Raw genomic sequence first — 60,948 nt, forward strand, 5'->3', positions numbered from 1 at the left:
TAGATACCGCAGGCGTAGTCGCAGTGTGCGACAAATATACTACGCCCAAGCGCCCAAGGGGGAATACTCGAGCCAGTCTCGAACAATGTGTGACGTTGACGCCAAATCTGTTAAACTTTGCTAATAATTGAAACTAAAATGCCGGGTTGCGTAGTAAAACTTTGTAAAAATAATACTAGAAGAAATTAGAAAGACACTGGGATCACATATCATCAGTAAGTATTATTTTAAATTGTAAAATAACACGATGCGTATGTCACAAAAATTTTAAGATGCCATTGAGTGTCAAGATGCCACGCACACAAGCATCTAACAGTTGCAGTTATAAAAAAATCTATTTATAAAATGTATCTGGTTGGAGCGTAGTGGAGACCAATCCTTAATCTAAGTTTAATTACTTATTAGATTTTATTTCTCCTGTATATATATGAGTTAAAACAAATCAATTATAAGTTGACTTTTTAATAATAGTCATGTGGTAATTAAAATCAATCTTAAGATATTCAGTTTTCAATAATTAAATGAATCATTGAGAAAAACCTTAGAAAGTAGAAAAAGCTTAATTAATTTTAAAAAGTTCATGCTTGACACAATATTCAGGGCGCCATAATATGCGACAAAAAAAGAAAAATCTTAAAATCAAGTTTGTTATTTCTCTCACAATTTTAATTACGAGGTAAACATCCGGATTCTTCGTGCACGTTACCATGTCAGTACAGTCATAAAGCGTACGCAAGTGACATACAAAATGACAAAGGCACATACATACTTTTGTCATTTTGTATATCAATACTATATGTACGATTTACAAAAAGAAGCCGCTGAGTTTGTTGCGCCGGTTTTTCTCAGGTCTGAGGCGTTCCTTTTGGAATGGGTGGTAGTTTTTGACTTTCAATAAGTAATTTTATATCATATTTTAAATAAAAATATTTGAGATTGAAAATAAATAGTTGGATAATTCAAATTCGTATATTTTTATTCTAAATAGAATTTTAAATCACCTAAACTATCTGTTGCCCGCGACTCCAACCATTATACATTTGAATCGCACTCCCTAGGGATGTTTTAAAAATTTAAATTATACCCTGTCTCCTTTTCCGAAGAGCTGTTTAACCTGATTCCTGCCACCGAATTCCACCTTGGCACGACACGCCACAAGTTAGGATATCATCCCCACCATCTGGACGTGTGGCGGTCCTCCACAGTGCGGTTTTCAAGGAACTTTCTTTCTCGTACTACAAAGCCGTGGAATAAGCTTCCTTGTGCGGTGTTTCCGGGACGATACGACATGGGTACCTTCAAAAAAAGCGCGTACACCTTCCTTAAAGGCGGGTAACGCTATTGTGATTCCTCTGGTGATGCAAGAGAATGTGGGCGGAGGTGATCACTTAGCACCAGGTGACCCGTACGCTCGTTTGTCCTCCTATTCCATAAAAAAAGGTATTGATTTAGACCATGTTCTGTGATACGCGAAAGAAAAAAAAAATCTTGCTTTAATAACCTCATTAGCAGCATTAAAGATTATGGATCAAATGGGAAGATCCTTAAAATATATATTGAATTTGAAGTCACTATCTTAATATCTAAATGTTAGTTTCAAATTCATGTGGCGGACTCGCAAAGGTTGTGTTCTATACCATCATAGTAAAGGATATAACACAATGATCCTTATCACTACATAGTATAAAACAAAGTCGCTTTCTCTGTCCCTATATCCCTATGTATGCTTAAATCTTTAAAACTACGCAACGGATTTTGATGCGGTCTTTCTTAAATAGATAGAGTGATTGAAGAGGAAGTTTTATATGTATAATAACATCGGAGAAATACTGTTATTTTTGAGGTTTCTAATGTGATGTCCTAAATAATTACATTATTTCCGCTTACATTGCAAACGCAGCCTGAACCCTACGAGATTTATCAAAATAATGTACTAAGTATTGTACACATTGAAAAGGTCTACAGAAAACTCCACTATAGTGAATGTCTATCTCTTATGGATATCCCTCAATAACATTTTTTTGTCATTTACTTTTTACGACAAATAACGGCTAATTTTCAAAGTGCTATTAACCAATATAGCATTAATCCTTATCTAATTAAATACGTTAAATACATTTTTGATTTAATATAGATACAACATATGATTTAAATGAATATTTTCGAAGATATTACAGATTTAAAAATTGCGGGTCGTAGCGTTTGCGGCGGTTCCGGCCGGCCGATCTTCATTGTTCAGGGAAAGAAGAATTGTTTTACTCTTAATTTGACGCGTGCGGGCCATGGGCAGTAGTGAATAAATCAAAACTACTGGATTGGTTTTAATCATTTTTTCAGTGAATAGGCTAGATATTTTATACCTATGCGAAGCCGGAGCGGGACGCTAGTACTTTTATAAAAGAAACAATTAGTGAGTGTTAAAATATCAGTTTTCTAAGTATTGCAGATTATAGGCTAAATGCCACTCACCCTTAGACAGATAGAAGGAAGGTAGGGTAACCATATGTGAAAGAGTTCCCATTTTTCCCGTCGTCATTCATAAGTCTCGTGCCAGATTTTGGCGAGTCAACATGTCCTGAGGATGGCGAGATGAGAGAGGTGAAACACGTGTCGAATTGTTTATAGACAAATATTGGCGGAATTGACACTTAAGAAAACTTAAAACATTTGGATAATAATTATGGATTTCCGCAAAGTAACGCCTACTTCAATAAATCTTTTTTTTTATCATTCATAAGGTAAACAACTACAACCTCTTCAACCTCTCGCAATGTCTACCTTTTGGCTACACATAAATCCCTACTAACATTAAAAATGTGAATGTAAGTTTGTTTGTTACGCTTTAACGCCGGAGCTACTGAACTGATTTTTATGAAATTCGGTAAAGCGATAGACTAGAGCTTGGGAAAAATAAAGGTATTTGTGAAAAACTGAAATTTAAGTCGATGAGCTATAACTATGCCAATAGTAGGTTTAGTTTGCCATAGCAATCATCCTCGAAATAAGATTCATATAATATGTTGGGAACGGGAGCGAAAACGGGAACCGGAACTGGAATAGGACATGACATCTTCAATTCCAAACTTGCTTATTATTATTTTTTTTTCAAACCCTTTATTGACGCGGCCGAAATAGCGGGCATCAGCTAGTACCTATAAAATATAATGGTGTGAAACCGTAAAACTTACTAAAACAAATATTTTATAAATCAGACAGTCACATGAGCTTAAAAATAAAGATAGAATTATTTCAAAAACAATATCTTTTTATCAAGTACTATTTAAAAAAAATTGTATCTTTTATTGATGTTTCTATTAAAAGGCAATGTTTTTTTTTTCAAACAATGAAAACTGAATATCTTAAGATTGATTTTAATTACCACATGATTATTATTAAAAAGTCAACTTATAATTGATTTGTTTTAACTCATATATATACAGGAGAAATAAAATCTAATAAGTAATTAAACTTAGATTAAGGATTTGTCTCCGCTGCTAAAATTAGATACCGCAGGCGTAGTCGCAGTGTGCGACAAATATACTACGCCCAAGCGCCCAAGGGGGAATACTCGAGCCAGTCTCGAACAATGTGTGACGTTGACGCCAAATCTGTTAAACTTTGCTAATAATTGAAACTAAAATGCCGGGTTGCGTAGTAAAACTTTGTAAAAATAATACTAGAAGAAATTAGAAAGACACTGGGATCACATATCATCAGTAAGTATTATTTTAAATTGTAAAATAACACGATGCGTATGTCACAAAAATTTTAAGATGCCATTGAGTGTCAAGATGCCACGCACACAAGCATCTAACAGTTGCAGTTATAAAAAAATCTATTTATAAAATGTATCTGGTTGGAGCGTAGTGGAGACCAATCCTTAATCTAAGTTTAATTACTTATTAGATTTTATTTCTCCTGTATATATATGAGTTAAAACAAATCAATTATAAGTTGACTTTTTAATAATAGTCATGTGGTAATTAAAATCAATCTTAAGATATTCAGTTTTCAATAATTAAATGAATCATTGAGAAAAACCTTAGAAAGTAGAAAAAGCTTAATTAATTTTAAAAAGTTCATGCTTGACACAATATTCAGGGCGCCATAATATGCGACAAAAAAAGAAAAATCTTAAAATCAAGTTTGTTATTTCTCTCACAATTTTAATTACGAGGTAAACATCCGGATTCTTCGTGCACGTTACCATGTCAGTACAGTCATAAAGCGTACGCAAGTGACATACAAAATGACAAAGGCACATACATACTTTTGTCATTTTGTATATCAATACTATATGTACGATTTACAAAAAGAAGCCGCTGAGTTTGTTGCGCCGGTTTTTCTCAGGTCTGAGGCGTTCCTTTTGGAATGGGTGGTAGTTTTTGACTTTCAATAAGTAATTTTATATCATATTTTAAATAAAAATATTTGAGATTGAAAATAAATAGTTGGATAATTCAAATTCGTATATTTTTATTCTAAATAGAATTTTAAATCACCTAAACTATCTGTTGCCCGCGACTCCAACCATTATACATTTGAATCGCACTCCCTAGGGATGTTTTAAAAATTTAAATTATACCCTGTCTCCTTTTCTGTATCTTATAGAATCTCTTTATAGAAGTTACGTGAAAATGTCATCTATTTAAAATATATACTATATAATCTCATTTTCACGGTTATAGTTGGGTCATGGGACTAGGTTTATCAATATTCAAACAGTGGTATTTAGAACTTCAATATTAAGAAATAAAAAATCGTTAATAGCAGTCATGACTGAGTCAAATTAATCAAACCTAGATGAAAGCTAAACAACTTTCAACTCACCAAATTATTTTATTAGTTGAAAATGGCCCAAATCGATTAATTGCTTTGAACTAACGAATTCTGGTGACCTAGAAATTAATGACATATGAAATAAAAAATATACGGTATGTTGGTATACCAAAAACTAAACATAAAACAGGAAAAAATAAACGGGAATTAAGGTTTAAAATGCTGATTTTCTGTTTAAAATACCAAAATAATCGAAAATAAATATACACAGTATGCCTATGCAAAAATTTGAGGAATTCCCACAATTTCACTTTGAATCCATTATAACAAGTAGATTCAATTAAAAACTAAAATTCTCTATTTCAGATATTTAAATAAATTTTAAAAGCTTAAAACGTGACTAAACTTTGTCTTTCAGTGTGTGTCAATGTTTTCAGGGGGAAGGGTTTTAGAGAAACGAGGGCTCAAATAAATAATATTGTAATCTTTTTACCAAACTACCAATGTAGAAACTATAATACTCTTTCGAGTAAAAAGTTTTTCTCAAATCTGTACATAAATTCAGACTTCTAAGAAAGCAATATAAAAAAATTAAGCGAAATTTGCCATATCTACTTTAGTAGAGTCAGACACTAGACTTTTGTTATTATATATGTCGTTAAATAATTATTTCTCTTGTTACGAACCAATGAGTATTTTGTTCATAAGTATATTAAGTATATCATTACAGTCAATGACGCATTTTGACGTGAAATCCTCAGCCCATTCATGTGTCGATCTGAAGTAAATAGACGGCAAGAATTAGCTCAGTTCATTAACAAACGGAGCAAAGCGCACGTTTTGTATAAATCCAAGCAACACGCGAATCTGTCGTCTTTATATATAAAGAGTTCTTACGAAACAGTTAGCACATTCGGACTATACTCTGCCCAGGAACTCAGCCGTTGTCGCGACATCAAACACAAAATGAAATTCTCGATAATGGTAATTTTTGTGCTATCTGTACAGTGATAAGGATACAGTGTTAACATCTCTGTTGTTTAAAATAACTGTGACGACATAAGTGTTTTAAAGATTACTGTTAGACCTTCTAATATTACAAAATACCTCAAGACGGTTCTATGTCGTAAATGTTACTTGCATCTGGTGAAGTGTTTAATCATGCAATGTGTGAGAATGTCATTAGTTTCGAGCAATAGTGACCTTTAGTACGAATCACAGTTGGTACACAGCAAATCATATTTGTTTGATGACAAACAGCAACATAATATGATTAAATTAAAATAATAAAAACGCCACGAATTTGCGAGCGAATATTTCGAATGACTGGTTTTTCTATAAAATACAAAAAATGAGACGCCGCGCCCATAATAACGTATACTTTTTATTTTGTTCTCATAATACAACCTTTATGCATAAACAGGATGTAGTTCTAATATTTTAATTTTATTTTTCCAGATTTGTCTCAGCTTATACGCGATGGCTGAATGCAGTCCATCCATAGATAGTGGAGCGAGCTCTCAAATCCTACACATGGATACAGATAATATGCCTAACTCATACAATTTCCAGTAAGTAAAACTAAAATATACACTTACATACAGTTCAAGAGAAATACAACTATTTATAGAATCTAATGTCAGATAGCATTCACTTTGCAATTAAAATAAAGCAAAAATTTTGCATAATTTTATGAAAATTCGTAATAATAATTATATACAGATTTGCAAGTCCGAGTTTTATTGTGAGATAGAGCTACATTCCATTTGTTTTTTTTTTTCGAATAACTTTATGTTTATTCTTTATTCATAATTATCATTATAATATAGGAAGATAATTTGTAGAATAGAGCTATTTCTAGATGTTTTAATCATTAGATGTTCACTATTGTTTGTTCTAAAACACCAGAAGCATATGCTTCGTGTATTTATCTAGACTGGAGGAAATAAATTAACGCAAGCAATACGTCAATCTTGTTTATGTAAATCAAATAATAAAAAAACGGGTTGCACTCCGGGAGTGCCAGCAGAAGTAAAAACTTGAACATTAACGTTGTGCATTTTGGAATGGTAAGGGAATAATTTTGCACGGATTGCTTTATTTTTCAGTATAAAGTACTAGCATTTAAATGGTTAAATACAATATTAATTTATTGCACTATCGAATTTACATTACAATAAAAATTTTAACACTTCAAAACTATTACAATTATCTTACATTAAAAAGTTTATCTCTTAGAAAAATCAATTTTCATCCATAATTTCAACGACTGTCTTACGAATTTTCGATCAGGATACGTGTCCTGACGCGAGTTTAACATTTTATACCCATCCCAAGAAAAGTGCTCAGAAGAAGTTTTCACTTGAATCGCAAAAAAGGTTTATATGTATACATTACTATATTATATTACATATGCATCTTATACTTTCTCCACTTTTTAATCAGGAATCGGTATAACTTATATTTTTTCTTTCACCTCAAAACTTTAACTTAAATGTCCTTAGATACAGCCTTGTGTAATATAAATATAACAATGATAACATTAGTAACTACGAGTGATTAATGTATAGTAATGAAATACAACCATGAACTTAACCATGACCCGTATAAATAAAATGCTCGTAAGAATTTTTTAATTAATTACAATTTTCAACTAAATTAATATTTAGTTTAACAATAACATGTGTTATCCAAATGTACTGAGCTTTCTTGAGGGATAATATTGCTAAGAATCATCTTTGACCAATTCGACACGTGTTTAGCTTTACACGAGGCATCGTCAGGAGATGTTGACTCATCGAAATGTAAAATTTATAGTCAATAGTCAAATAAACTTTATTCAATTAGGCTTCAACATAACGCTGAAATATCGCTAAAAATATTTCTTTTAAATGACTGAATTTACCATATTATGTTCGTAAAAAGTTGAGCTCGTGAAAAGAACATACAAAAACTCAACGGTCACTCTTTTCAATTAAATAGAGTATTTTACAATGGCTGTAATATACATTACAAATAAGCATGCATATGCATCTAATTTATGAGTCGTGTTTAAATAATATTAATTATTTCATAAAAAGTAATAAATAATTAACTGTTTTAATATAAATTATCGTATATTGGATGCATCAACCTTTAGAGCTTGAACTCATTGTAAGGATGCTTCGTAAATATGATGGTCGTGATTACTGTCACAAACAGTAATTATATCCAACAAATACAATGATTTATTACATATAACGATATAAGAGAATAATTAGTTTATTTTATTGATACTTGCTGAAATTATTAAGAATTGCTTTTCCTTGGATATTATTTTCTAGAATAACGCAGTCTTTGTAAATCAAAATCAATCATAAATATCTTGATGAAACCAATTATTACTGCCCGAACATCGAAAATTTGTTACGTTTAAAAACAATCATATCCATAATACCTAGCCTTGCTCGGATTTTTAAGAATGTGCAAAACTTGAACAAAAAAAACTAATAGGCCATCTGGATTCGCACCGGGGTCTTCTGCTTTCCGGATCACCCAATGTCCCATCTGAGCTATTATAGTCCTGTATATAGTGGCGAAATTTATCTTTGAATTCTAATGTTATTGTAGCTGTTTCTCATTAAAATAAAACCTAGGTAGATCGATTTATCGCCCCCGAAATCCCCAGTAGACTAAATTTTATGAAAATCGTTGGAGCTGTTTCCGAGATTCAGATTGCATTAACTCGGTTTACAATTTAACCCGGTTCGATTCCCAGACGAGGCAAGTATTTTTTAGAAAATCTTTGAATGCAGAATTACTCGCTTTTAAAAATAACATAAAATCTTCTTTCAGTAAAATACCCTATCTACGATATTTAAGGTACTTTCCCTTCACGTCCCATAACTTTGGGACGCCCTGTATACATATATACAAGAATTGCTCGTTTAAAGATTATTATAATGTGCTAAGTCATCGGATATTCAACTAAAATGTTAACATCTCTCCGAATGTTTTGATATTAACATATTATTGTGTATTGTATCATACCTCTTATGTGACCTTGTTATGTCATTCAACTTTTGGATATAAACAAATTTTGTATTCTAATCACTTAACTAGTTCTAGCCATTACGAGATGTATCTATATCACATTGCTGTTAATATTTGTATGGCGTTTTTTATCATTTCTTAAAAGCTACATATGTTTAAAAAGTAATTTTAGATTATGCAAATACACAGGATGAAAATAAAGTAGAAATCTCGCTGATTATAATTATATAGATCTAGCCTTTACCCCCAACTTCGTCCGCGTTGAAAAGTTACTTTGGGCATTTTATTTTTTTATTTTTAGGATACTTTTCAAATATTACTCTTACTCTTTCCCTGTGAACTTTAAAATCCTATTTCATCCCCGTGTAGGTCAAAATTTCAAAATGTTGAAATGCCCGAAAAAATGTTGAAAAATTATTATTTATCAAGTGCCTAAATACAAAGTTTCATGCTTTTATCTTCGATAATGACGAATTTCCACACAAACTGCCATCCCCTATTTCAATCCCATCATTTATTTTTTTTCACTAAAAACCTATGTCCTTTTTCAAGCTCTAGTCTATCTCTGTTCTAAATTTTATCGAAATCGGTTCTCTGGTTTAGGCGTGAACGCGTAACAAACAAACTTACATTCACATTTATAATATTAGTAGGGATTATCACAATTCTGAAAATTTTATTATATTTACTGGATGCCTTTCAACAGTGCAAACATGTGTAGGTATAACAGTAGTAAATTTTGTTCTAGAATAAGAATGTAGGTATTATAAAGAACATTGTTATTTGCTCTTCAGAATATTCAGTGCTTTATCTTGCGAATCGCATTTTGACTGAAATGTTCGCTATGATATCACGGACCTAGTCATATAGAAAGTAATCTTATTTTATCTATTTTTTATATTGACACAAATTATTTTACCCCAAACTAGACATAGCCTGTACTATGGATGCAAGACAACGATCAGAATAAAGCGAACACCCTCAGGCTCTTTAATTATAAATGTTTATTGTACGATATCACATTGTTATCCATATTTTACATTAAAAAAAAAGCCCGCTGAGTTTCTTGCGCCCATTCTTCTCAGGTCTGAGGCAGTCTCTTTTGTATGGGTGGTAGTTTTTGACGTTCAGTTCGATTTTAAATCCTATTTTGAATAAAAATGTTTGAATTTCATATATTTAGTACAATATACTTATTTAAACATTCATAAATACATATAAAACATCCATGACTCGGATATAAAAATCCATATTTATCATATAAATGCTTGCACCTACCGGGATCCGAACGTGGGATCTATACTTCGCAGTAGGCAGGGTCACTAACCACTTTGCTAAGGGTTGTAAAATGTATATTTATACAAATTTTAATTCTGCACTTACAATATTATTAACCTTAATGCAATCATTAAATTTAATTGTCAGGTTTTTATTGCAATGAAATTGCATTTTAATTATTAATGATTATTAATCAATTTAAATATTAATGATTATTATTTATTATTTTTATTCATATCTTATAAAGTATGGATCTACTAAATCCCACTAGCCATAGGATATAATCAGCTTAGACAGTAGTATATAGTGAGTTAAGATTTTGGCTCAATTTCAACTCAGATTCCCTTTTTTTTATGAAAATACGAGACGAGACGAGCACTGCCTATTACAATCCAGTGCCGCTCAGGATACTTGAAAAGCCCAAACAATCTGTGCTTCACTACAATTGCGCTCGTCACCTTGAGACATAAGATGCTAAGTCGCATTTGCCCAGTAATTTCACTAGCTATGGTGCCCTTCTAACCAAAACAAAATAATGCTTACACATTCAAAGCAAAAATAGGCGCCGTTGTGGTACCCATAATCTAGCCGGCATCATCTGCAAAGGAGCCTCCCACTGGTTTTTTTAACATTCGTAACTGAAAACCATTAAAATAAAAAAAGAACCGTTAGGTTTAAATTAGCATTTAAAAATATTAGCAAAGTTTTATCGATATAGAAGAACAAGAGGATGTTAAGAATATATTATAAAATTATATTGTTTTATAATGAGATTCTTGCGTTTGGAATCATGAATTATTAATAAATATTATACTTTATTAAAATAACAAAAACATTTACAACATACTATTTATAAACAAATCAACTTAATACAAAGAGAACTCGTCTCTATTTATTCATAAAATATAATAAGTTTCAATTTTATATTTATTCTCCAAATAAAATTAACACTTTAAATTTAATGAAGGGATTGATTTAAAATTGAATAATTAAGATAATAAATGTCGATCGTTATTATATAAAAATACATATTCAAATTCCAATTCAACTATTTTTATTCAAAATAGGATATAAGATCACTTATTGAAAGTCAAAAACTACCACACATTCCAAAAGGTATGCCTCAGACCTGAGAAGAACGGGCGCAACTCAGCGGGCTCAATTTTTGTATAAATATGCTAACAATGTAAAATCGTACAATAAAATTTATTTTTTAATAGCCTGAGGCGGTCCATTCCTAATCTGTAATATCATTAAGAAAGTCATAATAGCCTTTATCACACAAACGTTTTTTTAACAATTCTTTTGAATTTCGTAATACATTCGTTTAGAACATTTACTGGGATCGTGTTGTAAAAGCTTATACACCGCCCACAAAGGCTTACTAATTCGATTTATCCGAGTAGTAGGCATTGTAAGCTTATGTCTGTTTCTAGGTGTTTATAGGTGTTAACATTATGGTTATGACAGTTTCTAGCAAATTCACTTATGTGTCTCTGTACATACAATACATTATCAAGAATATATTGAGAGGCAAGAGTCAATGTTTATTTCTATATAATTTGCTCTCAATGATTCTATAGGACCTAGGATATAAATAGCGCGAATAGCCCTCTTCTGCAACACTAAATATGGTATATATAGCGTCATCATTGCCCCATAACAATATAATATAGGACACTATACTTTGAAGAACATAAAAGTTTAATTTAAATAAAAAAATTAAGTTTTTTTTTTATGAAAAAAAGGTTCAAGACGATCAGGACGTTCAGCTGATGTTAATTGTTACGCATTGCCTGTTACAATGCACTGCCGCTCAGAATTCTTGAAAAACCCCAAAAATTCTGAGCGGCATTACAACTGCGCTCATCTCCTTGAGACATAAGATGTTAAGTCTCATTTGCCCAGTAATTTCACTAGTTACGGTGCCCTTCAGACTGAAACACAGTAATGCTTACAGAATACTGCTTCACGGCAGAAATAGGCGCCATATCTGCCACGTACTTGATAATCAGACTCTTGTTTGGCATTGTTTGAAAAATGTTATGAATTTTCATAGCCGATATCCTGTAGTGACTTTTTCCCAAAGACTAGTGCGTGCTCATTCGTTTACTACTACATTATCATCGTTTTAAGGCGATAAAAGCAAAAATAAATAATAGTCAGAAAAAAAATATTATTTTAATACTTAATCACACCTTTCGTAGTTTATTCTTATTAAAAACTAGCTGAACATGCAAACGTTGTTTTGCTATATAAATTATTTTTAGAGTTACACCGTTTCTTGGTCATTACAACATTACTTTATTTTTCTAAACCAAAAGTTTTTTTCTAAAACAAACGTAGCGTAAGTTACTACTTGTTACATCAGCTACCTGCCAATCAAAGTCCCGTCAAAATAGGTCCAGCCATTTCAGAGATTGGCCGGATTAAAAAGACAGTCAAAAATTAAAAAAAAATATATTTTGGTGTATGTACCGTATATATATTCATATATATATATATATATATATATATATAGTAAAAAATGGTTATTTCAATATTACTAACAGACACTCCAATTTTTATAGATTAATTTCTACTTTTAAGTTTGGCTTAGTTTAAAAGCGTGTTTCAACTCAGATTATTATAGAACTTCTATTATTTTATCTTTCAATTAATGTGACCAGGCGAAGTTGTGATGGATTAGTTTATTTATAAGAACTTAATTGATCACTTGAATATGTGCTCTGTGACATCCGGTTCGAATTATGATCATCTAATTGCAAAATAAATGCTTGACGCTATAGAATGCTTTTGTCACCGTTGCCTTGAACCTGTTCACATCCTAATAATACACTTATAAATTATAATCCTATTACTTTTTATGCTATTCTATTCCTATTTAATAATTCTAAGAAGTTCGCACGAATTTAAACAACGCTAGCGAACTATTTTGTGTATTTATATTAAAATGTTAAATTGGAGCGATGTATTACTGTACTTTTATAACTATAGCAAAATTTGTTATCCAATTTAAATTCGTTAGTTTTAGTATTCTTTAATTTAATTGTTCAAATTAATATTGCAATTTGGAAAATACCAATTTTAACTAATGTTTGTTCTTTAAAACGGTTACATTCGTTAAAAACTACACATTAAATAAATGTCGAAGAAATAAATTATTTTAATTGTAAGGTTGTCGTACCAAATTAATGAATGGACTTGTATAACGTTAACGTGATTAAAAAGGAAAGTTTCGTCCCCAATATGGTACGTAATTACCGTCGATAAAGCTTGAAGATATTATCTACCTCTTTGGGTCTATAGCTATTCTAAATTGTGGCTATTTATGTGGATTAATATTATATAAAGAGATAAAATTTATACACTGGAATATGGATTATTCTTGTGTATACATTTTAACTCCCTTCACCCTATCCCCAACAAAGTGGTCCTTCGAGCCGGATAAGTAAATATAGAATTATTGGAATTAAATTATATGTTTTGCTTTAGAATATAATGTTTCCTCTATCCACCTTATTTGGAAAAGCATACAAACTTAGAAAATCCTTAATACTACTCGTATAAAAATTTTTTCAAGCAGTCCTTTAAAGAGTCTAGGTATATTCTATCTGCAAATCTTAAAACAAATCGTTGGCGGTCTATGGGCCACCTATTGTTGACAATTGCTTACTCATTATATTATATTGAATTTGTTTTAAATATTAATGCAATGAATATCTTATTACGTGATTAATACTTAGTACGCATAAATACTTAGTCAGATATGATGTCATAGTGCATATTTATGGCAGAAATCTGGTTTTGTTGGACCACGAAACTTTAACGATAGGTTTAGTATTTTAATAGACAGTCGTAAATCACATACTAAACTACTAAAATACTAAAGCATCGCAGCTATTAACTATTTCCTTACAAAGATGTATTTAAAACGTATTTCTAAAATATACGTGAAGAACAAGATAAAGCTTTGGATTACTTGGCTCATTGCGATACGGAGGCGTGTGATATTTGGCAAAGTGAAATTTTATTTTATTATGACTTACATATTAATAATTTATTTAAACTTATTGCTGTTAGGCAACGAATAAAAACAGGCCAGGTTTATTACTTTAGTGTGCAAGACAAGCTACATCTTAAACTCGCGATATGTATATCATATTCTTTTTGTGTGCGTGCGTGCCACTATTTATTTCGACGTGTTAACAGCTGTCACAGTTTCCTTTCAATATTTACTTACGAAAAATATGAAATCAACACAGTGTTTGATAAACCTTTGAATTAAGTACAGGTTGCTTTTTTCCCTATCCGATTTGACTTAGGAACCTTCAAAAATAGAGCATACGCCCATCTTAAAGGATGGCAACGCATCTCTTGAATCGAGGTGTTACGAATGCCCATGGGAGGTTGCCTCACTAGTTCCCCATAACGTAAATATCTTTCGGGTTTGCCCCCTCTCTAATATCAATAAAATAGAGTGGAAAAAATATGGAAAAAAATTATATTCAGAAATCTCTTTCTATAATAAGTTGCAGATATTATAATAAAATAATAATCAGTGTCAAATCACATTTAAAGCTGAAGAAAAGGCGTGACGGGTTAAGACAGACCGAACAGATTTCTTGCAAAAAAATTGGTAAATTCTTTAAATCTCATAATTGTATTTAATTGATATAAGCGAAACTTAAATAACCTTATTGCACACAGCAATCGTCATTGAGTGAAGTAATCCTGTTTAAAACGGTGATACTTAAAATGTTTGCCCATAAAACTTTAGTGAATCCTTGACTTATAACAATGGTTGTATAAAAAGTAGAACAGACACCATTCCACGTAAGAAACAAAAACTTGATATTTCTATATTGGACGTTTTCGCAATTGACGATAATTGTAAAGACAGGCAGGCGGTTTTAAAAATCAGGTTGGACGACGATATCGGACACTCATATCGGTATGTGTTGCGTCAACTAAAGCTTACATTGCTTTTGTCTAATATTTTACTAACTTCCCGCTTGAAAATTTTCATGGTTTTACCCCGTTGTAACGCAGTTGTCGACGTTGCATGGTCCTAGGAATCTTCCCTGACTATTTTCGCGATGGTGTCCGTACGTCTGTGTGTATGTATGTGTGTGTGTGTGTCTGTGTGTGTTTGTGTGTGTGTGTGTGTGTTTGTGTGTGTGTAAACCTCTTATAACTTCTGAACGGCTCGATTTCATTGCGGTTGGCACCATTCAAAACGGCTTGACCAAACTTAGATTTTGAATACAATTCGGACCTGAATCTGATCCAAATACCAGTAGATTTTGAGAAACATCAAAACAACTACGAAACAAAATTTACTAAATGTTTTTTTTTAATAGTTTTTAAACGGCTTTACCGATCGACTGAAAACTGCATGAAAATCGGTTTATTCATTTTAAAGTACTTGCGGTTATAAATTTATAAAAAAAACTAAGTTTAATAAAACCGACTTCAAAAACTGAAAAATAACGAAAAATTAAATTAATAAGCGGTGTATTAAATTAAATTTTTAGTTATTTGATACTTTTCAGTTTTTGAAGTCGGTTTTTTTAAGCGTAGTTTTTTTATTGTTTGCATAAAAAATGTTCATAATATGAAAACTACTGCACCAAATTATGTTAAATTTTTTATGGGACCAAATGGCATAGCAATGGCAAGAATTACGAAAATCTCAGAGTAATCGGTGTATATATATATACATACATAAAAAAATACCGATCGAATTGAGAACCTCCTCCTTCTTGAAGTCGGCTTAAAATAGACTTTTATCAGACTTTTGAGTTCGAACAGCTCAAAATAACACATAATATAATATCGTCATAAAATTTGAAGCGTTTAGGTATGGAATTAGCGGGAAGAGAAGGGAAGGCAGGGATGGCCTTTAGGGTCAACCGTTTCCCTAATTTTTATTATATTTCAAAATTTTGCGAAAAATCCCCGGTTTGTATCATCTACCGATATTGGCTTAACAGCTATGTCGTTGACGATTTTCGTGATGATTCATGCAATGTGAAATCATTCGTAGGAAGTTTTTAAACCTTTATTATCGTGGTAGTTTAACATACTATTTATGTACCTATATTATTATGACGGGTACGATATATATTATATTAGTTTGTAGCCGATATTTCAACCAATTTCATGAATCGTCACGGCGAAACTCTTGACACATTGACACTTGACACTAATAGTACATCAGTCGAAACGAAACAAGTCCTAATAACTACTATGTTGAACTTCCGCGATGATAAAAGTTTAAAAACTTCATATGAATGGTCGTCGTCGAATAGTCATCATAATTACTATGAAATTATCAGTCCCCGATGTCGTATCGTTACCGTTATCGTCCAATGTAAAATGCCCATTGAGTTACATCTTGTTGAAAATCTTTTTGCATCTTCAACACCCTTTTACAGCGCCGTTATATTGCATATGTCCCAATTTTATTGAAGACTAATGTAGTCCAGTGAATTTGTGGATTTTTAGGTTTCCGTAGCCAAATGGTAAAACACGGACCCTTATAGATTCGTCGTGTCTGTTTGTCTGTCCGTGTATGTTACTCTGGAATCGAACCCGCGATCGCTCACGTTCTATGCGAGCGCTCTTCCACTGCGCCAACTGTTCGAGTGAATTATCATTGATAAGTCTTATATATCTTGTTCAACTTCAGTACAGTTGGTCACCTGCCCGTGCTCTAGCAGGTGACCAACGAAAAAAACCTTAGTAAATACTAGATTGCTCCAGGAAGTCAGCGAACACCCCAGGAGTGTTCTGAACTTCTGCAAGGAGCTGAGGTGGTTGGATTGACTGGACTGCACTTAAAATGGACCCAACTTAGCGATATAATTGAGAATTTAGTGACTGAAACAGCTGCCCCTTTACCAATACCAACAGCAAACATGGGCACGAGAGGCACTAGGGACGAATGGGTCGGCATTACTATCACCATAATTATTAGGATACTAAGATCTTAAGTTCAATTGCGCATAAAATATAAGCGAAGATATTTTAAAATATAATAAATAAATAAAACGTGAAATAAATACTGCCTCAGAATTAGACCTGAATTCAAATCACGATGAAAATCACGCGCAGCATTTATATGATTTGCTTATAATACGGAAGGTATAAGCCAAGTAGGTTATATTATCAATAGCCTTTGTATTCACGCCACACGAAGAATAACTTTGTTTCCAAACAGTAATTGAAATTCGAAACCGACCTGTCCGTGGTAACTTTTTCTTCTGACTCATACTTTCCTTTCAAGGACGCTGGTCCGAAGTCGAATAACTTAACGATAATTTTTAAAAATAAAGTACACTTTCTAAAAAAAGGACTTTCGTAAATTACCTTTTCTTTATGTCGAACCTTACGACTTTCAATTATTAATGAGCTGATTGCGTTATCGGTGACATTTACACGGTGCCTCGTTGGAATTATTTTTTCAATTTATCTTGCTATTATAATATTTTATGTTACGTAAGCTAAGGAAAACGTAATTATACGGTTGCGAAACTGAAGTGGCAGTGGATAGGGCACATAGCTGCAGCACGGGAGAATGGCTGTTGGGGCAGTAAAGTCCTGGTATGGTGACCACGTACCGGAAGACGTAGTGTTGGTAGCCCCCCACAAGATGGACCGACGATCTGGTCAAGATCGCCGAAATAGGTTGGATAAGGGCAGCGCACGAGTGATCGTCATGGCGATCTTTGGGGGAGGTCTTTGCTTAGCTGTGAACATCTTTATTCTATTGTACTCTATTTGCTGATGACATTTCTGTTTTGATCCCTTGCTCTAATATAAAACAATTAGAAGAAAACTTTAATAACAGAATAACTTCAAACAAATAATATATAATATTAATAAAAAAATTAATCCCTCTGTAAGCCATACCCAAAAAAAATGATTTTCAAAAAGGCTGAGTCTATTGATACGGGTACTGGACAAATAATTTATTATTATTCGTACAGAAGTCGGACGAATAATTTTATTTTAGGCTGTTGCTATTCGTCCGGCAACTGGAAGGACGAATTTAATTAGTCGTCCGATTATCGGATTAGAGAGAAAAAATACATCATTGAATTATATTTGGGTTAAAACTTAGTATCCCGTAGCACGAATTATGAGGTAATAAATATTTAAATCGATAGAGTTTTAGTCCACGATTATAATGCTACCACTCTAATTTCAAGGTAATGCACCGTTTCAGAGAAAAAAGCATTATAACCTAACCACAAATTATGACATTTTTAAGGGTTGGACATTTTTATGGTGAGGAAAGAAAGGGAAACGCCTAGAATTCGTTTCTGGCACTCGCCGGCCGCTACCGCGGCCCGCTACGCTCGGCTCGTGCGTTGTTTTAACTGTTCTAACATAACTTAACCTAGCCAATTTTTATAAATCATCGTGATAGAGATTTGCTCCACGTTTATAGTGCTACTAATCTTATTACAATACACAATTTTCAAGAAAATAACGAAAAAAAATTACAACCTCTGAAAAGGTAAACACGTAAATAAAACACAGATCATACATTTGAATAGGTAATTAAAAAATCAGATGTCTAAAAAAACTTATCATGTTATGATAAGTTTTTTAATACATATAAAAGTAATCATAAAATTAAAAAAAAAAAACACTTTCCGACTGAGCTAGGTCATGAAATAAGTAAATAAAAATTCACAGAAATGTTGAAAAAGTTTTACGTTTTAATTTAAAAAAAATGAATAAATGTACGAATAAATATAATTTATTCGTCCAGTTCCCGTACAAATAGTCACTTCGTTTCAAAAACAATATAATTCCAAAAATTCATAAATTGAAACAGCTAACTAAGCTACACTCTGACTTGCAATAAAGTTTTATTGTTTAATTTAATTTAAATAATTTTCGAAACAAAAATAACACTTCCTCAGTTCGAGCGCCAGAAGCGTTTTATCTGGATGTGTCAGAAGTGGGGGGAAGCAATAAAATTTGCCTAAAGTTATTCTTGTTATAAATTTTGATTAACAAGCCAACAACATGAACATCTCTGAGTCTGGTATATTCCAATACTTGAATGTTTATGATGAAAATACACATGAGTAAACACTGGACCGTAAATCAACATTATGTAAATAGCTAATGCATTAAAATATTCATAATTATGCTGCATAAGAAAACGCCAATAGAGCTATGTTAAGGTATTTATATTTGTTTTACAATCGGAGAAGATAACGCGAGGTCATAGCGTCGAATCAAATCAAAAATATTTGATTTCACAATTAAATCACATTACACTTGAAATATGTCATTTAACATACAGCTCTTTAGGAAAGCAGATTTCCTTAGAACGAGCGAGAAAATCTAAGGCTGTTCTTTTCAAAACAGATTAGATATTACAATTTAGTATTTGCAATACAATTTACAAATCATATTAATTACAACAGACTATGCAAAGTGATGCAACAAATATACTCAAACGTCAAATACTAAATGCCTTACACGAGTAAGTAAAAAAAAGTCATCTATCTCCAGTTGTGACTTACTTGAGATAAAAATCGTAACTATCGTTGACTTTTCTGTCGCAATAAACTTATCGACGGTAACTCACCTTATCCGTACATGCTGTCTGTCAATGGTAGGACGTATAGCTGACCAGGGAGGGAAGTTTGTATGGAAATTGCAATTCACGCGTCCCAATATAAGGCGATTAGAATGACTTATCGGGTATATTGGGACAGCTTCAGATTATTGACAGTAGAAGGTAGTAATTTATATCTATCTGTAGATAGTGTATTGGGCACTGCCGGAAGATCGCTAACCCGGTATTTAACTCGTCTATGTCAGGAAAAAATAAAGAGTACCTTTAAGTAGAAAAAATGTGAAGCCTTGCTCTTTTTAACTGCAAAGTTTGGCAAAAATTTTTTAGCCGAGGTTAATTTTTGTCAAGCAAAAACAACCTATGTTACTCAGTGATAATATTCAACTGTAAAATAGAATTTTTTAAATCAGCCAAATATTTATTTAATCATAACATAAATACCAGGTATACAAATCTTTCTTCATTATATATAAAGGTATTTATATCCCATCCTGACTTCTTCTGGCTTGAATTGGATGTATTTTTTATGAATAGGACCAAACGTGGGCATTGTCGGCCATTTTATAACTAACGAATAGTTAGCGCTATACAGGGTGTCCCAAAGTTATGCGACATGAAGGGAAAGTACCTTAAATATCGAAGACAGGCTATTTTACTGAAAGAAGACTTTATGTTATTTTTAAAAGTTAGTACTTCTGCATTCAAAGATTTTCTTAAAATTACTTGCCTCGTCTAGGAATCGAACCGACTGAAATGTAAAAAAAAACACCCCTACTTTTATAATGCCAATCGAAAGAATGGCCAAAAACTAATAACTCTTCCTAAGTAACATAGTATTTTAAAAGAAAGGAACAACGTGAAATGAATGTTTTTATACTTGGATTGGTACGAATGGACCGATTAGATGGCCGGCCAGATCCCCGGACCTTACACCATTAAATTTCTTCTTTTGGGGATACGTGAAAGATATGCTATACAAAAAACGATACGAGAACGTGGGCGAGTTACAATCAGAATTATGCCATATCATATCGAAATTAAAAGATTTAATTAAAAGATTGGCGATTTGCGTAAGACGAGAGGGATCACATTTTGAGCATTTAATTAATTAATTTACAAAAAATACCCACTTAATTGACTACTTTCTTTTAAAATACTATGTTACTTAAGAAGAGTTATTAGTTTTTGCCATTCTTTCGATTGGCATCATAAGAGTAGTGGTAGAATTACTAACTTTTAAAAATAACATAAAGTCTTCTTTCAGTAAAATAGCCTATCTTCGATATTTAAGGTATTTTCCCTTCATGTCCCATAACTTTAGGACACCCTGTATACTTCTGCAATACCAAAAGAACTATGATCATAGGACCGCTAGATAAACTGACTGAAGCATAGACTAAGAATTTGTATTTGACAATGTGTATATTACCTAGTTTAATATTGAAAATACTAAGGAGGTTATTCCAAGCATGGCAAACTGTTTACGACTTGTGAATCAAAATCTGTTACAGTAATAATAGAATCGCTTTCCATCTTGCTGTCTCCGTTAGAGATCTTTTCCCTCTTGCACGCTTTGTTTTGCTATACGAAGTTTATAGTAAGTCTATGGACTGAATATGTTTATGTAATACTGAGTTGAAAACACTGCAAAAACATTTTAGTCGTCCCAGGCAGAAGGAACCCGCATAGAAGTTTTCGATTAAAAACTCTTTAGGGACTTAAATGATACTTCTTATCGGTTTTAAACCTTTGCAATCTTTTTAACCGACTTCAAAAAAGGATGTTCCCAATTCGTCGGTATGTTATTTTTTTATTATTGCAAAGGTTATATTTCAAAACAAATTTGGTGAGAGTTTGGTTAGATTCTGATTATGGGATCCATGGCAAAGTAACGGAACTTTTCAGTTTTTGGAGTTGGTTGTTTTTTTTTGTTAATTTTTTGTACCTATTGTTAAAGTGAAAGGAATTACTTAATCACTGTCCTTGGTATCATTGGTATCACCATCATCAACATTATCAACGCTTAACCTTCTAAACACAAACATTTGGCCCTTAACAATTTTTTGTATCATTAATTTATTTCATTTTTTTATGAAAATAAGGGACAAGACGAACGTTCAGCTGATGGTAATTGATACGACCTGACCATTACAATGCAGTGCCGCTCTGGATTCTTGAAACACCCAAAATTTCTGATCGCCACCTCAATTGCGCTTGTCACCTTGAGACATAGGATGTTAAGTATCCTTTGCCCAGTAATTTTACAAGCAACGGCACCCTTTAGACTGAAACACAATAATATTTACACATTACTGCTTCATGGCAGAAATACCGTTGTGGTACCCATAATCTAGCCGGCATCCTGTGCAAAGGATGAAGAAGACTTTTTTATGCAAGAATTATTTCGTTAATTTTAAAATATCGTCATTCACAGTCATATTAATACTAATTTACAATCATAAGATTTTGAAACCTGGTAAAACCTATGCCCATTTAAAGAAATCCGGGTACATAACAAAGTGTTAATTCAATTAAGGAGTCTGGGTTATGTACAGATTTTCAGTAGCATTGATGTTAGTTTCATAAAAATACATGACAGTTTTATTATAATATTAACAGTTAAAGCCATAGAGTCGCCATATCACCATTTGAATAAAATTTAATCACTTGATTTTCTGAACCTAGTTTAGGTTTCGTGTAAGATATTCATCAAAACGACATTAATAATACGAAATACAACTCTTATCTCTATACCTTTTTAAATACATATATATATATACCCATGAAGTCATTAATTATATATTATAAAGTTATGTTTATGTATTAACTATTCTAGTCGCTCTGCATATTCGCGATTTATCTCGAACCGACATTACCCGAACCAACGTTATGTAGCAATCAAATACTTGAGAAAAACGATGGAGTTGCTTTTCAAGCATTTTAATTTTCCATCATGACATTTAATTAGAAATAATTCTTTGCTTAAAAAAATCCTCAATAATTAATAAAGAGTTACATTATAGTAGCCACAATTTTAAATTCTTTTTTTGCATGAACCCTATTGAATTGATTCATATCATAATATAAAATAAGCAAAATAAAAGTTACTAAATATGGTACAAAGTGGGGAATGGTATTGTTCAACCTTTTGCAGTTAAAAGATTAAAAGTTTTCTTAACAATTAATGAGTGAACAAATTTTTTATTAAAGATCATACTATGAAAAATTATTCGTTACTTCTAGTTAAACCTTTGTAATATCACTTATATTTTATCAACGTGATTAAAAAATAGAATGACATTTACAAAACATGTACATAAAAAAACCTTTCAATATAAGTAATGTCTTAAATGCTTTCAATAAAATCCTTATCACCCAACTATCAAGCTAAATGTGTCCAACAATTTGCATAATATGATATTTTAAGGTACATTATTCTATAAAATTATTTTTATAGTCTTCATTCTCTATAAATTTTTACATAATTAATACATTCCTGCTGTGAATATGTTCTTATAACTTATAAAATTATCTCTTACTAAATTTAATTTTCCATTATTTGTACATATATTATGGTTATTTTTTATATACAAACAAAATTTAATAACTGTTTTGTTAAATGATTCGAGCTTGCTTTAAATAAATTGGTATTCGGTTGATTTTAATGGATACACAATTATATCCTGCGTTTGGTATTGGTAATCTTCTGTATAAAAGAATAATAATTACTTTATTTTAATTTCAACTTATAAAATTATAATTTCTGAAGAATCCTTAGGTAAAACGTAATGTCAACCGACCTCGAAAAAAGGAGATAATTTTGACATTTATAAGCGTCATAATATTATGTAGATGTCAATGTATAAAGCTAGATCATTCATACTTCTTGATAGACTGACAGTTGTGAGAACGTCAAAAATTTAGAGGTTGACAGTTTACATCTATTTTGAACAACGCTCGTGCTCTGAAAAGATCACGAAACGTCTGGCTAGTTAAAATTGTAATAATATATCTAATATAGAACACAGTTAGACTCAAACGCGTATTAATCCTTTAAAAAGCGTTTTATTAAAATATAATATAATATTGACACACTCATACACAAATTATCTTGCCCCAAACTAGGCATAGCCTGTACTATGGGTACAAGACAACGATATATTTAAAACAATATACTTACTTAAACATACATAAATACAAATAAACATCCATGACTCGGAAAGAAACATTCATTATTCATACAAATGCACCTACCGGGATACGAACCCGGGACCTCTAGCTCAGAAGGCAGTGTGACTTACCAATGTGTATCACTTGCGTTTATCAAAGAAAATACGATTAACTTGTTCTAATTATATATATTGTACAATTCCAGTTACGACGCCAACGATGGATCTTCAAGAACAGAACATGGAGCAATACTGAACGCTGGAACAAAAGATGCAGCTCTTGACGTTTTGGGTTCCGTACGGTGGTATGACGACAAAGGGCATCTCTACGAAATGACATACAAAGCTGGTAAAAGAGGATACCGAACCGTTATAAAGAAATTATCATAGAAAAAATTGACCTGAAGATTGCGATTTGAGAAGACTGGGAATGATACTGCTAATTATTTTAATGTGTCCTATAGTTTTATTTATTAAATTATTGTTGTTTGATTTGTAATTAAACATTTAGTCGATATAATATAAACTGTTTCTTATCTTTAATGCGATCTAGTGTAACTGTTTATGAACTGTATTATAATTAGATATAATAATTTTGTTTCCTTTATTATTAAATTATGTTAAACCAGGAAATAAAGAAAGAATAAAATCATACAATATGCAGTGCGACTAGTCAGGCAGTGACGCTACTGGAGTGCGTGACTTTTATTCTTATGGAAAACTAATGTACGTGTCACCTGATGTTAAGTAATCACTGCCGCCCACATTCTCTTTCAATAAGAGAGGAATCACAGGAGCGACGTTTTAGAAAAAATCAGAAAAGGAAGCTCAGTCTACAGCTTTGTTGTACGTGGAAGATATTTCCTTGAAAACGCGTTGCGTTCCGCCACATATCCAGATGGTGGGGAAGATATCATAATTTGTGGCGTGTAGTGCAGGTTAAGGGTGGAATTTCGACAGTTCGAACTGCTCTGCGTTGCACGCTGTCCAATGGTTCGAGCCGATATTGGGGTGCGACACACCAGAAATGATCAATACTCCATGTGGCCACGGGTACACTTTGTAAAGCGCGAAGTAACTAAAAGCTTGCCTTTCAGATGAGCACGGAAATGGCAATCGCTCGAGATTTTGAGAGCCAGTATTCCGATAGTAGGCGAGGCTTTAGGAAAAGTATTGTCGATGAATGGTGAAACGACAAATTAGGTTTTTATGCATATTTATAAATGGTTCACCCCATTGTGCGACCTTCTCAAGACTCGATAGTCTCTCTACTCAAGTGGTAACGCACGGGAAGCCTACATGGTGGAAATTTTGTCAGTAGCGCCTTATGTCATAAACGATCAAAGGCCTTTACTATATCCAGATTAACTGTCAGGCCATCACTCTACCCTTGGATAGCCGCCGCCCATCTATCTATTAAGTTTACCGGAAGATCGCCCGCAGACTGGCCATTGCTAAAGCCATACTTTTGGTAGTTTATCAACTGGTGACCCTATATTTAGCGATCATATTAAAAAAATTGCATTAAAATTAAATTTAATGGACTACTTAGTGAACTTAACCTAGCTTATTAATTTAGTAGACAATGCACGGTGATAGCATTATTTAGAAGCTAATTGCGGGAAGCGGAAGTAAAAAGCGGAAATGTGAATACACAGACCTGTCTGCGCTTGCGCTCAACTAACGAAAGAGTCACGCGTTTAGCGGTAATGTATCCACACTTCATTTATTTATAGGAAACATGTTTAATTTTTTTTCTGTATTCTGCGTCTTGGCAATTTGTCTTTCAACAATGACCCAATGTGCTGACTGAATGACTGTATTTTGGTGTCGTATTTGGAAAGGCTTTTCTAGTGCTAAGCCTCTCTGTCATTGGTCGTGAATCTTGCTGCTAGTCCCTGAATACTGTGGCGCTTCAGCCTAGATGATTTAAGGCAGGACCCTGAAGTTGAGTAGCAAGATAGTTTCTGTGACAGATAACGGCAGTTTTCAATAACCTATCTATCCTTAGTTTAACTTATTAGAGGTAGACAGATCTATGCTTTTACGCTTACTTACATTTCAATAACCTATCGACATAAAGCATTGTTAATAATGTTGACTATAATGTTATTGGACATAATTATGGATACATAAGATCTTGTCTTTAAACGGTGACAGCTATGTATCCTTAACTAGAGATACGTTATTGAAAACGGCAGTAAGTCTACTCTGGTAGCTTCTACTGATAAATAATACTACTTAATAATTGTTCTATTTCTTGCATAGTAGTTCCCAATTTACTATCTGCGTCTATCAGTTTGTTGCCAATACCAATAAATTAAGTAGGTACCAAACTTATTATATATTTTGAACAAGAATCGAGTGCCAAGTGCTCTCCTACTGTATAAATAGATGAACTTAAATTCAGACTTCTTTAAGCTCTAAAAACGAGTTTTATATTATTTCGAGAAAGATCGATATCGATTCGTAATTAATGGCTTTATTTTCATATATATAAAGCGCCCCAAAAAAAAATTTGAATGCGGTTGTGGTTGACTCTTAATAATAATAATCATAATAAACAAATTTTGTTTCAAAGGACGGGATAAATGGTTACTACTTAGCTACCTTACATAATTTATACGTTTAGAAAGAGTCTCTCGCTGTTAGACAACTGATAAAAACAGGCCAGGAATATTGGTTTAGTGTGATTGTGATTGATTTTGACAATTTGTGTTAGTGTGCGTGAATTGCTCAAAATGGAGGTTAGCCCTAAACTCACTTTTTTTTAACGTTTTCACAGCTGTCATAGTCTATCTAGATGTATATAATCTTAGAATAATAACGCTTAGAACGTGAGTAAGCCCAAGCGAAATGAAGCAGTTTCAATGTGGTCTTTTATGACCACTTACGTTTCCCGCCGCGTCAGTATCATTCTATCAACCTCCAGAACAATCAGTGTGCGTAATTTAACTGAAAAATGACTTACTGTGCTGTGAAAAGATGTAACAAACCGTCTTATATTAAAAATTATGATAAGGAAATCACATGTCACACCTATATACTATTTCACAACTATTAATTTAACCTAATACATTCGTCAAAACAGCAAAATATTTTGTAAACAAAGCAGACGCCATTAAAAAAAATATGTTGCCAGCTATGAAAGTACTATGTACTCCGAGTTCCTCCGCTGGGATTGTTTTTTGAGTTTATGGGTAGATATTAGGAGGCTATAATGTATGACGCCACATGATGTTATAAGTATTCAAAAGATGTTAATAGAATAATGGAAATGGAATAGTCACTATAAATATTTCTTTTAAATGAGTGAATTTACCATATATTCGGAAGAACTTGAGCTTGTGAGAACATTAACGGCCGCTCTTTATAACCGACTTCGAATAAGAAGGAGGTTTTCAATTCATCGGTATGGCTTTGAAGTGAAACTTCTTTATCGACGCATTAGAGAAATTTTAAAGCAAATATAGCGGTTACGCGCCATTTTGTCCACGATAGCCGCCGCGCAAAGTTATGATTTCAACATTATGGATATCGTCCCCGAGGTTCACGAGGGTGCACAGAACGAATTTGGGATAATTTTTGAAATCCTAGATGGCCGCCGCGCAAAATTATGATTTCAACAATATGGATATTGTATCCGAGGATCTCGAGGGTGCAGAGAACGAATTTGGGACCATTTTTTGAATCGATACGGATGGGGCATACCACACATAACACAAATTATGTCCCGTTATTAGTCATAGTATTATATAGCCACATAAATCTTAACTCTGATTTTCTAATTTCAGATAGTCAGATTTTTGAGTACTTAAATGATTAAATTAAATAAAAAAACAGGTACACTATGAGGAGTAAGTAAGTAAGGATTGCCGGTTTTATTTCTGTGTCCATGTCTTGTTTGCAGTATCTTTGTTGTAACTGATATGAAAATGACGTACTAAAATATCTTATTTTTTAAGAATATCTATACATTCATATATTTTTGACATTATGTTTGCATGTTCTTTGTAATGAGTCATCTCGTGTCGATCCACACGCGCCACTCACCAAAGTGTTTTCAGATTTAAATTTTTTTGGACCTTTGTTTCAACGCTTTATTAAGGTCGGCAACGCTCTTGTGTTTCCTCGATTTAATGTTTAGAACTGATACTGGGATGCACCATATCAAAGATAAACGATACTTGTATTGAAGTAGTGTTCCACAGTATTTAAAAAAATATTGGTTAAGACATACCTGTTATAATAAATCACTGCATCTTGTAACAGATAATGATTTATCTTCTTAGGACAGCATTACATGGGTTACCCAATTTTTCGGGTAAAGTCCCTGTTTATTAACCGGCCACACTGGATGTCACTGTCCGCCATAGACGATGGCAGATGTCATCATGGCGGCTGATCGGATTTATATAAGTATTGCCCTGTGCTTCCCCGGGGTGTAAAAAGAATAGGTGAGTCCCAGGCCCAAGGGTGTCATAAGAGGCGACCACCACCTTGAGACGGCGCAGCTGGCCTTGTCTTTCCTTACGGAGACGCAGATATCTCGACCTAGCGATACGTCATATTTAACGTACCCCGGGTACAAAATTGAACATAATTTTTTGCTTCATACCAGGGTATGTGTGTGCGTTAGGGAGGATATCTGCTGTCGCCGTCTCGGCAATTTTGAGGGTAGGGACCTGTCTACTCTCTGAATCCGCGTAGATTTAGAGGACCGCGTCCGCATCGATGCGTGTGTCTACAGGTCCCATAGTGGTAAGGCAGAAATCGATCATCTCATGGGCTGCGTTCAAGCGGCAATTGACAATGTACTTGCACAGATCCCCTCCGCTGAAATCGTAGTTTTGGGTGATTTCAACGGGCAAAATACATGGCTTGAATCACGTATCACAGACTACGCAGGGCTATCTGTGCATAGTTTCGCATTGGCGTATGTACCAACCTACCTACCAATTGGTGGTTCAGTCACCAACGCGGCTTCCGGATGTGAACAGCCAGACGCCGTCCTATTGGATCTTCTGCTGACTACACATCCTGATAGTTACCAAGTCTCTGTCGACGCGTCGCTTGGAACGTCCGACCATTGCCTGGTCAAGAGTGTAGTGCCTATCCAACGCCCACGTCGCAGCCCGCCAGCGACCCGCCGCGTTTGGCACTACAAGTCAGCAGATTGGGATAGGATGCGTTCCTTTTTTGCATCCTACCCTTGGGGCAAGATTCGTTTCCCTTCGGATGATCCCAGAGCCTGCGCCATTGCTGTTCGGCGAGCTCTGATTTCGATGGACGTCAGGAAGTCGATCGGGCCGGATGGCACTTCTCCAATCGTGCTTAGAACGTGTGCCGAGTTGACACCGGTGCTAACGCGTTTATTCCAGCACTCTTATTCAAAAGGCGTAGTCCCTTACTCATCAGTCAGCCTTTGTCCATCCGATCCAAAAAACAACAGACAGTTCGGATCCGGCAAAGTACAGGTCAATTGCTATTACCTCCCTGCTCTCCAAAATCATGGACAGCATAATTAACCGCCAGCTCATGATATACCTAGAGGGTCACCGGTTGATCAACGACCGACAGTACGGCTTTCGCTCGTACGGCTGTCGGTCAACAGGTGATCTTCTGGTATACCTAACACATAGATGGGCGTCGGCTATTGAAAGCAAGGGGGAAGGCCTGGCAGTTAGCCTGCATATAGCAAAGGGTTTTTATCTTGTATGGTACAAGGCGCTCCTTTCAAAACCTCCATTTGGGCTTCCCGAGAGCTTATGCAAGTGGACCTCCAGCTTCCTCACTGGGCACAGCATACAGGTCGTTGTCGACGGATACTGCTCGAACCCGAAGCCCGTGAACGCTGGTGTGCCCTAAGGCTATGTGCTATCACCCACGCTGTTTCTTCTGCATATCAATGATATGTTGGATGCCTCCAACATACATTGCTATGCAGGCGACAGCACTTGGTATACCGTATACACGGGCCATGCAGGTCTCTCTCGGGAAATCGTCGACTAGTGCCGGGAGAAACTTGTGTCTTCTATCGAGTCCTCTCTTGAGAAGGTCGTGGAATGGGGAAAAATTGAACCTTGTCCAATCTAACCAACAGTGTTGTGGGTGGCGGTGATCACTTAACACCAGGTGACCGCTTGTTTGTCCTCCTATTCCATAAAAAAAGTGTGTGCGTGGGGCTATGTATTTACACGTTAACTGGCTTGTTTTGATGCTTCACTGTTATGAGTCCTTATTTTTTACTCGTCCGTGGGTAAACAATGCTTTTTTAGGCCATAAAGTATGTTCTTATATTACTGATCGTGGCTGTATAAATGACAGAAAAAGGTAGAGGAGTAGAAAAAAATATAACATCATTCATCAAAAGCAATACATCAATTTAATTTTCCAGTGATTAGTCGCAGCGCCACCTACCAAAAGGATATATAAATCATTTACACTTGTCATATTGGGTTTCTCTTCATCTTATGGGGAAAAAAAGTATTCCACATGTTTCAAAGAATAAATAGGTATTCATATTATTTTAATATTCACGCTTACGTCAACTCTAGGTATATTTTACAGTTAAATCTTACATAGATCAAAAAATCAGAATTCATGTGCTCTCTATATGATATACTAGGAGTAGTATGTTGAGTTGCGCATTATTTCAATAGCACTAAATAACAATTATATTAACACCCGTTTAATGCGACCTTAATAAATAAAAGCGACCATACCAAAAAATAAATTAAAATAGAAAACTGTTGATGATTAAGGCAATACGACAGAAGTACCTAAAAACTATTTTTAAGAATGCAACTATTTTATTTTACATTATTATTTATTTTGTAATATATTCGTTTCGTGTAATAAATTTGCTCAAACTATTATAGAAGAAAATTTTGATTTAATTTTCATAATGTAATAACTATGTTGTTAGGTTCAACACATTTATAAGACGTATTACTTACAAATAAAAGTTAAAAATATTTTAAATACAAATGTCTTCAGTATTGCGACATCTTTTTAAACCTGGTTAATCGCTGAACTAAATTTGAAGTTCCGGAACATTTCATGAGGATGACACGTGATTTTCATCGGTAGTATTATAACCACTATAATAATAATGTGCACCTGGTACCATGAGGCGGCATTCACGTCAGGATATAAAGTTAACACGTGCACGTTAACTTTTATCTACTATCTCTTCTTAACCCATGTGCACCTGGTACCAATAAAATTTATTCGCGAGATCACGTACTACGCTTATCTGAAGATTACTGTTCACACAGATGCAGACGTCGATTTTAACATACATAGATAATATTATAGAGTTATTTGCCTTCAAAATAAAATCATGATGATTCCGGTGCTTGGTGAACATGAAAAAAAAATCTTAAATTAAACTACACACGTTATTAATTTGCTTTTCTTAACATAAGGTTTTTCTGTTTATTATCTATTTATTTTCTAATTAGAAGTTGTGGGTATTTCTTGATATTTAATGTGATTCGTAACAATTTCGTCTATAGTTACTAATATTTGCAAGCAATTGTTTTATCAGAACAAAATAGGTCGATTTATTTAGTGTCCTTACTTGCAAGTGTGACAAAAGTTTAATGTCAATCTTTCGTAACTCATGTTATCACCTACGTAGCACATATTATGCCATTACAGAAAAGGTTCTATTTAAGATGAGAAATTTCAGCTGCTGATAACATTCAACTGAAAACTAGCAGAGATTCAGTAGTTCTCATTTTTGCTAAAAAATAAAAAAAGATGTACTTTGTAAGTAAATTGTTTTTATATAATAATTAAGAAAATAGTGCCGTTATAAATAAAGTCAAAACATTGGTTAAACACATATTTTGTAAAAATACAATAAGTATAACTACTTTTCAGAAACTGTTCGTCGTTTGCGTTCTTGTGGTTGTAGCGGCAGCTCAGGATCAAGCTCAAGAAAATAAAGTTGAAATAATTACCGAAAGGTCGTTTGTAAGAACTGATGGATATGACTTTGAGTAAGTATAAGCTGTCTTATTTGATAAATATAATATAATATTTACTTTCAAACGTATGCAGAAGAAACAATGTAGGATATAGCACATAGCCTCGGGGTACTCCAGCGTTAGCTATCCACTTGCAATAGCTCTCGGGAAGCCCAAATGATAGAAGTTTTGAGAGTAGCGTTTTCTACCTAACACGATCAAAAACCTTCGCTAAATCCAAACCAACTGCCAGAACTTCTCACTTGCTTTTGATAACCACCCATATATGTATTAGATATACTAGAAATTCGCCTAGTCAACCGAGCTTGTCAGAAGCCATACTGTTGGCCGTTGATCAATATCTTCATTGATTCTGGAAAGCAGGTAGGTAATAGCAATAGGCCTGTAGGGTAGCCGGATCCGAACTGTCTCCTTTTTTGGATCGGATCAACAACGGCTGACACCGTTAGCACCGGTCTCAACTCAAGGGCACACGTTCTAAGCACGATGGGGAAAATGCCAACCTGCCCACTCAACTTCTTTACGTCGAACTTTGTTACGTCCTTTGTTTGTCTTAAGTTAATTAATTGTGACGGAGCAATAACTACTATTCTAAAATATTCTAGTTTAAATTGAAGATTTCGTGCAACTCACCAGTACTTGAAATTAAAATATCATCTCGATCGGCAATGCAATAGCTGTGTTGTGCCTAAAAATGTTATGGGAAGACTATTTTAACTAACAACTGCAAATCTGTTTAAGCTGATACCGGATATCCTAAAAGTTAAAATTCAATTTACGTTAACGATTTCAAACAGAGTACTAAATCTGCCAGTGAGATCCGTGTTCGTTCGTTGCTTTCTCATAATTCTAGTTAACAAATATTTTTTAAATCAACAGCAACACTCTAATCAAACGAAATTTATTCAATTAGGTCAATTATTACACTTGTTAATGTCAATTGTTTTACTTAAGCCATTTATTTACCAGCACTTCTGAAAAGTTAAGCTTTACTATAAGAAATTGAAAGAAATACATTGACACTATTTTAAACCAAGCTTCATCATTCGATGCAACACAAACTGTTTTGTCCTTCTATCAGTTGCATTAAAATATATTTAGTCATGGTTTTAAAATTATTTACAACCAATTTAAATAGAATTCTAAAATTGTAAGAAGTTAAAATTTAAAAGCAATCAGGTTATCCTGTTCACGTTAAGCTGCTAACCAAAAGGCCAGAACAAATGAATAATGTTAATTTCAAAATAAATTGTTTAAAGTATTATTTCATTTATATAAAAATGCGGTACCTACTTATGTTAATCAAAATAAAATAAAAAAATGTTTACATTGAATTACAGATTTAAAACAAGTGATGGTACATCACGCAAGGAGCAAGCTGACCTGATAACTGTTGGTGATCACCAGGGTATTGGTGTCAGAGGTTCATACAGCTACACTGCACCTGATGGCCAACAATACGAAGTCACATTTGTAGCTAATGAAAAAGGCTTCCAACCACAAATAAAGATTGTTAATAGTTCTCAATAAACATTTTAAATGTATTAGTTGTCAATGTTTTACTGTCCTTTGTATACTCTTTACGTAATATTTCGGGAATAGCATAAAAACTATAATCATAGATTTAAGTGTTAGTTTGAATATTAAAATAATAGCTGTTTAATAATCGCATAAAATTTTAACACGGTACCGTATAAGTGGAAACTTTAAAGGAGGGAGCAGAGTAAAATAAATACATCAATATTTCGTTTAGAATGTTTTGCAAATAATTTGAGTTGTGTTACGACTCAGGATATATTGTCACTTTTAGGGGTAGATTACGTCTATAACCATTAGATGGTTCACGCTAGTCTTTCATTACAATAAAATGAATACAACTCCAATCACTATATTTGTTCAAAATCATCCATAACACCTGAAAATCAAGACACATTTAGGTGTTACCAATGTGGCCCACGTAAGAAGGGAACTGAGAGTGCCATTATCGCTGCACATGCATTTCATTCGAAATTTTTTAACACATATGCAAGGAAAAATTTATTATAATCATACAACAGCGAAAAGTGGTCACTTATATTTACAATACATGTATTTATCATAATAATTACGTCTTTTTTATTGTCTGTTATAGCTATTAGTATTAAAATACAAACTATGAAAATTTCAGCTGTTTAACAGTCTATTGGGTTTTCATTAGATTTTGATTTTTTTACGCCCAGATAAAGGGAAAGGCGTACTCCCCGGGATAACGACGAGAGGGAGGTGGTGAATGCTCATGCATACCAACGCTCAGATATATTTGCGTTGGTTATGTGGGACTCATGTAAAATCCTAAGTGCCTACCCACTAAACACAACCTGAGGTTGCCTTTGGGCAATGTGCCCTCGAAGCCTTCATCTGAGGCAACCATCTCTTGGGGAAGAGAGGCGCAAGCGGCTCTCCATGGACGCTTGGATTGCACAGAAGGTGCTATCTAATTGGGACATAGTGACACCAGAATGATTTTCACAAATGGTAGGTGTGGGAGTCAAGATGTATCTGGTACTTGCAATCCAAGTCAGACGAAAGTTTGATAGAGGAGTCCAGTGAAAATAAGTGTATGTAATCGTAACCTAAAAGAATAAAATCACGAAATAAAACATTTAAAAGCATTGTTATTATTTATTTCATATTCTTTGTTATTTGCCCATATGAATTCAAAAATATTTGTCATAAAATAAATGTTTATGGTCACCACACTACCATTCTTGTAGAACGACTAAAGCTTTTACGGGATATATTATGATCTACTTCATGTACACTCCATTCGATAAACATGAGTCAGAAATTGGTAGGTTGTGTGTGAGTGAAAACCATCTCCCCATGCACAACCGCAATATCAGAAATCAAGAAATGTGTTGTAGGCCTATAATGTGACATCTATGCTCCAAGTTTAGGACCCTTTATTAGATCGGCTCGGGAAGGCAAACGGGCAATTGGCTCATGAGATGAGGAGTGGTGAGGCAACCACCCATGGACATCCGCAATAACAGGTGTCAAGAGATGCGTTGCCAGCCTTTAAAGTATGCTCTTTTCTTAAAGGTCCCTAAGTCGTATCTGTTCGGGAAAACCGCCACCGGTAATTGATTCCACAAAGTGGCTGTATGAGGCAAGAAATTTCTTGCAAAAAGCGTGGTTGTGGAATGCCAGACGTCAACGTGATGCGTGAACTTCAATTGGCAGATGTTTTCACAAAGTTACTATGCGAGGCAAAAAGTTTCTTGACAAAGGTGCGGATAGTCTGACTTAACGTGCTAATATGTGCTTCAATCATTATCTGATAATCTATGCAAAGACACGCCATGTCTTAACGTTCTTTGGCTAAAGAATCAAACCAATCGCAGATAATTTGATCGTCGATGTAATAAGCCATTTTTTTATATGATCAAATGGAATAAGATCGACTTTGCGCATTGTATAGTTGCAGGCGGTAGCTTCAAAGTGATTGATGAAATTATTTGTTTATTTTAAGAAAAAATTGTTAATATCTGACAGAACCTATTTATCTTCACACATTTTCTCAAAGTATTGGTAAGTAGCGAACACAAGTTAGATCAGGTCAGTGATGCGAGAGAATGATGTTGAAAATAAAATTAAACGTGTTCTTTATAACGTCATTGCTTATAAGAAGAAAGAAAGAAAGAAAATTATTTTATTATTTTATTTAGAGCACACAGTCTAAAACACTAAAATAAAATTGACAAAAAATAAATACATTAAAACAATACTAAATATAAAATAAAAGCATCCATAATTGGACGTAGTTCCTCAAAAACGTTTCAAGCCACAAACATCACATTTTAAGGAATTCGTTTTAAAAGTTTTTTAAATATTAGTGTATTCCATACATGTGGGTTGGGCTACTAAATTATGATGTCACTCAAAGGGTGTAAGTAGGGCTGCCATTTTGTGTCAGTCCGTTAATATGTATCACGTGACCAGTTTTGTGTTCTTAACTCAATTTCGACATGATTGTGGTTTGGAACGTTTTTCTAGTAAAGGCATAAAAAGGCATTTATTTTCTCAAAATTGATTCCTTTAGAATTCTTTTTGATGTCATTTCTTATACTACTAGATACTACTACCGCTTCGGAAACAAATGGCGCTCTGAGAGAGAAGAAGCGGCGCAAGAAACTCTCCCAGCATTCTTTTTTTTGCGCTCTTTTCAATAAAAATATACAATATTGTACAGTCGCTATAAAATAATCACAATCTAGTCCCAGGCTGTCCGATCATTTAGATATTCAGCAGTGGAGTAATAGGATTTACGACAGAGCCATTTTTTTATAAAACATTTAAATTTATTTATAGATAATGCCTGAACAGTGGCTGGGACTTTATTGTAGAAGTGTATACATTTACCCTTAAAGCTATTATGTATCATATGAAGCCTACTAGAATTAGTTACAAGCAATCCCTTATTTCTAGTGTTATAATAATGAAAATCACTATTAAGAGCAAAAAGGCGACGATTTTTGTGAACATATATTGAATTTTCATAAATGTACTGACAATAAACAGTCATAATATTTATTTCTTTAAATTTTTCTTTGAGAGACTGTCTATAACCAAGCTGATATATAGTACGAATAGCTCTCTTTTGCAGTGCAAACACTATATCAATGTCAGCAGCATGACCCCATAGTAATATACCGTACGTCATGATGCTGTGAAAATAACTAAAGTACACTAATCTAGCGGTCGCAACATTCGTGTACTCTCTAGAGAATCTTTCTAACTGCATATGCCGCAGAGCTGAGTCTATCTGCTAGATGGGTAATATGTGGACCCCACTGAAGCTTTTAATCTAACGTGATACCCAAGAAGACCGTAGTGTCCACAAGTTCCAATCTCTGGTCATTTATAAGTACGTTGGTTCCTCCTCCTGGTACCTCCGCTGTGTGTGTCTCTTGCAACACCAGTACTTAGTCGCCCTTTAAGGTGGGCATAGTGTATAGTGTAAACCCCCTTTTTTAGTAGGGGTATACATGTTATTGACTTTGAAAGATTGCGCATCGAAGTCGATTCCTCAGTTTAGTTTAGTTCTTTTGTTTGAATGTTATCTTAACTTCGAAACTCTGAATGCTTTGGTACAAAAAGCAATGTCCAAAAGATTGGTCATTAACTTACACTTTAAGTAAACATAAAACATCTAACTATCTATATTTTACCCAGATATTACTTTTTTTTAACAAAAAAAAATGTGGAAGTGGGAGTTATTTTGCGGAAATCCATAATTATCCAAATTCGCCTGTATCGAGGCATCCTCAGGAGATGTTGATTCGCCAAACGCATCGTGTCGACTTGTTTGAAGAGAAATATTGGTAGAAGTTACATTCAAGAAAACTAAAAACATTTGGATATTTTTTATCACTCTTGAGTACGTCATAACTCGAAATTTTATGACATATTTTGACAAAAGAACTACTGGTTAGAAACAAAAGATTTTTCTATAACAATTGTTAACTATGTTTGTTTACGATACCGCTTTAGGAAATTTAAATGAAAAGAGAACTTTTGGTATTTTAGCAAAATATATTATACAACAATTGAACACACGGGTATTTTACAAGTTTTGAACATATTTTCGTAGCTGTAGCAAGATTTGGATACATAAACAATAACTGGAAACTTTGATTTGGAAAAGCTTAGGATTGAGCGGCGGCGGGTTGGCTATCATCCTTTTGTTCTGTTGGTTGGTAGCCATTTTTGTCAGCAACGAATGTAACAGAAATATGTTGGCCATCTGGGGCTACATATTTGTAGCTTCCCTTAACCAAGAGTCCTTGTTGGTCTGTATCGTTTTTGTACTCTCCCTGTTCCTGTCTTGATGTTCCGTCACTTGTTTCAAATCTAAAAAAAAAATATTTTTATTACAATCACATGACTCACAAATCCAATTGTACCCTACGATACTGAACCGACATCATAATTTGAATACTTAATGGGTTCATTGCTCTTGACTAGTTTTAACGCATTGGGTTGACTTGTGAGATAATTTCAAATTTGAATCTGATTTGAATAATGAAAACATCTCAAAATATAGTCCTTATAATATATTATGGGCGCCAACATAATTTATATGAAATATATAGATTATGCTGATGAAAAGTTCTGCGAAGTGAAACGTACTTGGTACTCGGAGTAAACTGTAGGAATTATTGCCCTTGTAATATGGGCATGATTATTTATTGTTCTAAGAAGTAAATACTCCTTACTTTAAGTATTTTGTCAGACACTTTTAATTAGGTTACTAGTAGATATTATGGGTTTCATAAAATTCTCCTGTCTCGGTGTTTGCTACCACCGATGTGACCCACCCCTAAATATATATTTCTTCTGACATTTATTTTTATTTTATTTTGATTCAGCATTGAAAATACATACAACTTCACTTTGTCGCCCTTCCATGATCTACAACTATTTTTGTATCGAGATTTTTATATTATTCTGTACCATCCACAACAGCTACAGGGTTGCAAGATGGCAATCGAATACAATAATTGTAGTACGATATAAATATTTGGTAGGTCTGAGAGTAAGTTGCATCTATTTTTTATATTTCAAAAAAAATTGTATTACTTTTTATGGCAATACAACGTTTGCTGGGTCACCTAGTAATATATAATATAAGTACCAATAATAATTGCTTGTTAAATTACGTAATTAATTATAAATACAAATTAACTTACTCGAAGTTATATCCATTAACGTCAACTTCAGAATCTTGTTTAACTATTTCTACTGCCGGTGTGGTCTTTGGTTGGTCTTGTGGGTAAGCGCATACGAATGCTAGTGCAGCTACAGCGAAAATAGTCTGAAACACACAAGTAATAAATAGTTCAGATTAAAGACGAATCTGTCCAACCCGAGAAAGGATCGATACACATATATGCATGGTGCAATTTCCCAGTCAGTCGGCTGAGTTGTAAAGAGCGTACTTAGACATAGCTTAGAATATACTTACATTACACTTTACTGAGTGTTTGATAAAACGCGAACTTGACTTTTGCAATGGGCTGTCTTTGCTTAAGGCTGGAGACCGAATCAACAGCCTTGAAGAATCGAGCTAGCTAGGTTACCTCTCTCGCACAAGATTGCCGTTGTTTTAATTCAAAATTTGAAGCCTTATTTTATTTATTGCAAAAAATTTTCTTTGCAAAAATACTATTTATTGGTAAATAGTTAATAATTTTTATACAATTTTTATTTATATTGAATTTTTAAATTAATTAACATGTCCCCAACTAGAAAGAGGTACCCCTACTTTGGTGATTTTTTTCGCAATGTCTATTAAAGGTAGAAATGTAAAGAAAATTATTTATATTAGTTAATTTTCTTCTCGTATTCTGTAGAAATATAATTAGATTTTTGTAAAAATAAAAGCTTTACATAAATCGTTTAGAAATGGTTTCAATAATGAGCTATTTTGGCGATTTCTTGGGACAGCTAAGTTTAGTATAATTTCAGCAGTCAAATAGCTATAAAAACGAAATCAAAGATTATGCTATGATTACACACAGCTAAGTTTTATGTAAGTTAAGTCTGAGAAAAAGTTTTGAATGTTATTCGCGTATTTTCATCATCAAATATAATAAATACGAATTATTCTAGAAAAATACCGTTTTGGCTTACTTATGTGAATTTTCTTAGGGCTTGATGTTACAATAACCTGATTTGATTATGATTTTTATGACATTGAACTTGGAAGATAAATCATGGCTTGTCACAGACATTCAAAATTAAGTATATGTCTACTGCCTTTGAGTGATGATATTATATTATCGATATGTGTACACATACACACTCGATGTGTCCCGTGGTTTTAACTGCGACAAAATATATTGTTTGCCATAAAATACTTATTATCACTTTTGTATAAGAAATAAGCATGGTTATACCAGACTTACTCAAATGTAGTAAGCAGCAACTTAAATAAATATCTATTTATATTATTTATGAAAAATTGAATTATTTTTCTTGGTATTTTATATAGTTCAATTCTATTTAGTATACTATATTGGTGGTCAAATTAAATTGATAAGAAAAAAGTTAATTAGAAAAAAGCTAATGAAAAAAAAATCAATGAACTAAGTCATATGTAATCCAAAATGAAAGCACTTCTTATTTTTTTTATGACAATAAGGGACAAGACGAGTAGGAGTATTCAGCTGATGGTAATTGATGCGCCCTGCCCATTACAAAGCAGTGCCACTCAGGATTCTTGAAAAATCCTAAAGTTCTGAGTGGCACTACAATTGCGCTCGTCTCCTTGAGACATAAGATGTTAAGTCACGTTTGCCCAGTTATTCTGAATTCAGCGCCCTTCTGATAGAAACAATAATGTGTATACATTACTGCTTCACGGTAGAAATAGGCGCCGTTGTGGTACCCATAATCTAGCCAACATTCTGTGCAAAGAAGGTAGCAAAGGAGTCTCCTACTGGTGCAAAGGAGCCTTCCACTGTGGAAAACAAATAATCACAATCGATATAGAACAATATCTAATAAACCAAAATGTTATTCAATTAAAATATAGATTTTTAAATCACTTGAAAACTATAAAATAAGCTGATACTGAAGCATGATATAATAAAGCATCACTTCTCAAGCTAATGCTTCTAATGTTTCTAATTTAAAAAAGATGTTTTAACGACTTACAATTTTCATCATTTTGCTTGGTTTGTTTTTTTTGAAGTTTAGGATGAGTTGAGGATGGACGAACGACCCCTGTGGCACTACTGATTTGAAGTAAGAAGTACTGGTATAAATATAGATTTGTGTTGACAATGTTATATCGAGGTTTCATAGTCGCAAGGTGCTAATAACATCATGCAAGCAGTTTATTTGAGATGATATACGAAATCGTTACAGGGATTTCTGATGTGTGAATTGGTTAGACATGCTTGGCGCTCTCGTGTTTATATTAACCTATTTTAAATTATGACTTCCGAATAGATTATTTTATTATTGGGAGGTAAAAAATGTAATCCGACTGATTGATTAGTTATCTTGCGGAAATTATTGGTATTAGATATTTCGTAATATTCCGGCAATATGTTTTTTTTTTGAAGGACCGACGATCTGGTCAAGATTGCCGGAATACGTTGGATGAGGGCAGCGCAGCACCGGTCGTCTTGGAAATCTTTGTTGAGGCTTTTGTCCAGCAGTACATCTTCCGGCTGATAATGATGCTTTTTTATGGAAAAGGAGGACAAACGATCGTTTCAGCTTTTAAGGAAGGTGTACGCACTTTTTTTTAAAGTAGGAAGGTAGGTAGGTCCCGGAAACACCGCACAAGGAAGTTTTGTAGTACGTGGAAGACAGATCCTCAGTTCCTTGAAAAACACACTGTAGAGGAGCCACACATCGAGATGGTGTAGATGATATCCTAATTTATGGCGCGTCGAAGGTGGAATTCGGCGGCAAATCAGGTGACACTGCTTTTCGGAACACTCCCCGTGATAGATGCGGTAGAAGACATACAATGAAGCGACGTCTCTACGCAACGTCATATGATCCAGCCTTTTATAGTGCACTGGGTCCCCAATAATTCGAGCAGCTCTGCGTTGCACACGGTCAAATGGATCGAGCTGAAACTGGGGTGCGCCAGACCAGAGATGACAGCAATACTCCATATTTGGCTGGACCTGCGCATTCAGCCGTAAACAAGCCCCTTTGTGTTCATTCGAAAAACCGACAAATCACGGGTCGCTCGAGCTATGAGAATTGCAGCGATTTGTGCGTCGAATTCTTTCAATGCATGATACAATTTATATTACGTTTCACCAGTCTGTACGCACCATTCTAATAGCTAGCGTAAACAGTCCGATAGTGCGTAAACAATTTTGATTTATCAATATGTGGTAGCTGGGTTGTTTAGTTTCTAAAATAATAGACTGCTCGTCATTAAAAACGGAATAAAAACGTCTTTGTTTGTATCTGGCGTCAATTGCTTATAAAGCATGACAGAAATGATAGTAATTATATGTTTACTTGGTAGCTGTTATTTTTTTATTTATTGAATTTATACTTCTTTAGGCGCGTTATGAAAAAATTATGAGAGTGAAATTTTAAGATGCGCGCGCTTCACTGTAACACACAAGTAACAGGTTGAAGTTGGTTCCTAAAATTTTCTGACGTTTGCGTCATTCGTTTTTTTTTTGTTTTCGACCATTATTAGGACAGGCAAAGGGTTCAAGCCCAGCCGTATTCATTATTCAATAATTAATTGTCAAAGCCATCTTTGCAAGATTTTTACAAAATTGTTCTTTCTAAAAACGCACGAGGAATAAATCATTTTAATGATTTTTGCTTCGTTAGGCCAAAGAGGTACCCATTAATATCTTGCGTGCATACATAAGCAAACACACACTTTTTTATATTAGCTCTTGATAGCAAGATTTTCGATATGTGTTGAAAGCTGTATATGATGTACCAATCCATAAGTCAGAAGGCATCCTTCCCATAAGTTGATTCCATTCAATGAAAAATGCAAGCTGAAATTCAAAAGGCCAGAAGTCATGTTATTCAATGATTGCCTTACTGTTTTGAAAGACTGGACCCTCTACAATTAATAGGTTAACTTTAGATTAAGGATTGGTCGTTGGATACCGTACTTACTACCTAAGGTCCCATACCTAATATATAACCTATACCTAAGGGCATGCCGGAATCATAGGCAATGAAATGGCCGACAAGCTCGCAAAAACTGGATCTAAAGCAGTCCAATACGGTCCGGAACCTATTTTTTGACTGCCTAAGATTATCCATTCGTCACGCCCTGACGAACCAATATCTACTAGAACGCTGGAGCAAATCAACAGGTAAAAATCATTCCAAAGCACTGATAAAGGCATTCAATAACAGAAAAGCGAATGAAGCCCTATCATTGAGCAGGAAAACCTATGAATACTCACCAGGATGCTAACTGGACACTGTCCCCTAAATAAGCATCTCAGTGTCGTCGGAATAAAAATCGAAAGAACTCGCAGATTTTGCCTTGAGGCCGATGAAACGCCTCTTCATCTCCCCACTAATGCGTAACACCATCCTTGGTGACTACACCCTGCTCCCAAATGTTCGTAAATGCTGTAAGGCTTGATACCGAGCTGTAAGAATGAGTAGCGACCACCATAGTTCAATTCTGGACGCGGTGTTACTAGGACTTATCAGGACTAGCCAAGTAGCCACCCTCTCCAAATTATAATAATACTACCTAAGAAAAATAGCTTTTTATATTACAGCAACTTTATATTGAACTGTGTATTGGCTATTTTTAAAGTTGCTTGTGTGCGTGGCTCAAATTATCTTTCAAATTTTGTAACTTATATACGCTTCGTGTTATTTTATTTTGATATTAATGAAATAAGAAATACTTACTGATGATATGTGATCCCAGTGTCTTTCTTATTTCTTTTAGTTATTATTTTTAAAAAGCTTTACTACGCAACCTGCATTTTAGATTGAATTATTAGCAAAGTTTAACAGAACAATTGGCACGTCAACGTCACACATTGTTCATGACTGGCTTGTGTACGCCCACTTGGGCTTAGTATTAGTTGCGACTACGCCTGTGGTATCTAGTTGTAGTGCAGCGGAGACCAATCCTTAATCTGAGAGCTAAACTCATATAAAACGTAAGTAAAAATAATGATAAGCCCTTTGCCGCTAATATTTTTCAGGCGCTATATTTAACTATACACTCATCAATATTTATATTATATTTATATTGTTAAACCACTTGAAAACTATAAAATATTATACCATTAGAAAGTTCTAGTGCTATTTTTTCTTCAAGGTCTACTAATATCTAATAACACAGCATCTTTGTGTGAGTGTGATCCGAGCGATTGATGCTCTCTGCACAGATTTTTTATATTAGGTTCCAATTTACCTAGCTTTAATCTCAAGGCTCCGCTTTGTGTTATATCAAGTCGATTTTTTTTATCGGTAAATCATTTACAGCACTAAATCCACATTCAGCTAAATATGAAGACGGAAACGGTAGTAAAAGTTTTCTTATACATTCTTGAAATTTGCCTTTTTTAAAATTAGTCCATAAAAGAGTCCATTTTTAAATTGCCCCGTTTAATTATCAAATTGGTCGCCCTCGCCCACATCGGGAAACACTGATCTAGACTTTGCCAAACACCCAGCATTTAAGACTGTAATATTAAATTGTATTTAAGTTTGTTATAATTCTTAAGCTATAGAATAGTACATGCAGTTTTTAACTTAATGGACTTGATAAATATTGTTATTTCATTTGCATGTTATGGCACTTATATTCAGTGCACTTAGAAATTTACTTATACTAAGATTACTTTTAGTGTAACTGTAACTGATTGTTCTTAAATAAATAAAAAAATAAATAAAATAAAATAAATAAAGATTTTAAATAACAACATGATTTTATCATTTCTCTCTTTCCCAATGCCAGAGTTGGTCCCGTGAAATGACAAAAATCATTTATTTATGTGTTTTAGAAGTTAATTTGGTAAGACTTAGACAAAATTTGGTAAAAATTTAGTATCGTGTTGCAAGTGGAGGGGGGTAAGGATGTCCTCTGTCCCCTGGCACTCCTCCCGAGAAAAATCTCTTGAAAATAAAATTAATGTAAACTAACCTCAAAACAGATAAAAATTGCTTTGAAGACTAAGTAGAAGCGTCCCTTCGTGGGGCCCATATTATTTATATTCTATCTATCTAATACATCTGTATAGCTAAATATAAACACTAACTATTGTAAACTATTATTATTTCTTTTTTTTAATGTTACTCTGATTCTGTAGACTAATTTACTAATAGTATAACCCTCAGTGGTTTTAATTGCATTGAAACCTCCATGTAAAATTTGTTTTTTTATTAATTATTAAAAAAAAATGTGACGTCATCGAGCGACGTCAGATCGTCGTTGTTTTATTTAAATCGTAAATGCGATGTGGCTTCTTCCACTATTGTCGTTACAAACAGCATTGAAGTAAAGTACCTCTTACGTTATGTGGTTTTTGTTATTTTGTATTCAATCAAATGAATAGATGAGAATCTCAGTTGCTTTTTGTGTATAATCTGATGATGCTTTAACAAAATAGTTAATAAAGTTCAAGGATTTTGCGGGCAATACGATGTAAATAGGAAACCAATTTACTTAATATTATTACTAATAATTACCAAGTTATAACTGTAGTGGATCTGGTATGTTTTGCATTTCAAATAAATTTAAAATTCATCCTTATTATTATTATAGTAGACGTTACTTTCGAGAATTTTCACAAGGATCTAAAGTATTTATTAAATAGTTGTGTAATGTATCCAACGTATACTTTTCTTTTTTCTTGTGGGCAGGGCACATAACTCGACGGACAACTGTCTCAACTGCCCCAACGGCCAAGATGTGGTGTTGGTAGGCCTCCCACAAGATGGACCAACGATCTGGTCAAGATAGCCGGAACACGTTGGTTGAGGGTAGCGCAAGACCGATCGTCGTGGCGATCTTTGGGTGAGGTGTATGTCCAGCAGTGGACTTCTTCCGGCTGAATATATACTTTTCTAATGAACCGGCAATACTCCTGTAATGCCTCTGGTGTTGCAGAAGAATATCTGCGGTGGTGATCAGTTAAAATCAGATATCCTTACGCTCGTTCGTCCTCCTCTTTCAACATTTATATAGAATAGGAGCGCCATATATAGAGAAAATGAACTCAAATTCTTAACACAAACTTTTAATAATATTTTTTAGTGTCTTAAGTAGTCGAATTGTCCACAAGAGTGAATTATCGATATTTATAGCCTTTTAGGTTTCAATTCTAACTGGCGTCTCATAAACAAGTACTTTCGACATACTTCGGTTAGCAAATGAATTAAAGTCCTAGATAACTCACGCAAAGAAAAATTTTGTAAGCTCATAGAATAAATTATTAGCAATTCGTAAAAGAACGCGATGCATCGATTTGTCCATTGAACGAGTGTACTAGACTGACGGGGAAAAGTGGTGAAAGCTCTTGGGGCTAATCACATCTGCCCCAAAATATGTTATCATTATGACCACGACTGCTCTGCCAAGAGTGTCACGAAGAAGGAGAAGAATAGCACTAGTTCATATAAGATTAGAATGGCTAAAGTCGACGCAAAAAAGAAGACGCAGTGTTGTAAGCCCCAACACGATAGACCGATGGTCAAGATCGCCGGAATAGTTTCGATGACTTATCATCGTGAACATCTTTGGGGGAGACCTTTGTCCAGCAGTGAACGTCTTAGCTTGGCTTTTAATTATTATTAGGCAATTTCTAATATCGCGGAAGTGAAACAAAACTTTACCGTCGTGTCGTCAGAACATGTCTTTAATGAGCCCATTGTGTTTTCACTCACGTATCGTTGCCTAATGTTAAACATAATATATCATCTTATCTGCCAGTTAACTTGCATTTAAATTTTAGTGGCTTTTACTATCTGAAAGTATTTTTGAAATGAAAAATTCTTCATGTGTGTGTCTTCGCTTGGTACTTTATATTGTGGGTAATGAATGAGACTGGGCTATTATGCATGGCTATGTAAAGCTCTTCGTAATGTTAGCTTGTGGGGACTAGGGGAGCGTGGTCAGTCACATAACTATTTATAAGTAGTAGTCATTTATAAACAATAACAATTACCTACATATTATATACATGTGGCACACTAAAAATCGGAACTATTTGAATTTCGATTGTTATAATTTTTGAAACGTTGCAACCTTCTTAGTAATAAAAAAAACAATTGGCGGGAAATCATTTGTCAATTGTTTTTTATCACACATCAAAGTTCTACGTACGCAACGAAAATAGAATTAAGTCTAAAGTAAAAGATTTTAGAGCGATGTTTTTTTGATTTTAAAAGTTGTCTCTCTCCGCAAGAATGTGCCGCTCGTCTTCAAAATGCTTTTGGGATGGAAGCACCTTGCTTGAGCACCGTGAGGCGATGGTTTGCTGAATTTGAGAGAGGTCGGGTTTCTTTACATGATGAATGTAGTGAAGGGCGGCCTTCGTTTTGAACCCGAAAAAAACAGCTATCTTGTGAATGTGTGTTTGAAAATGAGAACAGGCTAATAAAAGTGATGCAACCGTTGGTAAAAAAATGTCCCATCTACACAATTCCACTTGAATATCAAAAGAGTGTTAACGCCGAGTGATATTTAACCATTTGTTTGCCCAGGGTATTAAAAAAGTCCGCGAAACACGATCAAAAAGCCGCGTTCTCCTACATCATGACAACGCTTCTTCACACACGGCCAACAAAACTAAGTCATTTTAGCTTCCCAAAAAGTACAACTCGTCACCCATCCTGCACATAGCCCCGACCTAGTACCCTGTGATTTCTTTATTTTCCCCAAACACAAAGATTTGATGAGAGATTTCACTTTTACTAATTCCGAAGAGGCAGTGATAGTGTTCAATCAGCACGTAGAAAACATGCTTTCAGAGCTGTGGTCCTCCTCCTGTTTTAAAAAATTGTTTGTTCGTATGATTAAATCCTTAAAATGTAAAGGAGAGTATTTGGAAAAGCAATAAACATAATATTTTGGTTTTAACATGTTTTTTTTTTGTTACGCAAAACTTTTAGTGTGACCAACGTATGTACACGTATTTTCCATAACTCGACGTCTTCTTTTGTCCAGTATGTCCGTATATGTCCAGTGCCAGTTGAGCATTTTTACCCACAAACCATGAATTTCTTTGTAGATACGTTGTATAAGTAACCCCACGATCTTTTCCCTCGCCGTTCACTAAACAAAAACACCGTGGATAAAGGGTAACTGGGGTCGGACCCATCCCAGTAAGAGATAACGAGGCAGTAGATCAATCAGCTAGAAGGGGTTCTGAGTAGGAACCGGTTAGACCGGAACATTTCCTATCACTGCCTCATGGTTGGTAACCACACAAATCAGCACATGAAGACCTCCACCAACAATACTGGATAACCTGGAGCAGTGCAGGCAAGCCAAATTACCCTGTTCCGACCTGCGTGTTACCAGGGCCGTTTTACGACTTAGTTCATATCGACTACGTCGCAACATGGCCAGAGGAGACCTCGAACAAGATGGGAAGATGAACTTAAACTCACAGCGGGCGAACTGGAGAAGAGTGACCTACGATAGACCCTAATGGAAAAGCTAGAGGAGGCCTTTGCTAAGCTTAGGCATACTAAGTTACGAGAAATACTCTTACTCAAAATAAAAGGGCTTAGTAGATAGATGGATATTTACCAGTGGGAGGCTCCTTTGCACATGATGCCGGCTATTACTAATGTGTAAGCATTATTGTGTTCCGGTCTCAAGGCCGCCGTAGCTAGTGAAATTACTGGGCAAATGAGTCTTAACATCTTATGTCTCAAGGTGATGGTGCAATTATAGTGCCGCTCAGAATTTCTGGGTCATTCCAGAATCCTGAGCAATACTGCATTGTAATGGTCAGGGCGTATTAATTACCATCAGCTGAATGAATACTACTCGTCTCAACCCTTACTGTCATATAAAAAAGATGGATTTAGAGGCTTCGAATGACCAATTTTAAGTCGATATTCCAAGCCACAGAATATGTCACTTTTGAGCAGGTGATACGAAAAAGTTAATATATGACACCATTATCATAAGCGTGGGAATTCTCCCGATAAGATTTTGTAATGTTTAAATGTAAAGATTACTTAATATTAATATTGAATGTCACTATTGTAGATAATCATTCATATGTTAAATTCTATATTGAATAACAAACAAATGTAAATATGCTATAGGTGAATGCTGATTGCGAAGTCATAGATTGTTGTCGTGTCAAATATGACAAAAATAACTTTAACATTTTTAAATATCAACCAATAGGTATTTAAGTGGTGGATCTTCAGAGTATGACGTCAGCTTGCAAGTGCAGGAGCTCGGAATACATATAAAACGGATGATCATACAATAGTTACTCATTCGTTAGTTTGTGCTCAAGACGTTTACAGATCAACAATGCTTAAATACGTGAGTCTTTACCTATTTTGTAAGCTTCAAATCTCGCTGCAAATTATACATAGCTTTTCATTAGTGACGGTTTCTATATTGTTATTACTAAGGATTTAGCAAAATATAAATGAGTCATGTTTTGTGATTTTAATTTATTTTTATAAAAATACGAGATGAGACGAGCAAGGCGATGGAAATTGATACACCCTGCTTATTACAATGCAGAGCCGTTCAGGATTCTGGAAAAACCCAAAAGTTCTGAGACGTAAGATGTTAAGTCTCATGTGCCCAGTGATTTCACTAGCTACGGCGCCCTTCAGACCGAAACACAACAATGCTTATATATTACTGCTTCACGGCAGAAATAGGCGCCTTTGTGGTACCCATAATCCAGCTGTCATCCTGTGCAAATGAGACTCCCACTGGTTTTCTCGTCAAGTCAAATCCAGAACTAAACACAAATTTTGAGCACTATTTAAGTGTCTGTTATAATCAAAGTGTCCAAAAAAGTTCTATGGAGGTATAGGTTCTCTTTGCCTACTTAGAACATATTTCTTGGAATCATTTGTGTATAGATAATCCTATCATATCCTATCTCGTATCTCCTAAACTACAAACTGTTCTACATCGGATAGCAACTGACCTTAGATAATTTATACGTCTAGATAGAGTCTCTTGCTGTTAGACAACCGATATAAATAAGGCCAGGAATATTAGTTAAGTATGCGTGACAAGTTACTTCTTACACTCCCGATTCGTATGTCACTTTGTATTAGGGGTTTGCTCATAATAAAGGTGAAAGAAAAGGAAATTTATATATTGCATCGAATACAGTATACTTACATTATAGATAGAAATATATTGTAGTGTCTCCTATGAAATAATAATAATAAGCGAATTTAAATGATCATGCAAAAAGTTTACTTAAAATTAAAAAATCCTCAACACTATAATTTTTTTTGTCGATTAACCATTTAAACAGGAGTTCAATAAATCGTTTCTGTGAGGTTTACTGTCAACCTCAATATTTTTTGACATTTTCACAGCTGTCATAGTATATCTAGATGTATTATGGCTGTTCCCAATATTCAGTCTATATCTTACTTGAGATAAAAATCGTAACTATCGTTGACTTTTATGTCCCAACAAACTTATCGACTGTAACTCACCTTATCCGTACACGCTGTCTGTCTATAGGACGATATAGTATAGCTTGCCAGCGATAGAAGTTTGTATGCAAATTGCAATTCAGGCGTCCTAATATAATGCGAAAAGAATGAATTATCGGGTATAATGGGACAGCTTCAGATTATTGACAGCTAATTACTGACAGTAGAAGTTAGTAATTTATCTCTATCTGTAGATAGTATATTGGAAACGGCCGTTAATGATCTAAGCAACTGACATATAACTACGTAATATATTTAGGTCTCACAAAGAGATTTACGATACGACATGGGTACCTTCAAAAAAAAGCTCGTAAAACTTCCTTAAAGGCCGGCAACGCTCCTGAGATTCCTCTGCAAGAGAATGTGTGCGGTGGTGATCACTCAACAGCAGGTGACTCGTACGCTCGTTTGTCCTCCGTTTCCATAAAAAAAGAGTTGATTCAATTTAAAAAAAAAGGTTAGCTTCCATATTTATGATAATGACTCTAAATGTATGATACGACATTTATTACGTACTAGCTGACCCGGCAAACGTTGTTTTGCCATATAAACTATAATTCACGCGATAGTTTTATAAGTAATAAAATATTGCCTATATTATAGCCTGTACATCATTTTGTTCTATTGTCAATAGTTTTTGCAGCGCACGCAAAAATAGGTTTTCGATTTTACACCTTGTGTTACAAAATAGCAATTTTATTACGGATCCCTAATTTTGAAAATAAAAACATAGCCTATAGCCTTCCTCGATAAATGGACTACCCAACACTGAAAGAATCATTCAAATCGGACCAGTAGTACCAGAGATTAGCGCGTTCAAACAAACAAACACTGCAGCTTTATAATATTAGTATAGATAAAAAATTAAAGATGGCCGATAAATATACATCTGCTTTCAAACAAAATTACCAAACGAAAATCGGTTCATTAGTTTTGGTGTTAGTAAATTACAGACGCACACGTTAAGCGTAAAAAAATATAACTACTCTTAGATTATTCTGTACATAATAAATTTGCATACTATTTTACTTCAGATAAGAGATTAATTTTTGAATCGAATTTATAATTGGCATACAAATAAAACGACCTCCCGCGTTCCATGCGAGTGCTCTTCAAACTGAGCCAACCGTTCGAGTGACGTATCATCATAAAATCTTGTACGCCATGTTCAACTCTCAGGTTGTGGCTCCATCTACAGAATCTACTTTACAGTTAACCTGCTCAACCCCAATATTTGCATATTAGGAAATTGACTTGAGATGTCGCTCTTGTAAATCTAAACACTTTATATTTTTTAAGTGATAACCCTCACTTCTAGTATTAATATACAAATAATTTTATTTAAAACGAAAAGTCGTGGTTTCGAGTCCTGAATCGTTCATAAGATTTTGTTTTCAAATTTTATTTGTGTTAATCCTAGAAGTGAGGGTTATCACTTGAAACAAATTTTTAATAATTGATTTGTTTTTTTTTTAACAGGTAACAGTTTTCTGCGTGGTAGTGGCGGTCTGTGCTGCTGTTCCTCAACAGAATCCACAGGATGTGCAGATACTGCGGTTTGACAGTGACGTACAACCAGACGGCTATAGCTTTGCGTGAGTCAGCCACACAAACATAATTTTTCTTCAATCCGAAAAAAAAAACATAGCTACACTTAGATTAAGGTCTGGTCTCCACTGAGCTCCAACTAGATACCGCACTACCTAAGAACAATAGCTGCTTTAATGCGGTAACTACTAGATGCTTGTGTGCGTGGCATCTTGACACTCAATAGCATCTTTCAAATTTTTTAATATACGCTTCGTGTTATTTTTCATTGAAATTAATAAAATACATAATACTTACTGATGATATGTGATCCCAGTGTTTATCTTGTTTAGTGTAGTATTATTATTACAAAGTTTAACAAAACATGTGGCACGTCAAAGTCACACATTGTTCGAGACTGGCTCGAGTAGGTATCTAGTTGGAGCGCAGCAGAGACCAATTCATAAACTAAGTAGCTACATAAATACATTATTCGGTTTATCATTTTAGTTTTTTATTTGACACAAAAGTAAAACGAACCTGTGTATTTTTCTATCATAATCAGGATAAATGTACCCGACTCGTAAAAACGTAACTAATTAAAATTTCTAAATATGTACCTCTATGAAATTTCGTCCCCAATATTTCTGTAATTTCATGAAATAAAAACATGTTATAGTTGGCACAGAAATAGTTTAAATAACATGGTTTTCTATCACACCAACAAAACCTGAAAGTTGGAAAAAATAATTTATTTTCATTACTCATCATTATTCTCAGTTCGCCATTTTGAATAAATTGGTTTGTTTACATTGTAAGTCATGTGCTTTCGAAAGCTTGCTGACGAAAGGAAAAAATTGGACATCCTTTTTTAAAATAATTGGGGCGTTTCTTCTTAGTTTAAACTAATACTAAAAAATCCCGTTGGAACCATGGATTTGTCCGGAATAAAATGTAGCCTATCGAGCTTGGGAAAGGACATATCCTTTCGCAAGATCTAGTCCATAGTTTCTCTACCTTATTTTGCTCACCGCCCACTTTGAGAATATTTTTTTTTCTAGAGTATTTTCATGTATTTTTTTGCCTTTTTAGACTATATTTTTTAATCTACCCACTCCCCATCTGCACCATCTCAATGCCCCCTAATTTTCTGTGGGTCTTCTACTGCCCCCCCGAAAGTCTCAAACGCCCACAAGGGGGTGCTATCGCCCACGTTGAGTATCCATGATCTAGTATACGGCTGTGCTAAATTTCATCAAAATCGGTTTCTTTATGTTTGTTTTACAAAGTCTGTTGCTTTTACGCTCTAGTGTAACTTACATTCACATTTATAATATTAGTTGGGATGTAATATCTAAATAAACATGTAATGAACACAACGTATGTAAATATTAACTCTGTATAGTTTATTCAGTTAATGATGATTCTGACACACATTCGAAGCTATAAAAAGTTATAACTTGTTTGTTTCAATATGCATTTTAAAATAGCTTGCAAACGTTATTACTGGCTTGTTCGTCCTATAACTTATTACTTACAAATAGTACGGTTATGTTTGATGTTTAATGCACTTTTTTTATGACAAGTAAAGACAAAGTAAAGGACGAGATGCAGGAAGTTCAGCTGATGGTTCAATTGATACGCCCTACCCATTAAAAAGCAGTGCCGCCCATGATTCTTGAGAAACCCAAAAATTCTTAGCACTACAATTGCTCTCGTCTCCTTGATACATACGATGTTAAGTCTCATTTACCCAGTAATTTCACTAGCTACGGCGCTCTTTATACCGAAACGAAAACATTACTGCTTCACGGCAGAAATAGGCGCCGTTGTGGTACCCATAATCTAGCCGGCGTTCTGTGCAAAGGAGCCTCCCACTGAACACTTATCACTTCAAAAGAATAAAAACGCTATTAGCTGTTATAGCGACCAGAGTACATAAATTTAAAATTATATAAATGCGTGCGTGATTAATAAAAATATACCATTATATTTTGCATCGGTTTATTCAAATCTATTTGCTCAAAGGTCAAACAATGCAAATATTTGAATATGACGTTTGAATAATCTTAAGTTTGTTTTCATTTTTGATTTGATCCTTAATAATTTTGTTTAAGCTTTAAATACATTAACGATATTTGTCGGAAGTGTCGGAAAGAATTTGCCGTCTGGCAGCTTTCAACTAAAACGCTGTCTAACGGCGGTTTACTATCAACATATAGAGATAAATTACTACCTTCTACTGTCAGCAATTAGCTGTCAATAATCTGAAGCTGTCCCAATATACCCGATAAGTCATTGACGCGTGAATTTCAATTTCCATACAAACTTCTATCGCTGGTAAGCTGTACGTCGTCCCATTGACTGACAGCATGTACGGATAACGTGAGTTACCCTCGATAAGTTTATTGGAACAGAAAAGTCAACGATAGTTAAGATTTTTATCTCAAGTAAGAGACAGACTGAATATTGGGAACGGCTGTAAACCGTTTGAGATATAACAAAATAATGTATGCTCTAATTGTGTATCTTAAATAGGTCTTCAGAAAAGTTTGCGATGGCATATAATATAATAATACTGACACACTTTTTACACAAATTATCTTGCCCCAAGTTAAGCATATATAGCCTGTGTTATGGGTTGCAAGACAACGATATATTTAATACAATATACTTACTTAAACATACATAAATACATTTAAACATCCATGACTCGAAAACAAACATCCATATTCATCATATAAATGCTTGCACCTACCGGTATTCGAATCCGGGACCTCTAGCTTAGTAGGTAGGATCGCTAATCACTCGGCTATACTTTTCGTCTATATGTCTATCTTTTATGGATAAAGTACTATATCGCGGTTATGTAAAAGCTGTTTATAGAAATATGATATTCAATGTTATCATTTTTTATTATACTTACATATTTTTTGAAGTTATACTTCTTTAGGCGCGTTATGAAAAAAATTATGAGAGTGAAATTTTAATGCGCGCGCATCACTGTAACACAAATGTAACAGGTTGAAGTTGGTTCCTAAAATTTTCGGCGTAATCGTTATTTTTTTTGGTTTCTTCGTCCATTATTAAGACAGGCAAACGGTTCAAGCCCATACAGCCGTATTCATTATTTAATTATTAACTGTTAACGCCATCTTTGTAAGATTTTTACAAAATCGTTCTTTCTAAAAACGTAGTACGAGGAATAAATCACTTTAATGATTTTTGCTTCGTTAGGCCAAAGAAGTATAACTTCTGCGTGCATACATAAGTACACACACACTTATTTTTCTATTAATTTGTAAAAGACTGTCTGAGTGAGTAGCAAATTGTAATCCTCGCAGGCTAACAATATCAATATTACACAAATAAAATTTGAAAAACAATTTTTTGAACGATGCGGGACTCGAACCCACGACCTCTGGCGTTCCGTGCCAGTGCTCTAACCAACTGAGCTAAACGTTGAACGGTGTTCGTGTATTAATCCCAGAAGTAAGGGTTTTCACTAGAGACCGGATTATATGCAAATGCATATTGCATATGCTTTTGCATATTTCAGCGGAATGTGCATATTTTAGAAGAACAAAATAATAATGCATATTTACGTTCGATCTCGCTCATCGTTCGATGCTTTTCATAGTAAGCCCAAACATTGCACTCAAATTTAAATTCTACCCATTAACCTCAGTAGACGCAGAACGCTCCTTTTCCGCTTACAAAAATTTATTAAGCGATCGTAGACACAATTTGTCTACAGAACATTTAGAACATTACATATTTTAAAGGTAAATCTTAAATTTCATTGTTACCTAAGCAGGTATATCTTGTAATAGCTTTTTTCACAAACACGATTGACAGTACAAGTCTTTATAAAAGAAAAAAAAATGTTTAAAAATATGACTTTTGTTCCTGTTTAATTGTAAGCATATTTTTTTTATGGATTTTCGTGCATATTTTAGCTATTTTACTTGCATATTTTGGGCATTACTGTAGCATGTAATCCGGTCTCTAGTTATCACTTTAAAAACTTAACAAATATCAATATTAACAAACCTATGAACCTACTCAGTTGACATTCAACACAACTGCGTAATCGCTAATGGCCTTTTTGAACCTCAACATAGTCACGACTTCAAATTAACTACACGAAAGCAGAATATAAAGGACATCTTTAGTAATACGATATTATATTGTGTATTCCTAGACATCTATAAAATATTGAGTCATTTTATTTGTATAATATTAACACTATTAATATTATTATTCACTCCCACTCACAACACCTTAGGGAGGAGGGGATGGCTGGAAAACAGCGCTGCATGGAAACATAATTCCATGATTCCATGTCAGGTGAAGCTGAGCCTTATCCTTTTGCCTTTTGTTTCATCGCGTATTCTAATAATTCATTTTATATTTGTAATGTTTTGTATGGCAATAAAGAATTTATTATTATTATAGTAATAACCAATGAAATTACTTAATTAAAATACTATTGAAAGAATTTAAACTGAATTTTAAAATTTTTTGGTCTGCCACCCGTGACCGTGTTAACTTTAAAGACAACGAAACATCGGTACATAATTAATAATCTTGATACTATAAAAATATAGTAAATTCAAAATACACCTTTTAAAATAATTTATTTACCATTTACAATGTTTTTTTAAATGGAGTAAAAAAATAAATTGATCTCAATATTAGCGAATATATTTTGATACTTTTAAATCGATATGTTTAAGCAAACGACATCAACGCGCTTTTTTATAACTTTTTCAAATTTTAAATAGTAATAAATACATAAATACTGCTGGTTTTTTATTTACCAATAAAATGTTTATAGATAAATTGGGTTTCAAATAAAAAAGTATACTTGTGAATATATGACAATACTGATTTAAAAATTCTCAATTCAAATTCAAATATTTTTATTTAAAATAGGATTTTATATTGCTTATTGAAAGTCAAAACTACCACCCATTCCAAAAATAATGCCTCAGACCTGAGAAGAATGGGCAGAACTAACGCAACGGGCTTTTTTTTTTTCATTTAATTTTTTTTACAAATTATGGTAATATCGTACAATAAAAGTTATCTTTTAATAGCCTGAGGGTGGTCGCTCCATTCACATTCCATTTTTCTGGGATCTTGTTGTAAAAGCATATACATCGCCCCACACAAGCATTATAAGTTTATGTCTATTCCTGGTGTTAACATTATGGTTATGACAGTTTCTAGCACATTCACTTATGTGCCTATACATAACATTATCAAGAATATATAATAATGATTCTTTTTTCCATCAGGTATGAAACCAGTGACGGAACATCAAGGCAAGAAGAAGGAAAACTTGACAACCCACAGTCAGAAAATGCCGCCCTCACAGTAACTGGACAATATGCTTATGTAGCCCCAGATGGCAAGCGGTATACAGTAACCTTCACCGCCGGTCCCAACGGCTTCCAACCGAAGACATCCCTTGGACAAAAATAAACAAAATATAATATCTCCTGGGAAACCATTTTGCCGCTATATGATCATGATACATCGATATTTTTAAAATATCTATCGATCTCAGCAAAGACACAAAACAATTCGTTGTATCTAAAATCTTGTGCCATTAGATATAAATTGTATTTCTAATTTTATACTCACTAAAATATATATTTTTAATAAAATAGTTTATACGGTCTTTTAATTTGGCTAGGCAATCAGGCTAGCTTACCCACAAAAATTGTTCGTAAATTTCAAGGACATATAATTGTTGCAAAAACACTCTATGACTAACGAAATGAAATTAAACCAAGATTGAATAACTCCTGATGGAGTATTTAACATTTCGGTTCGGGCATCAAAATCGCTGGATATATGACGTCATTCTTCTTCCAATCAGAGGAATACTGTGGAATGAAGGAATTGATTGGCAGTGTTTTGAGGTCAAAATTACCTTCAAAACTCTTTTTTTTTATATTTTAGACTTAAATAATTTAAACGTCTACATAGAGCGTCTATCTGCTAGACAACCGATGAAAACAGGCCAGGTTTAAGACTTTAGTGTGCGTGACAAGCTACGTCTTCCACTCGAGATTTGTATGTCACATTGTATTAGTGTGAGTGCATTGCTCAATATAGAGGTTAACAGTAAACCTCAATTTTTTTGACGTTTTCACAGTTGTCACAGTCTATCTAGACGCATGAATGATCTAAGATAACAGATTTAACTGCACTAAAGCATATTTATATTTAGCTTATATGGAAAACTAAAAATATAATATAATGAATATATTTGAAGAACCCATTCTCACCTTGACATAATCTATAATATTTAAAAAAATCTCTATAAATAAATAGGAATTAATTATATATTCAGATTATTAATTGAAAAAACTGCTCGTATATAAAAATTAATTAATTACATGTAGCTACACCGCTTGAGTTTATTGTAATGTAAAACAAACGTTCATCGAATGAATGGAATATGATTTTTTTATTGATAATAAGTGACAAGACAAGCATGACGTTCAGCTGATAGTAATTGATACCCCATTACAACACAGTGCTTGAAAAAACCCAAAAATTCTGAGCGGCACTTCAAGTGCGCTTGTCACTTGGAGACAAAAGATGTTAAGTCTCATTTGCCTAGTAATTTCAATAGCTACGGCGCCCTTCAGACCGTAATACAATAATTCTTACACATTACAGCTTCACGACAGAAATAGACACCGTTGTGGTACCCATAATCTAGCCGGCATCGTGTGCAAAGGAGCCTCTTACTGGTAAAAAAAATAAAAAGCGTACTTGGTCTGTATGTTAAAAAATATCTTAAGCTTAGAAATCTAGGCAGGCATTTATCTTCAATATATAAATGTCATTTGTTGTATATATTAATATCTATTAACACTACTTTATTATCATACGTAAGTCTAAAACATGGAGTAAGGTTATTTCGCAAGCACATTAAATGCCACGACGTAGGTACATCGCTCATCTCGACTTTACAATGCATTACATGTTATGTGTTGACCTCTAACCTAGTTACGGAATAAAGCAACATGTTTAGATATCAATGAATGTTTTTTTCTAACCTTTATTTAATACTCATTCACTCAAATCTTTAAACGAGCAATACTTATTTATATATATATATATATATATAATCTGTATCTTGGAAACGGCTCCAAAGATTTTCATAAAAATTAGTATACAGGGGATTTTGGCGATAAATCGATCTAGCTAGGTTTCAATTTTAGAAATATAGTTAGAAACAGCTACAATAACATTAGAATGCAAATGTAAATTGGGCCACTATATACAAGACTGTAATAGATCAAATAGGAGATTGGGTGATCCGGAAAGCAGAAGACCCTCGTTCGAATCCAGATGTTCCAGATGTTAGTTTTTTCGAGCAAGGCTCGGTCGTCCGGATGTTTAGTTAAAAATATAGATATTACATATTAGGAATGCAGCGGCCGCTGTCAGGCAATTAAACTATAAGTTTTAGTTTATCGAAATTTGATAAAAAAAAAAGAAGTAGCCCGCCAATTTTCTTGCGCCCGTTCTTCTCAGGTCTCAGGCATTCATTTCCGAATGGGTAGTAGTTTTTGATTTTCAATTAGTGATTTCATATTCCATTTTGAATAAAACCTTGAAATGAAATCATGTATTATCATAGATGAATAAAGTGATTTTGATTTTATAATTTATAGTGAGTGAGCATTAACTTTATTCGAAGTTGAAATTAAATAGTCGTCAAGCATTAACCTGTATAAATTCCACTGGACAAGCTGTGCCTATTTGAAGTGCCACTCTTGAGCGTCCAGAGAACTTATTTTGACGTATAATTCAAATGGTTGCGAAGGAACGTACAATACTCTAAAGTATTTTTACATTTTTATCAATTTCGTTCATTTTCCGTGCTATTTATACTTTAAGAATCAACGTAATAAAGTACACAATTTTTTTTGATGTTTGCTGAGGTTATCCTCACTAGTTTTAGTACCGCAGACTCTTGCTACATGGCCAACAGCGCCAAAATGGCGAATATCAAACAGGCACAAAAGCACTTTGACAGCCGCCAGTCCAGTGGTATATAGTAGTGGTCAGTGTCGTCAAGTTATATGCCAAAGAGGATGTAAATACTACATAATAAAAGGGATTGCCTCGTAAAAATTGAAATTTAGTTTATTATGAAATGTGCAGTGAGATTAGACATAAGTTTGAAATATTAATTACAATTGGGCGACGAAGCATAATCCGGCTATGTTTGAAAGCAAACAGTTGCTTATTACGCAGTGGAATGGATGAACCTGATTAAAGCCGTCATCTGTCAATCTACAATCGAGTGAATCGTTTTTTTCTTAAAGAGTTTCGCTAGGCTGTCATATGCTAGGAGAAAAACTTAGGTATAAATTACCATAACTAGGCTAGCTTTGTATCTAATAAGAGGTGGTGATAAAAAAAAACTATATAAGCCATGTCACTGTTTATTTAAACTATCAAATTAGGTAGATTCTGTTGGTCTTGGAGTGGTCTCAGGCTTTACTGGTACTGGGAGATGGTTGCCCGACATCTCAGTACCATTAAGACCAGCGCTGTATTTGGTGACGTAGAGCTCACCATCATCACCGATGTATGAAACTTCACCTTCAACAACGAGGACATATGTTTCTTCTCCGTCTTCATTAATTGCTGGCACAAGACGCCCTGTCTCAGACACAACAGTTCCTTCAGCGGTGACGTAACGTAGAGCATACTGCCCAAACTCATCATGAATCTCTTCATGCTCCAAAGCAGGTAATCTTCTGCGAATCTTTTGCTCATCCAGCTCTTGTTCTGTTTTTGCCACATGCGGAGCGCAGAACGCTACGGCTACTAAAGCTGATAGAACAATAACCTGAAAGAAGATTTATTATGTAGAGCTCGTTTCTGAGTTTGATTTTCAAATAGTATTTTAATTATTGTTATATTACTTCAATGTAGAGAAAGAAATTTTTAAACTAATTACCACAAAAGATGGAAATACTACGTAATAAGAGGCGGGACTGCCTACATTGAAATTTAGTTTAGTATGAAACGTGAAGTGATTTGACATAAGTTTGAAATAGTACAAATTATAGTATGGCGATTGGTGACGAAGTATAATCCGGCTATGTTTGAAAGCGAACAGTTGCTTAAAACGTAGTGGATTTTGGCTATCTCTATTTTTTACAAGATAATATACGTCATCTTTGAATCTATCAATGACTGCACGTTTCATACAATCGAGTGAATCGCTTTTTTCATTGTTTCGTTAGGCTGCTTATTTCATAATATAGTTATATTAGTAAAGGAAATAGTTATTTTAAAAAAATAGATAATACTCCATTAATCACAGTAA

General features: G+C 34.0%; 3 protein-coding genes and 1 long non-coding RNA gene across 4 annotated transcripts; 3 read left to right on the forward strand and 1 right to left on the reverse strand.

Annotated features, from left to right (window-relative positions):
- Positions 1 to 5,594: 5,594 nt before the first annotated feature.
- LOC126964603 (uncharacterized) lies at positions 5,595 to 24,221 on the forward strand. Its single transcript, XR_007729395.1, has 3 exons — positions 5,595 to 5,763; positions 6,238 to 6,350; positions 24,072 to 24,221. It is a non-coding gene; the product is annotated as an uncharacterized LOC126964603 (long non-coding RNA).
- Positions 24,222 to 26,606: 2,385 nt separating this feature from the next.
- LOC126964718 (endocuticle structural glycoprotein SgAbd-5-like) lies at positions 26,607 to 33,392 on the forward strand. Its single transcript, XM_050807995.1, has 3 exons — positions 26,607 to 26,612; positions 31,756 to 31,874; positions 33,203 to 33,392. Exons 1-3 carry the CDS (start codon positions 26,607 to 26,609, stop codon positions 33,390 to 33,392), a joined length of 315 nt encoding a protein of 104 aa, XP_050663952.1.
- Positions 33,393 to 37,549: 4,157 nt separating this feature from the next.
- LOC126964720 (endocuticle structural glycoprotein ABD-5-like) lies at positions 37,550 to 40,574 on the reverse strand. Its single transcript, XM_050807996.1, has 3 exons — positions 40,563 to 40,574; positions 38,594 to 38,718; positions 37,550 to 37,754 (listed from the first exon to the last, which is right to left on the reverse strand). Exons 1-3 carry the CDS (start codon positions 40,572 to 40,574, stop codon positions 37,550 to 37,552), a joined length of 342 nt encoding a protein of 113 aa, XP_050663953.1.
- Positions 40,575 to 50,155: 9,581 nt separating this feature from the next.
- Positions 50,156 to 57,065, forward strand: LOC126964721 (endocuticle structural glycoprotein ABD-5-like). The gene is made up of 3 exons (XM_050807997.1): positions 50,156 to 50,167; positions 51,528 to 51,643; positions 56,879 to 57,065. Exons 1-3 carry the CDS (start codon positions 50,156 to 50,158, stop codon positions 57,063 to 57,065), a joined length of 315 nt encoding a protein of 104 aa, XP_050663954.1.
- The last annotated feature ends 3,883 nt before the right edge of the window (positions 57,066 to 60,948 follow it).

The sequence above is a fragment of the Leptidea sinapis genome, chromosome 5 (genome assembly GCF_905404315.1).
Source record: "Leptidea sinapis chromosome 5, ilLepSina1.1, whole genome shotgun sequence".
Lineage (NCBI taxonomy): Eukaryota > Metazoa > Arthropoda > Insecta > Lepidoptera > Pieridae > Leptidea > Leptidea sinapis.

What these genes read in the sequence shown, in the direction of transcription:
- LOC126964721 (XM_050807997.1), top strand. An exon ending in CCAGACGGCTATAGCTTTGC is followed by an intron (nt 51,644 to 56,878) that starts GTGAGTCAGCCA and finishes TTTTTCCATCAG; the next exon opens with GTATGAAACCAGTGACGGAA.
- LOC126964720 (XM_050807996.1), bottom strand. An exon ending in GTTAATGGATATAACTTCGA is followed by an intron (nt 37,755 to 38,593) that starts GTAAGTTAATTT and finishes TTTTTTTTTTAG; the next exon opens with ATTTGAAACAAGTGACGGAA.
- LOC126964718 (XM_050807995.1), top strand. An exon ending in ACTGATGGATATGACTTTGA is followed by an intron (nt 31,875 to 33,202) that starts GTAAGTATAAGC and finishes ATTGAATTACAG; the next exon opens with ATTTAAAACAAGTGATGGTA.